The sequence below is a fragment of the Schistocerca americana genome, chromosome 2, assembly GCF_021461395.2.
Source record: "Schistocerca americana isolate TAMUIC-IGC-003095 chromosome 2, iqSchAmer2.1, whole genome shotgun sequence".
NCBI lineage: Eukaryota > Metazoa > Arthropoda > Insecta > Orthoptera > Acrididae > Schistocerca > Schistocerca americana.
The window spans coordinates 970711138-970783226 of NC_060120.1; positions in this window are offsets into that span (position 1 = coordinate 970711138).

Genomic DNA, 72089 nt, shown 5'->3' on the forward strand with positions numbered 1-72089 from the left:
AAAAAATTTAAAATGACGACCTGTTATAGAAACAGAGAGAGTAGGTCTCAAGGAAGTCATAAAGTAATAAACAAAAGTAAATAAAGTCGGAATTCACTTACAGAGTGATTTCGATTGTTGAAACAAGCCACAGCTTGTTCTGACTTTTCTGAGAAAGACACACTTGCATTTGTATAGATTCGACGATATATGAAATGCATGGAGATTGCAAAAGTGTAGACAAGCCTACTAAGCGAAAAGATAAGTTGGCATTAGGATAAGTATGTCGTTGAGGCTGCTCTGCTCTGTGCGTGTGTTATTGAGAGATTTTGTGTATTGTAATAGTGTGACATCTTGAGTTTTCAGTTGATGAAGAAGATGAGCTTTGAGAATACTACAATATATTTTGCAATCTCTTGGTGAAGACGATGGCTACTGCAGACAGTTCAGTGTCTAAGTAACGCGATATAATAATAAATAATGTCTGGTAATTCACAAAGTGTGTTGAAATCAGTGATAATGCTCTGGAATATGTTTGTGTGTATTCAGCTTTTAGAAGTCGAGTATATGCTGTCGTAATACCCAGTAATTGAGGATTTTTACAATATAATGTACTGTTGTATTAACTGCAGAAATGAACATGCATTGCCCAAAATGATCAATAGTTAACTTTTTAACAGAAGATTGTTTCACGTCCTATGCTTTGCGCGTTAGAAGCCCAGATTCAGTTTCGAGAACGTACAATTTATCTCAAAGTAATACGAGATGTGATGAAAAAATTCGGCGAATGAATTTTTTTATCAGCAACTGTTGCTGATACACCCATGTGTTGTGTTTTATCCGATAGCCTGATCTGTTGAGACAGGCAGAGTCAAGTTGGAACCTATTCTGACATGTTCATCAGAGTCCGGAGGCGCAAGAGTAAGGCTGTGTTTATCGTGTTTGTCGCGCATCATGTATTTCCAACAACTCGTCAGAGTAAAGTAATGATTAAAGTTTAAAAAAAAAGCGCCGAAGAAACTCGACGAATCTTGAAATTGGTCTATGGGTATAATGTTGTAACTCTGAAGACTGTTTACAGGTGATATGAGCGATTTAAAAGCCGAAATGAGTCGGTAGAAGACGAGCAACGTCCAGGATGCCCATTAAACTCAAAGACAGATGAAAACGTGCAAAAAATGACAAAAACTCTTCGTTCAGATACTATTGAAGACCTTACGGAAGAACGAAGCAGATTGTACCTGTCCGTGCAAATCATTTTAACCTATAATTTACTAATGAGACGCCAGAGTACAAAGTTATTATTATGACTTTTGAGTTATGAACGGATGGAAAATTGTGTTTCAGTTTTCACGGAATTGAAAGATCGTCTTCATTCAGATCCGGATTTCATATCCAAAATTTTAACTGTAGATGAAACATGGGTCTATGGGTATGACTGTGAGACGAAAGTTCGGAGCTCCCAATGGAAATCCAGAGAATCTCCTCAAAAGGCACGTCAATGAAAATCGAATATCAAAGTCATGCTCATTTCGTTTTTGAAATTCAGGGCGTCGTGCTATCAGAGTTCGTTCCAAGGGGGGCACTTGTAAAGGTTTAATTTTACTATGGCGTACTGCAAAGTTAGCAAAACGATTTAAGAAGAAAGAGACCAGAAGAATGGGCTAGTGGCTTCCTTTGCCATTACGACAAGACACCGTGCCGCACGTCGGTTTTGATTCCCTATTTTTAGCCGGAAAAAATGTTCTTCACTGTCCGCATCCACCTTGTTCACCAGAACGCAGCATGTCATTCCCAATGGAGAGAAGTCTTCCGAAGTAAGAGTGATTTCAGGTGCGCCGCAGGGGAGTGTCGTAGGATCGTTGCTATTCACAATATACATAAATGAACTTGTGGATAACATCGGAAGTTCACTGAGGCTTTTTGCGGACGATGTTGTGGTATATCGAGAGATTGTACTGAAATGCAGGAGGATCTGCAACGAATTGACGCATGGTGCAAGGAATGGCAATTGAATCTCAATGTAGACAAGTGTAATGTGCTGCGAATACATAGAAGGAAAGATCCTTTCTCATTTAGCTACAATATAGCAGGTCAGCATTTGGAAGCAGTTAGTTCCATAAGTTATGTGGGAGAAGGCATTAGAAGTGATTTAAAATGGAATGATCATATAAAGTTGATCGTCGGTAAAGCAGATGCCAGACTGAGATTCATTGGAAGAATCCTAAGGAAATGCAATCCGAAAACAAAGGAAGTAGGTTACAGTACACTTGTTCGCCCACTGCTTGAATATTGCTCACCAGTGTGGGATCCGTACCAGATAGGGTTGACATAAGAGTCAGAGAAGATCCAACGGAGAGCAGCGTGCTTCGTTACAGGATCGTTTGGCAATTGCAAGGGCGTTACGGAGATCATAGATAAACTCCAGTGGAAGACTTTGCAGGAGAGACGCTCAGTAGCTCGGTACGGGCTTTTGCTGAAGCTAGAACATACTTTCACCGAGGAGTCAAGCAGCACATTTCTCCCTCCTCCGCATATCTCGCGAACAGACCATGAGGATAAAATGAGAGAGATTAGAGCCCACACAGAGGCATACCGACAATCTTTATTTCCACGAACAATACGAGACTGGAATAGAAGGGAGAACCGATAGAGGTACTCAAAGTACCGTCCGCCACACACAGTCAGGCGGCTTGCGGAGTATGGATGTAGATGTAGATGTAGATCCAGGGACGAAATCCAGGCACATGTCCTTGCTGTGCCATCAGGGACCATTGCCAACCGGATGATTGCAGCAGTATGAAGACCACTGTACCTTTTGCCAGGCTACCGCTGACACCACGATATCACCAAGCATGGCTACTGTGGTGTTGTGAAAGAAACTTCAACAAAAGTCCGTACCGAGCTACTGAGCGTCTCTCCTGCAGAGTCTTCCACTGCAGTTTATCATCTACGTAACGCTTTCGCGATTACGAAGTGATCCTGTAACGAAGCGCGCTGCTCTCCGTAGCATTTTCTCTATCTCTTCTATCAATCCTATCTGATGCGGATCCCACACTGGTGAGCAATATTCAAGCAGTGGGTGAACAAGTGTACTGTAACCTATTTCCTTTGTTTTCGGATTGCATTTCCTTAGGATTCTTCCAATGAATCTCAGTCCTTAAGATAATTTAGGTTAAGTAGTGTGTAAGCTTAGGGAGTGATGACCTTAGCAGTTAAGTCCCATAAGATTTCACACACATTTGAACATTTCTTTTGTTAAGTGATTAAGTGATGTTCTGTCGGCCATCACTGTTCGCACAATGAAACGATCTTGAAGTGCGTCTGTACTACGTGGACGTCCAAAACCAGATCTGCAGTAGTGAGAATGTTTCACAGAGCACTGCTGAAAGCAGTGCCACACCACTGAGATACTGTTCACACATTGCGCAGCACCCGTCGATACGTCTATCCAGTTCCCACTCGTCCTCAATATAACCGTGTTCAGATGGCTACAGTTGCTCAACAGGAGTGCGTACTTGTCGACGGGTGTCCTTGTTCCGTAGTATGATTGTTGAAAACACTGTTCACCTCTGAACTCAGCACAGTTACTGTCTGCAGGGCCAAAAGAGATAGTGCACACACAGGACTCTTGGGAGCCGCCCGATCGGCCGTGACGTTTACCAATGAATTACTAGCCTTACAACCCCTGCACAAGTTATACCCCAGTGCCATTGAAAGCAGTTCTTGAGGATACTGTAGTTTTTTCCTGGCTTATCCATAATATACAGGGTGTTTATAATTCAACTTTCAAAACGCTGTACAAATAACACCACTGGTCAGAATGACATAAGATTGCACGGAATATTATCGGAGAAGGGGGAAAAATAGTGTCAAAATCAATCAATAGATGCTACGCGCACGACTCACTGAAGTTGGTATAAACACGCCGGGTACACTGATTTTCCTCCTCTCGCGTCTGCGACGTTTGCCATGACTGTCTCAATGCCGGATCGCACTCTGCTTGTAACGCTGTATTAGAAGAATGATGACTGTGTACACGTCGCTCTGCAGAAGTTCCGGACACTGCAGGATTTGAAACCAGGCGTTGGTCCGATGACTGCCTTGGGTCTGGAGAAAATGATTCGGAAATTCGAAAAGACGGGTTCCTTTGGTGTGCAACTTGATAGAGGGAGGAAACGAATTGAAACGACGTCAAAGGAATCAGTGGCCACAGAAACGCAGAAGGAGATGGTTGGTGGTGTGCAAACGTGTAGTGCACGGAGAATTGCCCGAACATTGGACATATCCGTGAGCACGGTGCGTAAAATTCTACGAAAGATCCTTCTTTGCTATCCACTCAAATTTACCCAAGTGCACAAGTTGCTTCCTGTTGACCTGCCAGCAAGAGTGACCTTTGCTTTAGAATTTCTTGCTCGCATGAAAGTGGACAATGATTGGCCATGGAGGATTTTGTAGACATACGAAGCCCACTTCCATCTGACAGGATATGTCAATACACAGAACTGTCGAATATGGGCAATGAAAAGTCCACACGTAAATCAACCAGTACCACTTCATCCTGAAAGGTCACTGTGTGGTGCGGGTGTACGGCGACATTTATCACAGGGCCATATTTTTTCGAAGAGACAGGTGCTTCTGGTCATGTTACCTGTACCGTCAGTGGTAAGCGTTATGAGTGTCTTTCCCGCAACCACGACATACCAGCTCTCGAACAGCGTGGATATCTAAATGGGATAATTTTTGTGCAATATGGTACACCTCTGCGTATTGCAAATCCAGTTAAGCAGCTGCTGAAGTCCCATTTCGGAAATGCTACAATTATCAGAGGGTATTTTTCTACAGCCTGGGCGTCCCGATCACCTGATATTAATCCGTGTGACTTCTGGCTGTGGGGCTATCTGAAAGACGTTGTGTTCCGTGTTCCGACTACAAACTCAGCTGCATTGGAAGCACCTATTGCGCATCACATTCTGAACGTGACCCCGGAAACACTTCGGTCAGTTGTGGAACATGCTGTTTCTCGATTTCACCTTGTTGCAGAAAACGGTGGGCCGTGCGGCTCAGGGCGCTTCAGTCAGGATCCACGTGACCGCTACGGTCGCAGGTTCAAATCCTGCCTCGGGCGTGGATGTGTGTGATGGTCTTAGGTTAGTTAGGTTTAAGTTCTAGGGGCCTGATGACCACACATGTTAAGTACAATAGTGCTCAGAGCCATTTGAACTATTTGAAAACGGTGGACGGCATATTGAGCATGTTTTGCGGAAGTCACACGGAAACTAATAATTCGATTTGATTTTGATTGATGCTTTTTAAGCGACTTTTGGTCTCAGGACAGTAAAAAACCGATGTGAGTGATGCTTTTTATGCGGTTTTTGGGCTCAGGACAATTAAATACCGACTTTTCCCATCCAATGTGATATGACCTTGCAGTGGTGGATGGCCTTACGCAACTGTCACGCTGTACACCGAAGCACACTGAGCAGTACAGTTTGATTAACTTCAAATGTACACCTTAGGCATTGTTGTATGATTCATTTGTCATTTGTAGTCGACCACTATTAAATTGTGATGCGTACAGTGGCATTTATTGCTACATTTTCTAACAAATTATTTTTCTTCTGCCATCGTTTTCCCCCATCTCCGATAATATTCAGTTGCAATTTGACGTCATTCTAAAAAGTGTTGCTAAAAGTTTAACTTTAATTATAATCACCCTGTATTCCCATACATCCAGATAATCAGTATCCATAATGGAAGTCTAGCCGATGGTTCTCTTCAGATATCTAAAATAGCCGTTCCTACTGTTATTGGCTTATCAAACGCTACATTGTGTTAAAGGTAACGGTCCATTGAAAATTAATGTTTGCAATGCATGCATCTGCTCCGTATTTACCTTCCCAGGATGTCGCTAGCTTCAAGTATCTTATTTCTCGTACATATTGCGTAGTTTTACCAAATACGCCTTTATTCGTAAGTTTGAAAAAAATTCTTCCTTTAAGCTACACACGATGATAAGTGTTTCATACTAGCTGAAAAAGTGAGTGTTGTTGCGTGAGGTCGTTGCTACGAGTGCAGTATTTGATTAAGCAGTAGCCTATTCTCCTAACGTAAAAGAAAGTTTAGTTGTTACAATGCTCAAATGCACTCCATAAACCCTTTGCTGTACAATGTCTTTCTCATTCCCCTCAATCACTTTCAGACATGCCTTGTGTTTTTCAATCCAAGTGCCATGTAGTTCCCACAGTTGTAGTTTTCACAATAAAACAGCTCAAACTAGACCAATCAGCATAAGATGATAACCGTACTATATTTCCAGATAATGTGTATACCTCAGCTTGGGGTTACTAGCACGTAAAGGTTGTTGGCTGAGTGTATAGTGTACATATGAAAATACAAAACTAAATTCGTACAGCAAGAGAAAGATAAATGTGATTTTGGTGTTTGTCTTAAACGATAAAAGAAATGCGGTTTGCGACTAGCCTGTTTCGTGCAAAATATAAAAAAGAAACATATTTTAGATCAGTTTTATTTATTTCATCTAAAAGTTCCTTCAGTTTAATAGCAGGTAGACAGTCAATGTGACGTCTTAATCTTAGACGACGGCCTTGCCGCAGTTGTAACACCGGTTCAGTTATGACACCGAAGCTAAGCGCTATCGGGCTTGGCTAGCACTTACATGGGTGACCTTCCAGTCTACGAGCGCTGTTGGCAAGCAGGATGTCTTGTGAGACAACTTGAGCTACTTGATTTAGAAATAGCGGCTCCGGTCCGACATATGAAAACGGCGAGGAGAGGTGTTCTGACCCCATGCCCCTCCATATGCGCTGCTCTCTCCAATCAGCAATAAAAGTTAATGGAATTTGCACATTAAAAGCTCGAGACGAGCAGATAATCTTGTTACCGGTGAATAATTTACTGATTAAGCAGTTCAGATGACATTGCATATACTACGGAACGGATTTTAAAATAATTATATTCCACACGCAGGTATAGGTAGCTTATAACATTACTGCAAACAAGCCTCTGCGTTTGCGTAATGTGTAATGCTTAGTGCTTTATGTGTTATGCGTATCGTTTTGCGTTTGACGTTTTGCTGGGAGGAAAATATAATAAATACAGCTATGATACTCTATGGTTTTTATTCTATATGATGCAGTAAAGAAAATTCCAGTTAACCTCTAACATTCCATAACATAAATTTATCTCAGCAGTATTCGATGCCTAAGTTGTTGTTCTCGTTTTACCATTATACATCGCATGAGGCTTAGCTTTAAGTGTCATTAATCCCTATTCTGTGCGAGCCAATCTATCCACTGAGATCAAAACGTCATCTAGGTGCTGCGCAAAATCATTCAAGAATGCAGGAAAATAGTTTTATTTAGTTAGAAATACATCGATACGCCATCTTCAGCAACAACGAGATCTCTGTTATGTTGCATAATGTCGTTTACAGCTAAATCGCCACAGGGAATTACATGTGGTTCAGTCTGTCAACCAGTAGCATTACAACAACACAGTTGTTAATTTTGGATGTCAAACTTACATTTTACTTCCAAATAACATCCTCTTTTCTTTTTCCTTTTTGCAGACCTACTGCTGTTACAATGTAGTCCACCAAATACTCACAGACGGCAGTAAACGATGGCATATGATTAACAGAAAATTTTTCGTAAATGCCAACTTTTATTTCCCTGCACGTCGAATTCTCTTGATAATAGTACATATAGCTCTTCTGAGTTTGTATTGGCTTTCGTTTACGAGGGAAGCACCATTCATGATCCAAACGGTCAATAAATCCCATGAGTCTACTTTTATTAGTAGACGTCACCTTTCAACCATCCCCACAGGCTAATATCTAAAGAGGTATGTTCCGAGAGCGTTGGTGGGCAAGAAAGGTCAACACGTCTGCTGATCCAGTTCACGGGAGATGTAAGGTTTTTGTGGTGTATCACCTGACTACTGGAAAGAGCCAGGAGAGCTGTCGTGCTAAAGGAAGATACCCGTTTATGAAGGCAAAAGAAGCGCTTCCAATAATGGTGGAAGTTAGTTTCCATGAAAGCCCATATAAAGGTACCCTGTGAGACGATGTGATAACACAACAGACTCATTCAAATAATGGTCCATCATACCACACTGCAGATTTACACAGCGAAGCTTTCTTGAAAATATGTCTCCACAAAGACATGCGGGCTTACGTTAGGTCAGAAATCTGAGTTAGTAGTGTCATTGATACCTTTACGTTAAGCACTAGAAATGGGATCTGCACTAAGTCAGCGACGAAGCACCAATGGTGTATCTTCAGTTCCTTCTCGGAGGTGTTGGCCAGCTGTAAATAAAGTGAGCAGCAGTCGTACATAAATAACGACCACCATATTCTGGTACGGGGAACACTGATATCCTTTCTGTGATTGCTGAACCACTATGTTCTAGCAACTGACTAATGTCTTCTACTTCATCTACCCTATTTTTACTTTAACGTTCAGACGAGACAGGACTGCTAAACACTTCGTCATTATCATGCAGCTTAACGAAAACACAATTAAACGCTGGTTAGAAAACCGTTTACTATACCTACGAACAGCAACAGCAGCTGTTCCATTAAGAAACCCGTACTTGTGTGCCATATCGGCATATCCTGCACTTGTAAATACGTGCAGAATACTTAAACGATGTAGTACAATTGGTCAACAGGTCACAATCATAACCACCACTGATAATTCAGTCACGTAAACTCAAGCACAGCTTCAGAACTTTGACTTGATAAGATAATCGATCAATAAAACTATATACATATGAAGATGGTATCTGTTCTTTTGGGCGTGTCCGAACGAACAGATAGCAACTTCATGTATATATAGTTAAGGCTCACCGGCCATTTTACCATCTTCTTCTGTACGGATGCACAAACAGTGCCAGAACTCTTACGGGAATCGGCAGTAAAGCCGCGAGTAACGTGTATAATGGGCAGGGGCACTATGAATGTAGTGCGGGACAATAAGTTGAGAATGTGAGTCTCACCGTAGGCGAGCCAGAGGTAAGTCGCTGCAGTCCCACTATCCTCTGTGTCCTCGGTGGCTCAGATGAATAGAGCGTCTGCTATATAAACAAGAGATCCCGGTTTCGATTCTCGTCGGGGCACACATTTTCAACTGTCCCCGTTGACATATATCAACGCCTGTATGCAGCTAAGGGTATTCATTTCAATGTAAATAAAACTATACCAACTGAGGTATAAAAATGCGATATAAATTCTCAGTCATCAGCTAGATCTCTGTAACTAATAAAAACTATACTCAAGTTACGTGGAGTGTTTTTTTTTTCGAGTTAGTCTACACCGTCACCTCCTAAAATTATTTCTGTTTGTACTGAAAAAACCAGTCTACATACACATTACGATATTCACTTGTAGACAGAGACAAAAACTGGTGCTGAAGAATGGGTGTACAAGAGTCAAGCAATAGCTTTTAAAATGCTGAACGTGCTTGCAGACTTAGCTTTTCGCACGTCAAGTGCGTGTGTCTGTATTATAAGGAAGCGAAACACGTGCAGGTTTGATAACGTTTGTTTCTGTCCCTGATGGCTCAAGTGGAAGAGAGAGAAAAAAATCACTGACTGGGCCAACGGCCAAACGATTGTTCGAAACCATTGTTTGGTCGCCTGCTCCATGACTGTATTCTAAAATCATCACTGATATTTTTAAAAACGCCGGTCGCCGACATCAGTATTATCGAGAGAGATCCCTCGGACACACAACTCTCTTGACTCTTACTGTATTGGAAGATTAAGAAGAAGGGCATATTACTAGGAAATACCTACCGAGTTGTTTTCGTTGTTTAAGAGGTTTTTTGTTGTTCCAAGATGCAGAAATTTCAAAATACTACAAAACGCAACCAGAATAATCTAGTCATTTTGTAAGAAAATAAAAAGAAATTCAACGACTAACACTACTACTAATACTACACATAAGGTGTCACCGAATATCGGACCTCAAAGCAAGAGGTCGCCAACCGCAAAGATGCTGTACAGGTAGTGCGGTATCAAAGGCGGGGCCAATCCGAACGGGTCTAAGGCGAAACCGCCACACAGCCTTGTCATAAGAACGGCAGCAGCATGAACTTAGTTACTGTGTAGCGTGAATAAGCCTCACTATGGTAAATCCCCTACTACAGCGTAAACTGATTGTTACAAAACAGTTACCGTCGTTGAGACGGCTTCGGAGTACTGTTGTTGGGCTGATGTGTGGTATAAGTTCTTTTTGTGCACCGTACAGTATTACTGTATTTTATAGTACTGTATTCAAAGTATTCGTGATTACCGAATGTGAACAATTTATCTACTGATACGCAGTAGTGGGGTTGAGTTATGAGACCACCGTTACATCGCAGCACAGTTATCGTTTGGTCGCTATATACAGACATCAAAAACAGTTTTGCATCATCCCGGTTCCCAGAACTCCTTAAGACAGACGTTGACTGTGGATGTTGTATCACAGACACAGTCCCTTTGAATGTTCAGAGATGTCACTAAACCCGGCAAAAGATGTAAACAATCACGCATGAGGAGCGGCTATTAGACGGAGGGGGTCGACAGCGGATCAGTTCCAATGTCTCCACCAGGAAGAAGGTACACGGCTCGTGTTGTCTGTAGTTCAGCCATGTATTTCAACCATTTCTAGATTGTCAATACCGCGGTTCAAATGGCTATAAGCACTATGGGACTTAACACCTGAGGTCATCAGTCCACTACACTTAGAACTACTTAAATTTAAATAACCTAATGACATCACACACATCCATGCCCGAGGCAGGATTCGAACCTGCGACCGTATTAGCAGCGCGGTTCCAGACTGAATCTTCTAACACCGCTCGGCCACAGCGGCTGGCTACCGCGGTTCGATCGCGTCCGCATTGTTACTTCGTAACAGGAAGGAATCTCAAAAAGGGAAGAGTCCAGGCGTCTTGGAGTGAACCAAAGCGATGTTGTTCGGACACAATGTCCAGCGAGTGCAGCTATGTGAAGGTTCCCTGTTGTTTTGGGGTGGCATTATGTGGGCCTGACGTACGCCGCTGGTGGTCATGGAAGGCGCCGTAACGGCTGTACGATACATGAATGCCATCCTCCGACCGATAGTGCAACCATGTCGGCCACATAATGGCGAGGCATTCGTCTTCATGGTCGACAATTCATGCCCCCACCGTGCACATTTGTAAATGACTTCCTTCAGGATAACGACATCGCTCGATTAGAGTGGCCAGCATGTTCTCTAGACATGAACCCTATCGAACATACCTGGGATAGATTGAAGAGGACTGTTTATGAACGACTTGACTCACCAATTACTCTGAGCGATCTACGTCGAATCGCCATTGAGGGGTGGGACAATTTGGACCGACAGTGCGTTGATGAATTTGTGGATAGTATGCCACGACGAATGAAGGCATGCATCAATGCAAGATGCCGTGCTACTTGGTATCAGAGGTACCAGTGTGTACAGCAATCTGGGCTACCTCCTCTGAAGGTCTCACTGCATGGCGGTACAACATACAATGTGAGGTTTTCACGAACAATATAAAGGGCGAAAATAATGTTTATGTTGATCTGTATTCCAGTTTTGTGTACAGGTTCAGGAACTCTCATAACAGTGATGATGCAAACCCTTTTTGATGTGTGTATTTGAAACATGTCAGGCGCCAAAGTATCAAACAGAACCACGCACTTCGGTGGACTGGGGTGATTAACGAAAGTTAAGTTGAACCTTAATTGATTAAGGGTTTGTGTAGTAACTGTGTACGCGTGTTTCCCTCGTTAGGTCGTACACATCACCTGTCAAGATCTGCAAACCTTCGGTAAAGAAGATGAACTGCTTTTTCTAAAGGTTAGGCTGATGCATATTTCTAGTAGTTAGAAATTGGTGACTGTCTGGTAAGCAGTTTTAATCAATGATAATACGCTGAATGGTTTTACACATTTTCTGAAAATGAGAATCAGATACGTACTAGCGTAATACTTAGTCGTGTTAACTTTAAGGAGCGTAAATTTTTTTGTGTTTGTCTTCTAGTTTCCAAAAATAGAGTTCACCCTAAATCACATGATATAGTATCCCACTACTTTGTCGTATGCGCTACTAACGTAAGGTTGCCTGGATGTGGAAGGACCGGGAAAAATGTGGATTCAACATCATTCGTATCAACATTTTTATTAAGCTTCCTAAGGAAAAATACCAATTAGGCTAAAAGGATCGTGACATAATAAGACAGAATCAACAAATTAAAAAGAAAACAATTTAATAACAACTAGAAATCATCGATAAAACAATCTCTTGACATATTAAGTACATAACTGAAGTACACCCCAAATAGCAGTGTCTTATAACAGGCCGTAATGATCACATCCAACGACTTGTTGCGTCCATGCCACGTCGAGGTGCTGGACTACACCCGGCAAACGGAGGTTTCACACGATACTGGGAGGTATCCCATAACTTTTGTAACCTCAGTGTAAATCTTTTCTACTGAATAATAGCTCATAGGTCTTAAGAAAAGAATCCTAGATCCATGTTTATTGGACGCTATTTCCTAGCTTTTGTTCGATACTTCAACCACTCAAAATGTGGAATACTTGTGAACGTGTTGCATACGATGCAGTCAAAACAACAGAGATCGTTGGCCGATGGGAAATCTAGGATCAAACGCTTCAAGCTACGGTGAAACGGTGCACCTGTGACATAACAGAAGTGATCGTTTCCATATGCTCAAATAACTCTACAAATTTCTTTTATGATGTCCCTCCTAAGAGTCGTCCATCGAATTTTCCTTGGTGTTTCGGTAAATACACACATGAAAAAAAGTGTAGCATCACCTCGGTTCCGAGAGTTTCGGAATCTGTACAGAAAATTGGAATAGAGATAAACATAAACATCAGATCCGCCGTTTTTATTGGTCATGAAAACAAGACATTGCACGTTGTACCACTATACAGAGAGTACCTCAGAGGTCCAGATTCTCCCATTCTTCAATTGCGATTCGGCGTCGATTCCTCAGTGTGGTTGGTGGGTCACGGTGTCCACGAACAGCACTTTTCAATCCATCCCACGCATGATCGATAGGGTTCATGTCTGGAGATCATGCACGCCACTCTAGTCGAGTGATGCCATTATGATGAAGGAAGTGGGCGCGAACTGTCATCCTTGAAGACGAACGCCTCGCCAATATGTTCCCGATATGGTAGCACTATCGTTTGGAGGATGGTATTCACGTATCGTACAGCCGTTATGGCGCCTTCCATGACCACCAGCGGCATACGTTGGCCCCACAAATGGCACCCCAAAACATGAGTGAACCTACACCTTGCTGCACTGTCTGGACAGTGTGTCTAAGGCTTTCAGCCTGACCGTGTTGCCTCCAAACGAGTCTCTGACAATTGTCTAGTTGAAAGTATAAGCGACACTCATCGGTGAAGAGAACATGATGCCAATCCTGAGCGGTCCATTCGACATGTTGTTGGACCCCTCTGTAACGCGCTGCATGGTGTCGTGTTTGCAAAGATGGACCTCGCCAAGGAATTCGAGAATGAAACTGCCCATCACGCAGTGTATTGCGCACTGTTTGAGTCGTAACTCGGTGTCCTGTGGCTGGACGAAAATCATTATTCAATATGGTGGCGTTGCTGTAAGGCTTCCTCCGAGCCACAACCACTAGGTAGCGGTCATCCACTGCAGTAGTAGCCCTTGGGCGGCATGAGTGAGGCATGTCATCGACAGTTCCTGTCTCTCTGTATCTCCTCCATGTCAGAACAACATCGCTTTGGTTAACTCCGAGACGCCCGGACACTTCCCTTGTTGAGAGCCCTTCCTGGCCCAAAGTAACAATGCGGACGCTATCGAACCGCGGAATTGACCGTCTAGGCATGGTTGAACTACAGACAACACGAGCCGTGTATCTCCTTCCTGGTGTAATGACTGGAACTGATCGGCTGTCGGGCCCCCTCCGTCTAATAGGCGCAGCTCATGCATGGTTGTTTACATCTTTGGCAGGGTTTAGTAACATCTCTGAACAGTCAGATGGACTGTGTCTCTGATACAGTATCCACAGTCAACGTCTACCTTCAGGAGTCTTGGGAAGCGGGGTGATGTGTGTATTTGCAATTTAGTTTTAGTAGTGTGTAGCTGGAGTCACGCCAAATAACTGGTGCTCTTCACGTCTGTAACCAATATCCTATCCCGTTAATATGAAAATATTTTTAATTCAGAATTTTTTGCACACAACTCCCAAAGTGAGCTAGTACGATATTCGTTTTATCGATATGTATTAACAAGGACGGTACACCACGAATTATAACCAGTATTCCAGCAGCAACAGCAGCGCATATTAGCCATGACTGACTGCTGCCACTCGCAACGAAAGGTAGGCCTACCCATTTTTTCACTGAGTTTTTCTAGAGACCAATTTATTATAAAAGACCTTTGGTGCATTTTTACGCGCTCCCGGGTTCGATTCCCGGCTGGGTCGAAGATTTTTCTCAGCTCAGGGACTGGGTGTTGTGTTGTCCTAATCATCATCATTTCATCCCCATCGATGCGCAAGTCGCCGAAGTGGCGTCAAATCGAAAGACTTGCACCAGCCGATCGGTCTACCCGACGGGACGCCCTCGTCACACGCCATTATTATTATTACCTATTTGTAGATTACTTCTACATTTTGGAGGAAAGGAAGATCGCATAGTTTTCGAAGAGATTAGAAAACTTCTATTTTATGAAGACGATTTTGCTAAAGAGTATAGAATTCTTACGGTAGATGAAGAAATCGCCGATGAAGATGATGCTGAAAGTGGTTTCGGTGATGATCCAGCGATACAGCTTAAAAAACCGTTGACTTGAAAAAGCATTTCAGTATTACGTGGCAGTGGCGAGAGCACTGGTTCCCTGTCTTCTCCATCGCTACCAAAGAAGTATAGAACAAGATCTCGTGAAGCTTATGTGATTGAGGCTTACAAGATCTGGACGCATCAGCCATGAGAAAATTACCCTCCACAATGGTGGCCTTTATGGAGCAGTTCCAGAAATGCCCCTTAGAACCAAATTCGCTACCGTAATGGCGCAAAAATGACGGATAAAAAACACGACGTTTTGCAAAACCTCGAAAAGACCCTGAAACGTCGTTGTACAAACAGGAAGCTGCTACGAGAAAGAACAAACAATGAGATACGTAATCAATACACTGCAGTGAAAAAAAAAAAACAATATGAGATTATACACAGCCGGCCGGTGTGGCCGTGCGGTTCTAGGCGCTGCAGTCTGGAACCGCGTGACCGCTACGGTCGCAGGTTCGAATCCTGCCTCGGGCATGGACGTGTGTGATGTCCTTAGGTTAGTTAGCTTTGAGTAGTTCTAAGTTCTAGGGAACTGATGGCCACAGATGTTATGCCCCATAGTGCTGACAGCCATTTTTGAAATTATACACAAACGTATGCTACGAATATGGTCGACATTTTTTGAAGCACAAATTAATCAAATTGATCCAAACGACAATTTAACATTCTAAGCGCCCAAAACACGGCTGAAGAGGTTCAACAGAAAAAAAAAACTATTCTTTTTCTAGCATGCTCATGGATGAAGTTAGCAGCATATTTGTTGGTGACGTCGCTGACAAAGAAAGGAAAGCTGATGGATTTGTTACGGAAGTAACATTCGAATCACAATTTAAAAGATCTTTGGAAGACTTAACATCAAATAAGACTATGGGATAGATAACATTCCACAGGAATATCTAAAATCATTGGGAGAAGTGGCAACAAAACCACTATTAACGTTGATGTGTAGAATGTGCGAGTATGAGTCTGACAATATACCATCTCACTTTCGGGAAAATATCAGCCTCACAGTACCGTTTTTTTTTTTTTTTTTTTAACAGGATGGGGCCCCTCCACGCCCACACCAACGTGGTGACCAAACCAAAAGTTCTACTGTCACCTCCGTAAACATGTTAGTTTTTGAATCAGGCGTCACAGGATGCGGGCTGTGATGTTATCCATGCGTCTGGGTAAGACTACTCATTAACATGGTCCATCAGGAGATAGAAGTGGTCGAAAACGATCGAAGGGTAGCGGTTTTAAGGGCAGAGGAAAAAAAGTGCCAAGGCCAGCGCCAAGGGAAAAAAACCTCTGCGACAGTAGGACAGGTAGTAAGGGCAATAGCGGCTTGCTAGCTGCGACAGAGCATGCAAGGTGAGGGAAGGTTAGCGTGAGGTATCGTGCATCGTTACCTATGTGCGGCGTGTTCGTTAGGTGGGTCAGTCCGGGTGCTGCGGCTGGGCTTGCTTGTAGTCTCCTGGGCCGGCCGCAGTGGCTTCCTCCCTGTAACATAAGAGTTCGGCGCGGCAACGCATGCGTTGCTTGTAGGCCCTCTGCTGCGCCTTGTCGTCGGTGACTTGGTGCAGCTTCATCAGGCTGGTGCAGAACGGCGGCGATCGGCTACCGTTCAGCGTCCTCCTCTACTGCACGCCGCAGCCCTTCCGTAATGTAGCTTCCATGAGCTCCGCTTGTTCGGAGAGCTGTGCCAGTTCAGTTCAGCGTCGGAGGAAGTGTTACCGTTCGCTCGCGCTTGTTCGATAAAGGCTGCCCTTTTGGCTTCTCGATCCCTTGCGGGGCCCGCTCCCGCAGCCGTCGGCGTTGCCACCGGTTCAGCTGGGGCGGCGGTTTCCTTCTTTGCACCTTTCACCTGCGGTGCTGCTGGGGCAACCGCTGGGACAGGCGCGCGAACGTCCTTCTGTGAGGTCGCAGGAGTGTCCGCAGGTACTACTGCGCTGGGGCCTTGGGCGAAGACTGCACGCAGTTGCCTTAAGGATTCTTCCTTCTCTGCAGCCACGGCGGCTGCGAAGGCCCTCTCTGCCGCAAGACTGCTAGAGCTGACAAGTGCGAGAAGTATCCCACAATCAGCTCATTGATCCAAGTCGCTCACAAGAGTAACATACAGAAGAATGTAAAAGAAAATCGAGGATCTGCTATATGACGATCAATTTGGCTTTAAAAAAGGTAAAGGAACCAAAGACGCAATTCTGACGTTGCAGTCGATAATGGAATCAAGACTAAAGAAAAATCAAGACAATTTCATAGGTTTGTCGACCTGAAAAAAGCGTTCGTCAATTTTAAGAGATGCTCTTAATTCTCGGAAGGACAGGGGTAAGCTATAGGGAAAATGGCTCTGAGCACTATGGGACTCAACTGCTGAGGTCATTAGTCCCCTAGAACTTAGAACTAGTTAAACCTAACTAACCTAAGGACATCACAAACATCCATGCCCGAGGCAGGATTCGAACCTGCGACCGTAGCGGACTTGCGGTTCCAGACTGCAGCGCCTTTAACCGCACGCCCACTTCGGCCGGCCTATAGGGAAAGAAGGGTAATATACAAAATGTACAAGAATCAAGAGTGAACAGTAAAAGTGAAAGACCAAGAACGAAGTGCTCGGATTAAAAAGGTTGTAAGACAAGGATGTAGTGTTTCTCCCCTACAGCTCACTCTGTACATCGAAGAAGCAATGATTGAAATAAAAGAAATCTTTAGTAGTGGAATTAAAATTCAAGGTGAAAGGATATCAATGATACGATTCGCTGATGACATTGCTATCCGGGGTGAAAGTGAATTACATGATCTGCTGAATAGAATGAACAGTGTAATTAATACTGAATACGGATTGAGAGTAAATCTAAGAAAGATGAAAGTAATGAGAAATAGCAGAAATGAGAACAGCGAGAACCTTAGCATCAGGATTGGTGGTCACGATGTAGATTAAATTAAGGAATTCTGCTACGTGGACAGCAAAATACCCATTGACGGACGGAGGAAGGAGGACATCAAAAGCAGGCTATCACTGGCACAAAGGGAATTTCTGGTCAAGAGAAGTCTAGTAGTATCAAACATAGGCCTTAGTTTGAGGACTAAATTTCTGAGAATATACGTCTGGAGAACAGTATTGTATGGTAATGAAACATGGATTGTGGGAAACCGGAACAGAAGAGAGAGATGTGGTGCTACAGACGAATGTTGAAAATAGGCGGACTGATAATGTATGGAAAGAGAAGGTTCTGCGCAGAATCGGAGAGGAAAGGAATATGTGGAAAACGCTGACAAGGAGAAGGGACGGGGTGATAGGACATCTTAAGACGTCAGGGAATGACTTCCATGGTACTAGAGGCAGATATAGACGGCAAAAACTGTAGAGGAAGAGACTGGAATACACACAGCAAATAATCGAGGACGTAGGTTGCAAATGCTACTCAGAGATGAAGAGATAGGCACTGGAGTGGTATTCATGGCGGGCAGCATGAAACCAGTCAGAAGACTGATGACCCAAAAAAAGAGAAAAAAACTGAATATGGTGTTTGACTGAAAAGTGTAATCTTACACCAGAGCAAACAATTAATACAGATGTGTCAAGATTTGCTAAAGAGTTACGCCTTGTGAAAACTCATGTAGTTAACAAAGCAAAGACAATTCATCTTGCTGTGGGTTCAGCTGCAGCAGCTATCGATTCATAGGTGACAATGTCTGTTATTGTAATGGAGAGCACCCTTTTTCCACACATATATAATCTTGTCCCGGAAACCAGTGCCAAATTGCCACCAAGCATTACACAAGAAGTACCTAAAGTGACACCATATGCTAGCAAATCACTGTCCATGGAACAGTCGTCACGGCCGGATGTGTATAGCACATATGACATTCTTCTTTAGACTTGTTCTTAGAGGGCAAATACAGATGATGGTCTACACAATGATACAATTCCAGCAGATGTTAAACTTCACAAGAAACTGATTCCTGCAAAATGTACTGTACATTGGTACAACCAGTGAGCGTTTTCTTTTTCCTTCCATTCAGAAGTATGGTACAGGTCATTATAGATACAATGGTGTCAGCTTCCACAGTTAAATTAGGGTAAAGACAACAATTTCTTCGCATTTAGTGGTTAGTGCATTTCCAGTTTTCAGCAAATTGATTGAAAAAATTGAATGGATTTCCAGCTCGCATTTGTGCCATTGACAGGTTAGCGTCGTGTATTCGGATTGTGACCTCTCGTTTTCTTAGTGCTTTCAGTGGCGCCATTACATTTGCTCGCTTTGTCTGTCCGTGAGTGGCAGCAGCGGCGTTTATCGATAGCGAGTACTGTGGTACTATCTTCGGAGCCACCTCTAGTATTTACGGGTCTCGTGTGTCAGGAGTTCAGTGGGGACGGAGCAGCAGTGAGGTCCGACTGGGCCAGTACTCGCCGAAGGAGCTGGCGATATTTGCACTGCACGATGGAAGGATGTGGTCGGGGGAGTGCACGGCCACGTCGAGATCCTGATTCAGCGAGTGTAAGTTGAATAGATCGTTATATTCGAATAATGCTGCTTTCACTTGTGTGTGTCTCCGTCCGCCGAGGTGACCTCATGACATCAAGCTGCCAGTTGGCTGGTTTTATACTCCGACGTTTCCCTTGCCTATGCTGACTGACAATGACCTATGGTTGGTCGTTCGGTCGGTCGTCTCAGTGGACAACGTGTGTCTGGTCTTTCGACCGTTTCTGTGTTCAAGTCTACGTGCAATTCTTCTTGTTGCTATATAGTGACTGTTTTAGAATTCTTTGAGTTGTGTGTGGAATTCTATTTTGCGGTTCCTTGTGCATCTAGTCAGATTTTGAATAGGCAGTTTGGTCTTAACCCTGTCTGCGTACTAGGATTTGGTGGAGCCAAATTGTGTAATTAAATGCTTGTTATTTGACGATGCTAACTTATTCCATCGTGTTATTGGTTATCGCATCTTAGGTGGATTTAGCGAGTGTGTTGGTCGGCGTTTTAGGTGTCCCTAGTTTGAGTTACCATCCTGTTAAGTGGGCGTAACTCTTGGCTGCCTGTCTCACCGCTTACGCAGCTGTAGGGACTTTTCTCAGGTCGATAAAAAATGTGTGGGTGAAATCTTATGGGACTTAACTTCAGGTCGATACTTGGAGCACTGTCTGTGGATCACTACCTACTTTATTTGGTCTGATTGAGTCAACTGTTTGAAAATAATATTTTGTTTAAATTATTCCTGTTGCTTGTGGCCTTCAGCCGACAAACAATTTTGAATTCTTTCGTTATAAGGCCTTCAATCGTCAGTGTAGTTTGTGTTACAGTCAGTTTTTTAAAAAAAATGATTGTTTTTTTAATTATTTTTTAAATAAAGTATAAGTATTTACTGTGCAACCAAGGGTAAATGGTTAGGCCCTGTCCACACCTTTTCCTGCCTTCCCTAAGTACCACATTTCTAAACTATTTCCGGATACTGTATCGAGAATGGTTTAGAAGAAGAATATTTCAAAGGTGACTACGTTCAGCTTTACTTCATTCTCTGTGCTCTCTATGTCTCGTCTAGACCACAGATTACTTAACCATCTTCATATCTACTGCACTTGGAGTGCGTAGTGCAGTTTATTAATTCCATTATTCAAACACGACTAACGGCGTTTCCTCCTCCAACTGCAATATTCTGCCAAATTTGGACGAATATGCACAAGGATTCCAATCTTTATGTTTACTCGAAGCCTGTATTTGGCAACTCGTAGCTCCTATTTTTCATGCCCATAGCAGCTGTAAATTGCATGGCACGCATATTTCGATATTGGTTATTCAACACACCATATTGTCTCAAAATGTGCGCAACAGCAGTTGGGCACACTTCCTCGTCAGTCGCTGCTGGAATATCGGTTATTCTTCGCGTTTCACTGTCCCTGTTAATAAATATCGCTAAACCGAATATTGCAATAGAGTACTTTGGGACCGCCGCAGCGAAAAGGCACGAAAAATACCACTTTAAAAACATTTTTATTTTTATTTTTTATTTTTTTATATATAACGGGAGACAATCTGACTCTTTCCGTTGACACTGGACGTCACTTTAAAGACGTGATGAGCAGCGTTTGTTTTGAATGGCACCAGCTATACGTTGCAAAAACGAAATAATATCTCATAAAGTGTTTCATTTTAGCATCAGAACCAAATACAATTAAACGGAGAAGTGTTTAGGATTAAATGACATACCTTCGGTCTTCCCTTGCAGTTTACTTGCACCATAAGAAATATTATTTCTGTTCTCTATGGGGCATTGGGAACGTGTAGGACAGCAAAAAATATGTCGTATTCTCATTTATATATAAAAAGTCAGTTTTGCGTTGGTTAGATCGTTAAGATTGACTGAGAAACGATAGAGCATTATAATAAGCGGAAGGATGGCAGTTATTTCGCTGTAATGGTTGACCGATCCCCTTTGTCTTGGACTGAATCATACTCTTCCGAAAATTTCAAGAGTAAATAACACCGTGGTGTACAATGCCTCTCTAGCAGCGTCTGCCACTGGACCATCTCCGTGACGCTTTCGCGCTTGCTAAAGGATGGCGTGACGAAACGAGCTGCTCTTCTTTGGATTTCCTTTGTTCCACTGGTAATGGTCTCAGATTGAGGACCGACACCCAGCTATTGGTCAACAGCGTTTTATAAACCACCTCCTTCGTGGGTAGTCTTATTCGGTCACAGTTTGACATCTATTAGATTTGCGTGGTGTCTTCCACTTTAAATACTTCCATGCACATACTCTCTGTTATTTAGTGGATCAGGATAGTTCCATTCATGAAGCTAAAAATTTCTGTTGTAAGATTGTCATACTACGTTCTCTTTGTCAGAAATTCTTCAGTCCAATCACACAGCTGGTCTGGTGTACCGTACGCTTGTGTATTTACCACGAGGGGTCCAGTCGAGCCGCTAGGGAGCACCTTCAGTAAAGCAAAGAACACAGCAACAACCCAGTCGTCAATATCTACTGTCTCGTGTGTCTCGTGTACGACGAGAGTGGTCTGGTTTTCACGCGATCATTATATGCAGGGTTCATATTGATTTCAAGGATTTCCGGTCACCAGAAAGTACTATAAGTAAGCCTTAAGCATGCTCTAAAATAAAACTGTCTGACGTCATAAATATAGACCCGCCTTTCGATGCGTTTGTTCGAGGACCCTTCTGGGACTCTGAGAATGAGTTTCGCTTTTCTCCTCACACTTGGAGCGCTTCGTTCCACAAGCGATCTACAGTAGTCCGCTGCACTAAGGGTACAAAGTTCCCTTGAAGAATCTGTGAACAGTCGTATAGGTATCTTGTTACATCCAAGTTGTACCCTAGGGTAATGTCCTCGAGTACACTAAAAATTCGTCCAAGTCCTACCTTCGAAACTCTCGGAAGCCGAACTGTTTGTATTTATGGGCAGCAGAGTGCCACCTAGAGAGAAATTCTGAGCTGCAACAGACATGGAAGCTGGAGAAGCACCAGGGAACGATCGAGCGTACAAGTCTGCAAGTGAAGCATAATGTCATCTTGGTAGCCGAGAGACAGCGTCATAGTAGTGACAAAGTAGTATGTAGCAAGGAAGGCCCTGATACAATGCAGATTCAAGTATTAAGGTGCTGAACTAGCAGAAAAGAGCCTCTGAAAGGTGAAATTGTGAAAGTCTGAAACCACTAGGAAAGCTGACAACGAGGGGAAACCAGGACACACGATGTCATTGACATCTCCATCGCCATAGAGCTCATGGAAAAGACCAGTATAAATACTTCACTATTCTTAATAAATTTCTCACTTTCTGAGTGCTAAATGGCGACTACACAGTGTATAGTCTCAGTCGTTCTATCAGTTACAGCTATTCAGTGAGGGCGAGGCTTTGGGAATGAATTTGGCTATCGAGTACAATCCATTAGCGATCACGACAGACGGACGGTCACTGGTATTCGAATGTCAGACCTGCATCCTATGACTTTGTAAGCTAGTGTAAATGTGATCATCGAGTGCCAATGTGTGCTACTGTTGCCCCATAAATGTAAAGCCCTTAAAATCAGAATTTAAGAACGGTATATCCACGTATTTTGTTACCTCTATAAAGTTGATTACTATACAGGGCGAATTTAAGGAATGTAGAAAACAACTGCATGAAAAATATTGCAGAAAAAAGACGAATGAATGTAATTTTGTGCTGACTGACTATGTATGTATATACAATAATAAAAGAAAATACTGTTTTCTACAGTTTTCTTTGTCTCTATCAAAATACCGTCATTCAGATGTCCTATAAAGATGTGTAGCCAAAGCACAGAGGAGTGGAGTGTGTGTGTGTGTGTGTGTGTGTGTGTGTGTGTGTGTGTGTGCGCGAGGGAGAGAGAGAGAGTGAGAGAGAGAGAGAGAGAGAGAGAGAGAGAGAGAGAGGGGGGGAGAGAAGTGGTTGCGCACATGTCAGAAACAATGCCACTTCCACTGCTATTTGTAGCGAGGTTCCGGATTGTCTCCAAATGCACACTCTAAAGACGCACATATAATACTTTAGAGTTCAGTCAGGACACAAACCACTGCTACATACCGAGCCTATGAGGAACTAGAGGCCACGTGTAAATCTGCAGAGCCTCTGCTGCTGTCTCGCTCGTGTATACTAGAGCACCCTGCAGGAGCGACAGATATAGCTGCAGTAATCACGCCTAATTCAGGGAGTACAAGTATCAACTAGCCGGCACGTGTCGCGAGCCGCCGCCGCCCACGTAACCATAACTTTCCAACAGTAAGGACCATCCTTCTCAGAGAAGGAGAATCCCCGCTATGTGTTGCTCCTGCTAATGGCCAATTAGTTATCAGTCCTGCTTGTCGACCTGCAGACTATTCCCAGCGCTTACAAACGCGTACCTTAGAGAAGGCCTGGCTGGCCGCAGCGAGCCATATAGCACGCGTGATGGATATTCGGGTCGTGGTTCAGCCTGTGTCGATGCTTCTCCAAAATATCCGGTACAGCGCGACATTTCATTTAGTACTGCGATGTGATATTTTTTGCTCGGCATAACTCTTTTCAGATCAGTAGAATAACGGAGTCAGTGCTGTGTCTCCTCCTCTATTTGCTCCTAAAGGGCGTTTACAAGTCATGTGGTTGTTTGCACAAAAAGAAGCAGTTTAGCGAGCAGATTTACAATTTAATAGAATGACAGAAGAGAGGGAGGAGAATTCTCAGTATCTTTTGCGCAGTCGTATAATCGAAGAGTACTGCACGTTTGCTATGAAACTACACTCCTGGAAATGGAAAAAAGAACACATTGACACCGGTGTGGCAGACCCACCATACTTGCTCCGGACACTGCGAGAGGGCTGTACAAGCAATGATCACACGCACGGCACAGCGGACACACCAGGAACCGCGGTGTTGGCCGTCGAATGGCGCTAGCTGCGCAGCATTTGTGCACCGCCGCCGTCAGTGTCAGCCAGTTTGCCGTGGCATACGGAGCTCCATCGCAGTCTTTAACACTGGTAGCATGCCGCGACAGCGTGGACGTGAACCGTATGTGCAGTTGACGAACTTTGAGCGAGGGCGTATAGTGGGCATGCGGGAGGCCGGGTGGACGTACCGCCGAATTACTCAACACGTGGGGCGTGAGGTCTCCACAGTACATCGATGTTGTCGCCAGTGGTCGGCGGAAGGTGCACGTGCCCGTCGACCTGGGACCGGACCGCAGCGACGCACGGATGCACGCCAAGACCGTAGGATCCTACGCAGTGCCGTAGGGGACCGCACCGCCACTTCCCAGCAAATTAGGGACACTGTTGCTCCTGGGGTATCGGCGAGGACCATTCGCAACCGTCTCCATGAAGCTGGGCTACGGTCCCGCACACCGTTAGGCCGTCTTCCGCTCACGCCCCAACATCATGCAGCCCGCCTCCAGTGGTGTCGCGACAGGCGTGAATGGAGGGACGAATGGAGACGTGTCGTCTTCAGCGATGAGAGTCGCTTCTGCCTTGGTGCCAATGATGGTCGTATGCGTGTTTGGCGCCGTGCAGGTGACCGCCACAATCAGGACTGCATACGACCGAGGCACACAGGGCCAACACCCGGCATCATGGTGTGGGGAGCGATCTCCTACACTGGCCGTACACCACTGGTGATCGTCGAGGGGACACTGAATAGTGCACGGTACATCCAAACCGTCATCGAACCCATCGTTCTACCATTCCTAGACCGGCAAGGGAACTTGCTGTTCCAACAGGACAATGCACGTCCGCATGTATCCCGTGCCACCCAACGTGTTCTAGAAGGTGTAAGTCAACTACCCTGGCCAGCAAGATCTCCGGATCTGTCCCCCATTGAGCATGTTTGGGACTGGATGAAGCGTCGTCTCACGCGGTCTGCACGTCCAGCACGAACGCTGGTCCAACTGAGGCGCCAGGTGGAAATGGCATGGCAAGCCGTTCCACAGGACTACATCCAGCATCTCTACGATCGTCTCCATGGGAGAATAGCAGCCTGCATTGCTGCGAAAGGTGGATATACACTGTACTAGTGCCGACATTGTGCATGCTCTGTTGCCTGTGTCTATGTGCCTGTGGTTCTGTCAGTGTGATCATGTGATGTATCTGACCCCAGGAATGTGTCAGTAAAGTTTCCCCTTCCTGGGACAATGAATTCACGGTGTTCTTATTTCAATTTCCAGGAGTGTACATTAAAGTACTGTTTACTTGAAAAGGAAGGAGTGAAAAACTACTAGAAAGGATTCACTGTTCTGTATATCAACATGCACTTTGCGTTAAATTTGCAGGCGTTGAGCTCACTACGGAATTCATACCACGAATAGTAAAAAAATTCTGAAGTCGCATGCATTATATCACTGTCATTCGCAGAAGTTTTTGAAAGAAATGAACTAATATTATAGAGACAGAATATATTACTGTAAAGTACGTTGATTAAGATGAAAGGGCGTGCCTGAAACAATTATTCGATTTAAAAGCTGCTATTATTGAATTTACAAAGGACAAATGAGCGTAGGAACGAAAATTAGACCATCCAGAACGATTGCGGACCTCGAATTTCAAGTGGACTTGACTGCACACTGTCCACAGTATGACACTGCATTTTGTGAAACAACTTATTTTTGAAGTAATACGGAAACCTTTAAAAAGAAAATCGCACTGCACAAGGGGAATATTATGATAAACACAATCGGTAGCTTAACCTCACTCACGTTAAATAAAACGCAAGTTCTGTAGAACTCATTGTGGCCTTGGAAGGATTACAAAGATAGTTTCCTAAACGTCAGAAAACACTGTATTTGAGAAGTCTGCGAACCACTCATATATATGGAAAAGTATTCCGTGTGCTGGTACCTTAGTTAACATTACGGAGTGCGGCACACTGTTCAATGCTTTTCGGAAATCTAGCAATATTGGAACTGCCTGTTGTCTTTTATTCATGGTTCACAGGATACCACTTGAGAAAAGGGCAACCCGAGTTTCGCACGATCGATACTTTCTAAAAGTTTTCCGTCTGCAGTAAATTTATTATATTCGAACTCAGAATATAATCAATAATGATAATCGACTGTAATTTTGCGCGAGCGTTGATTTACGCTTCTTATAAACATGAGTCACCTGCTCATTTCTTCAATCGCTTGGCACTTGGCGCTCGGCGAGGGATTCACGATAAATGTGCGCTGTGTAAGGGACCATTTCCGTAGAGTACTCCTTGATATATTTGCTTTCAACTCTTTACGTGTCTCACTAAGCCAGGGATGCTTATTACTGTACGCTCCGTACCGGAGTCATCGCGATGTTCAAACGATGCTATATGTGTACGTTTCTCCTTCATGAATGATTTCTTATAGCCAAAATTTAAAACTTCGGCTTTCCTTTTGTTACCTTCTACTGCTACACCAGACTGGTTAGCGAGCGACTGGGTACATGTCTTAGACCAACTTCGCGATTTTATATAGGACCAGAATATTCTAGGGTTCTCGTCAAGATCTTTTGCAAAAGTAAGACGGTGGCAGTTATTGTATGCTCCCCGCATCCATCATTTTTACAGACGTACGAATTTCTACTAACTTTTGCCTATCGTTATTTTCGCGTTCTCCTTTGAACTGAAAGTGTAACAGCCTTTGTTTCCCCAGACTTCCCTGAATGCCGTTGTTAAGCACGGTGATTTTTTTCCGTCCTTACTTCTGTTACTACGTAGTCCGTTTAGTCTTTGCCCATAATTTCTCGATGTCCTTCAAAATGAAAATAAATTATGTCAATTCATTGTCTAGTGGTTTTCTAACAACTGCTTATATGCATTTTCTGGGAGAAATACTCTCCTAGCCTTCTTGATTCATTTATTAACATTAGTAACCAAATCGCTGTGATAACATAATGGTCAATAATCCCTGTCTCTACACAGACGCCGTATATAAGGCCAAACCTGTTTGCAGCTACAAGCTCTAAAATATTTCCACTGCGTATCGGCTGCCTAATTAGCTGCTCAACACAGTTTTCGAAGAAGTCTTCAAAATTACTTCGCAAGACTGTCTATACCACCAGCAACAAATCCAAAGACCCAGTGTATACTCGGTATGTTAAAGTCGCCTCCGACTAAAATTCCATGATTTGGTTATTTCCATGCTACTGACCATAGACTTCCTTTGAATGAGTAAAACAGTCACAACGGAATTGGGTGTCCGGTAAAAATCCCAAAAAATTAACTTTATTTCACCTAGACCTTTTTAGACGCGACTAGATAATCTCATTGCCACAATCAAATTCTACCTCAAAACAGGCAATATTTTAGTCAGCTGCAATGAACACTCCCACATCTATGGCGGTACCCTTACAGCATAACGGTACGTCGACGATATTTTACGCCCCGTTTTGTTGCTCTTCATGACAAGCCATCCTGGGCTTTCATTTCAGCAAGGTCCTGCCCACTCGCACATTTGCTACGGTCTTTGAACCAAATGTTAACCTTCTACTCCGCAATGGGAGACAGTTGCTGTAATCTGAAAAAGTAATCCCTTAATTTTGTTCTGCAGTATGTATGTAATACAACTGAAGTAGGCTAATATTAAACGCATGTTATAATGTAGGGGTCTGGACAATTGCATCATATTTTCAATTTATGGATGCGGATATAAAGCAAGAATCTGGTGTGATTTTTAACAAAATGGAGCTGTCGGGTACCTAACATCATATCACGAGTTCTGTCTGCAAGAGGTAGACTACTTCAGAGTTGGTAATCGTGTTTATAATTTATATGTATGTTAGCGTATATAATGATTAGATTTGACGATTGGTTGACCTTTTGGAAGAAGAGAAATAAGACGTCTTGCAGACATTTTGGAATTCGAACAAGAGGTCTTGTACACACTTTGTAGATTCTCTCTGGCTTCGTGAGGGAATCCGAATCATTGTTGGATATTAAAGAAACATGGGGTAAACAATAAGAGCATAAATATTCTTGTAATTTTGCACAAAGAATATGGAAGGAGTATGGTAAATATAAAAAATATCAATAATATGAATAAAGTGGAAAAATTAGGAAAATTACTAATGATTAGGAACAAATGAGGAAAATATGGAAAAAACGGGAAATGCGAAAGAATATGGAAACATATAGAAAATATGGTTGAACCTTGGTGCTGATAACAACATTGTAATCACCGCTCTCTCATGCTACTACTAAAATGTGGAGGGAAAGACCGCATTCATAAGTGTTATAAAGATGTGTGGAACTTATATCTCAATGTAAGGTGTTAGATTATATGCCAAAAATAGGTTGCCTGTATAAGAACATCACAACTGATGGTGAAGTGTTCAAATTGGTTTACACAAAAAATAGCTTATCATCCCCCTAAACTGCTAGGTTGTGATGATCTCTGACCGAGTGAGGTGGCGCAGTGGTTAGCACACTAGACACGCATTCGGGAGGACGACAGTTGAGATCCGCGTCCGACAACCATGACTTAGCTTCTCCTAATTCCCTTAAATAGCTACGGACATATGTCGTTACGATTCATTTCAAAGGGCATGGCCCACTTCCTTCCCCATACTTCCCTAAACCGAAGGGTCCGACTTCAGACATGAGGCACAAGAATATAAATTGGCATCATGGATGTTCTGCACAATGTACACATTTTTAGTTCGTTGGAGACTGCTATAGGTGCGGTCCCTGTGAATACAGACCATACATGGTTACATGGCAGTTGAGGCCTGCCGCCACTGCATTAAGATCCATCTGGAAATGCCTTGCAACAGCCAGTGAGTGCCAGATGACGTGCTATGGGTTTTATGTTTATGAATCAGCACAGCAAATTTTGTGAGCAAAGAAATACACTTATGCTACTGACGCATGTATAAATAAACTCCTTCCAGATAATAATGATTTAAGAAAGGTCATAAATTATTCTCTCCTATAGTTTTGTCGTATGTGCATGTACATTAAGTGGAAATCTAAATTACACACCCAATTCCATAGCTCTGATGGAGTACAGGCTATTCTTTACTATCAAATTGTATTTCAGCATGAGGATTGGGTTTATAAGCCATAGAAGACAGTGCTTTGAGCCGTATATATGTTAATGACTGGAGGCAGTACCATAAACAGCAGTGCTATACTGAGAGAAAGGGGTCTGTCCGCTGTAAGGAAAGCAGCTATTAAATAATTACGTATCTGACAGCTGTGCTGTAGACCATATTTTGTGACACAGACTCCAAAAAGGACAACTTAAGTGCTATATTAAACCTGCGTAAAGGTTTTTTTCGACGACCTTGTTAAAGTGACATATCACACACTGAATTCCTGTATTGGGATGAATACTGTCTTATTGAACTATTGTGTAGAGCAGGCGTAAATAATTCCCTTTTAAAGATTTAAAGTAAGAGGATATGTAATACTACTGTCATTCTGCTGTAATAAGAACACACAAAAGTTGGCTGCTATAAAAGTACATCTTCTTGACAGTCACGACCGTGGAAAGGTTTTAAGATTTGCCAACAGTTTTAATCATTTGGATGTAAAGTATGTGGAGCCTGTGCAGGCTCCAGTGAAAAGTGAATAGGTTTCATACAGGACTGCTGCATTAAATCAGGAGAAACATTTTCTTAGTCCAAGATATTTTCTACAGAATACAGCCAAATGTATATCTAATGTTAGTCGTCGTGGAGGATGATACGGTTTAACTGCAAGAAATATTATTAATGTTCGATTTACTTGATAACTTACAGCAAGGCACCATGGAATTATCTTGGGTAGGTATGGGCACGTAACTATATGGGCACGATACTATCTTCTGACATGGAGTGTGTGAGTGTGTGTGTGTGCGTGTGTGTGTGTGTGTGTGTTTGTGTTAGTGAAGTAGAGCAAGGTAGGAGGATTATTTATTGGATCCACCACAGTGTTTTATGTATAGCCATACTACGTACTTATAGAAAATAGGCAGTGAGAGAGTGGTTCTCATTAGGGTGGATAACTTCAGTCCTGATGGAATACGGCTGGTTAAGAGGTCGTTAGCTGCTAATTTAGCAGTGCCGGACACGTCAAGTGTGTAGATAGACAGAAGCGGACCGTCTAAATAGCGACAACATATTACTTCCTCCACATACGTCACGTGCCATGACACAACGAAAAAATTCGAGGTATTTGAGCCAATACATCGATATACACGTTCATTGCAAGCTTTTTTTTAACCTGGGAAATGAGTATTTGTTCTTGTAAAGTAGTAAACTACGGGGTTGAAACTTAAATAGTGGCCACTTTTATTCACAACCGATAAAAAAGAATTACATGTTTGTACCCGTTACTGTCCTCCAAAGTAGTCATCGGCCTTGTGTAGAACCCGTTGGCAGCGATGTCGAAGGCGTTAGCAGAGCCTGTTCTGTTGATGGTGCGAATGGAGCGGTCTACTGCCTGTCGAATCCCTGGAACAGTTCTGAAGCGAATGCCACGAAGTGGTTCTTTCATCTTCGGAAGCAAATCAAAGTCACAAGGACTTAAGTCATACCACTGCTCGTTTTTTAAGCATAATTTGCGAAAGAAGCGGCGACACTTTCTGCACAACCCACCCATCATTTTGCACGACAGTGCGCAGGAGCATACAGCTAAAGCTGTGGATGATCTGTTCGGTCGATGGGACTGGGAAGTACTGCACCATCCGCCATACATCCCGGAGTTAAGTCCTTGTGACTTTGATTTGATTCCGAAGGTGAAGAAACCACTTCGTGCCATTCGCTTCAGAACTGTTCCAGAGATTCAACAGACAGTAGACCGCTCCATTCACACAATCGACAGAACAGGCTCTGCTAACGATATACTACGCCTTCAACATCGCTGGCAACGGGTTCTACAGAACGCTGGTGACTACTTTGAAGGACAGTAACAGGTGCAAACAGGTAACTCTTTTGTATCGGTTGTGAATAAATAGTTGCCTGCTGCCTGCTTATGTATCTTTAGGTAACAGTCAGTCTGTGTTATCGTGTTCTACTGCTTCCACCGTCGTGAATTTGATAAACATACTCACATGTGCCGCCATGTTTGGGTGCAGATTGTCCATTACTGGCACCAAAGAGGACTTATTTCAGCAAGCATGCGGTAATCAGCTCTCTATACACCTACTCCCCCCCTTCTCCTCTCTCTGCCTCTCACTCTCTCTCTCTCTCTCTCTCTCTCTCTCTCACTCACACACACACACACACACACACACACACACAACACACACACTCCACTGAACTGTGGCTAAAAATTTTTAAAAGAACATATAGATGATGAGGTGGTTGGTGTGATGGAAAATAGAAACAATTTTTTAGGAAATGATGTTGTTTATCATTATTATACGTGCATTGCCAGATTACATTAATTGATTTTGTTCTAAAAAATTATGGAAATTATTGTTTCATATACGCCTAAAATTCAACCTGTACTACAGTCATCCCTATATAAGCAACAAAGCACAAGGGTATTTCGTTTATAAAGTCTTCTTCTGCGGATTTTATAGTTGTAAGGCCAACAGCTCCATACATTGGTAATGTATGAACACAGAAATTCTTATGTTGTTTGCACCGGCTCATATTTACTTTGTAAGTCACAGAATGCAGCTGTAACAAATATTCACCAGCAAATCTGTCAGTCGCAACCGCTAACGCATTGTTCAAGTTGCACAAATTCACAATACCTGAATGTTTTTTGTAAACGCACATATCTTCAGGAATTAATTCTAGCTTTGCCTCTCGCTGCATATGAACTATGGAGAGTTCCCTTCCGTACATATTGAGGTGGATATGGTAAACTGTCAGGCTGTATTCGGTTTTCATCTTGCTCTCAGTATACTCCATCATGTTACTTACATAGATCAACTCATACCACATATACTGGGCTATAGAACCAGTAGACGGAACGTTTTCAATTACAGTTATTGTGTCAAAGCCACTATCAGGTGCTAGGCCTACATTTTTGAGCTTAGATCGGCTGGCAATCACATTACATCTATTGGCAATCAGAATTACTTAACCGCGGCTGAACGTGTTGAGGAAGCTCCATCGGCTGCTGCTTCGGCTGTCGTAGTGCCGGATACTCGAATGGTAGATACGATAAATCTGCACAGCCGACTATGAGCTGCTGCTGCTGCGGAGACGCAGAAAATAGCGTTTCAGCTATCACCATATGAGGGGTCCGATGCAGCGTTGGAAAAAACCATTACTATAACAGAACATTGTCTTTGAATAATAATGACATAATGCAAACGGATGGACAAATATTTACTTTCGTATTTGAGAGTTTTTTTTTCTTATTTTTATTCTGACTGGAGGCAGTGTCTCTCTGCTGTTACTGCTGCTGCTGCTGGGGCTTCATGATGATCCCTTCACAACGGTGCACAGACCTCAAAAGATGATTGGATTAGTAATAAAAGGGGCGGTGGGTGAAATGTGTTCCTATTGGCTTGGGGGACCGTCATTTTTATTTCGTACGGTTGGTCAAGGTGCTTAGGCAGGATAATAGGTTATATTCTGTCCTTGAATATACCACACATAACAGCCTCAGAGCACTAGGCGGATGAAGGGAGGCGGTTCCTCCGAAGGTGAATACAACTCACGCAGTTGGCAACGACTTTGAGGAAGACCTTTATCTGTGTTTAAATCGGCTTCATTCCACTACTACCAAAATCAGTATTAGTAATACCCTCAATATTTCGTGTATTCTGTTCCTTCGAACCACTGTCCTTGCTGCCGCCGTTTGTGGCTTACGCGTATCAAAGCTGGGGACAGACGCACAGTAGCTGCTACCACTGTGTAGTGATCACAGTATTTTGCCAAGCAAGCGCCGTCACGTAAGTGAAAATATTTTACTTTCACAAAATAAATATCCTTTGATTTACCATTATATGTGGCGCATACATTTGTGTGAACATTGGATATCTGTACCTCCAAAGCGAATTCTTTAATGACAAGACTTCTCTATGCAAAAAATCGTTCTTACGTGACAAAGCATGCGATACAAGTAGAATCATACTGGATCATTTTATGAAGCTCATACTTTAGGCTCGATGTGGTATCGAAAATATTTAATTTATGTATAACTGTGCACTCTTAATCTCTCTTAGATTTTAATATGTAGATCCTCATACATGAAATGACATACAATTTCGTGGCAGTCAGTACTGACATAGGAAGTAACAGAATTGGATACGAATGACATGAGTGAGTGTATGTTTATTTGCTTTTTTTGCGAGCTAGGGGCTTCTTTCCTTGCGAAGGGAAATGTGGCACCTGGTGAACGTATTCCGTTTCAAAAATCCTGCAATGGAGAACCGGACCTAATGAGAATAATTATGTCCTGTCTTTCATCACCATGAAAATAGCTCCATTTGGCAGAGTCTGGCATTAAATTTCTAACTTGCACTGTGTACGACACCAGAAAGAGCAATGTTAATACCGTTTGTGGTAGAACCTTTGAAGTTGCTAACAAAGTACATATTTTAAACCTCCCCTCTTCACCCACCACAAAAACGTATTACTACGAGCGCAAATGAAAAAAATGTGAGGAAATTCCCATTATCATTCACATTTAATTGTAATTTTATTATCTAGTTTTAAAACAATATCCATTCCTTTCAGCTGAACTCCCAAGTAATTTTCCATCTCTAAGAGAACTAAAATATCATTTTCAAATTTTAAAGTTTTTGCATCTTCGATGTGAACATGAATTTCGGTTCAAAATTTCTGCTTTGATCTCTTTACTGCATGCTTCTCAGTTTCTATTTCCTTATCATGTTCTTCGATTCTAATAACTGGTCTGGTTTCTGTACAAGCTGTATTTTATCTCCGATACCTTCATAATTTCAAAGCGTATTCCCATCAACACTGTCCAAAAGTATTTCTAAATTTTGAAAGACTGTGATCAAGTGTTTGAACCTCTTCTGTGTATCATCTAAGATAATTCGTAGGGTAAATTCTGTTCAACGTTTTGTTACATTTTCCCATAATCCAACCTGATATTTCCAGAGGTGGACATCTCCCAGTATTTTCATTCTTCTGCAACGAATTAGTGAAAGTAATTTTGAAATGTGATTTACTACCTCGATTGTTCGGTAATATTCACAACTCTTATCGCCTGTCTACTCTGGAATTGGAATTATTACTTTCTTGTCCCTTTCTGAGGGCATTTCAGCTGTCAGTTATATTTCGCAGAAAAAGTAGAATAATTTTGCCATAGCAACTGTCAAGCATCTTTATAATTTTGAGGGAATGTAATCTGCAATAGGGCCATGATTCAAACAAGGTCTTTCAGCAGTATGTTACATTCTTCTTGCAGTAACCACCTTCTCACGTTGATCAACTTTCCATTTCCTCTACTTCATATGCCATTCGGTTTATGGCCTTTGTATAGCCCTTCTAGATATTATTTCTACCTTTCTGTTTCTGTTCTTTGCTGATTACAGTTTTAAACATGGCTGTCTCTCAGGAACTGTATATGTATCATTGTAGGAACCACACATCCAAACGTTTGCAAAAAAGTGTTCGTTACACTGAGCTAGGTTCCGACACCTTTAAGGTTGTCTTCATCAGAAGGAAATTTTAAGAAACGGTAAAATTTCGTTCCGAGAAATCAATGGTCAAAGTTTCCAGCACATATGTACAAGTCAAAAATTAAAATTAAACATGTTCTGATGCTGTTCCTGGCAAGGGATACATGCCAAAGGCCTGAACGTGTTTAAGTTTAATTTTTGACTAGAGCATATCTCCGTGAAACTTCGATCACTGCTTACTCGTAATGTAATTTCACGGTTTATTAAAATTTCTTTCTGATGAAGATATCTGTAGAGGTGTCGAAACCTTGGCCAATGAGCCTGTTATTTGCAACCGATTGGCTGTGTGATTGCTGTGCTAAACCTTTGCTAATTGCTATGCTTGACATTTAAGCTCTAAGCATTCAAACTGTTGTTCCTCATTTTTCTAAAGGTTCGTTTTCATTACTTTTCAAAATCTGTCATCTATCTTTCACATGCTCATGCGTAATTCCATAGAGTTGCATTTTTCCTTTATCTATACCTGCACTGGCAATTTTGCGCATTGTGTTAATTTTATATTTAGATATCTGTGTTCCATATAGTATGTTGGTATTCATTCGCCTTTCGTAAAATTAACTCTTTATGTGATGTGTTAACCAAGGATATCTGCTGACTCTTGTCCCTTTGGATATTTGTCCCTCTCCTGCCATCACTACTTTATGTCTCAGATCAATCATTAATCTTCTGATTGGTTTCTTTGTCTCAGTCACTACTTTCCCACTACTTCCTTTGAAACTGCCATCACCTAGTGCATCTTACTATGTATCCAGGACCCAACTCCTGGGTTTCTTACCTGTGTCAACATTTACAGTTTTAATGTTCTGGTCGTAATCAATAAAATGCTGTAATTGTTCGTATCTGCACCCACGAATACTTTGCAGATTAACATCTGGTTTCGAAAGATGAGTCATTCGGTGTCTCTAGGTCACTTTCCAGCATGTAATTTTCTTCTCTCGATTCTTCAACTACTTCTTAGCAAGAATTAAATTGTGGTCTATGACAAACAGTACCGTGTAGAGCCCCGTTTATTCACTTTGTACCAGATACTTTTCTCCTACTACGGTTTCCTTCTGTTTTGTATCCTATTATTTAACGTCCCATAACAAATTTTCGTCACCCTATACAACCGCAACCATTTCTTTTTTGTCATCATACATTCTTTTAATCTATTCATAAACTACGAAGTTAATGAACTTACTTTACTGTGCTATGCACTGGCTTTGTGTTTGTTTAGACTATCATAATGCATTCACTATTCTGTTCGTAGTATTCGATTCTCACTGCTTTTCTCTAATCCATTATTAGACCTACTCCTATACTATCCATATTTGATTTTCTTTTGACAAATCTGTACTGAAACGATCGGTAGCCCTGTCTACCCTGCTACTGCACTCCACTAAATTCCACTAAATCTAATTCAAACTATTCATTTCTCTTTACTATTCCCGTCAAATTGTGATGTGTTGTTTGTACCGAGTTTCATTAGTGAATACATTTTTAGCGATTTCGCAGTTAAAAGGTCCAGTATTTTGTGGAGATGCCTACATGACGATTGTGGATGAACACAACATATTTTTCTTTCACTCACTTTTTTGTGCGATCAGTATTTTCTTTGAAAGAGATGAGTTGCTCCAGAAAATTATTCCATAAGACATTACTCAGTCGATATATGCAACGTACGCTAGTAGGTTGATTCGTTTGTTTCCATGACTAGCAATTATACCAAGTGCGGCAAAGTAGCTGAATATTGTTTATGCAGATCATTAATATGCTTCATTCAATTCAAGTTTTCATCACCATGTACATCCAATAATTTGTAGCATTCTAAACTGTTCACTGACCAATTTTTGTGCGGTGTATTAATTGTTGTAATGAACTGCCTACAGCGTATCATTACAAAATTTAGGGAACTTCCATTTCCAGAGAACCACTTAATAATTGTTTGAAAGATATCATTAACAACCTCTTCTGTTACATTCTCTCTCTAATACAATTTATTGTAACATTAGTACCATGTATTAGAAGCACCAATTCTGATTGATAAATGTCAAGTTGAATTTATTTCACATATACACAGTCAAATCACATTAATGTGACCACTCCATACAATCGTTGTATACAGGGTGATTCTCTGCCCCTACTGCTATCTTTTAAGCAACCCACACAACGATGCATTATATTTTTCATCTTCTTCCACTCAGTACAAGTGAACCATTAGTCCTACAGCAAAAAGTTAACAGGACCTTCTTGTAGGAATTTTAATGTAGTTAAATATTTTACTGGGATATATTTTTACTGGGAGCCATGCCTTCTGGGTTATTCAAGAAAAACGAAACTGCAGATCACTTAAGTACTTTCTTTTCAATAATGCGAGTACTATGGCCTCTAATGAAAACATATCCCATAAAAAATTTTACGTTAAATAAAACGGTCGTGTTAATTTTTTAATGTAGGACTATTAATTTGGGAGTAGCGTGTGAGAGAACATGAAAATATCGTGTGTGGTATTTGAAGGCGTTGTGGGTTGCATAAAAGCTGTCTTCAGGAGCAGCGAAATCACCCTGTGCAAAGCGGGAAAGGAGGACCCGGGAACCAATGCAGTGGTTGTCATAATGCAGAAATGGAGTGATTTGTCTCATATCCAAACAGGCATTATCATTGACATTCGTTCCAAGGACGGAAACATTACCGAAACAGTTAAGTTTGTAAACTGTTCGCGTGCTACCATGGTTAAAGTATACCATGCGTGGCAAAATGGCGGTATCCAGCAAACGTTGCTTCATATGGGCCACCACAGCCGGCCGCTGGCTCGTGCACTCATGCGGAATGGTGTTTATTGGTGACAAAGGCTGCCAAGAAGTAGCGACAGGTGTCCTTTTCAGCTGAATCACGTTTTATGCAATATCAGAGAGAGGTTGCCGTTGTCGTGTATCGAGTGAACTGCCTGGAAGGAAGCACCCTGCTACAACTGTCGGAAATGTCCAGGTGCGAGAAGGGTGCATTATTGCCTGAAGCATGGTTTCGTGGCATTCCCTTGGTTGTGTCATCATTCTGAAAATCACAATGGATTCACATAATTATGCATATATCCTTGGCGAGCACGTCCACACCTACATACAGTTTATTTTTACTCCATCAGCATCGAATGCGTTTGTTAGCAGACTGGACTCGCATTCGGCAGGACGACGGTTCAAATCCACCTCCGACCATCCTACTATTATAAACATATCTTCCTGTAATTTATTCATCGACTAACTATTAGAGGCATTCTTGTAGCTACTAACGAATTGTGTGGATCGAAGTAGTTCATTAAGATTACATTATAATTTAATACCATTCTCTGCATTAACTGGGTCTTTTATTTACAAAAAAGATTGGAGGGAAGAACAAATCACAACAACAATCACGAGCTCGTACACTCTTGTAGTGTAACATCATGTAAATTATTATTGCCTTCACTTACGGGTTGCATGAGTAGATAGTAAATATTTTCGTTTTCTTCCAGTCTTCCATTCGGTGACTACAATCGTTTTCCTGTACACCATCCCTGATTGGGCCTCGACAGCTGGTAAATGATAATGGTCTATAAAGAACAGAATTTGACTATAAGTTTATTCCTAATTAATTTCTCCAGATGTTTGGTACAGTCTTCTTTCTTTGGTTTACTGTAAATCCATATTCTGTGCTCAATAAACCGTTCGTACCATACAGCAGGCCTTGTAATTCTTTAAAGTGGATAGTAATAACAACATCGAGTCTCAGCACCGATGTACTTTGAAAGTTGTTTGTTAAAACGTCAACTTTCAAGCCATTCATTCTTGCGCACTTTCTGAGCCGCGAATCTGTTGGAAAGACATTCTACACTCTGGTTACCGGTTGCTTAACGTAATAAAGTCTTTAACTGATGAAGTGAAAGTATAGGTCTGCCAGCCACTACTTATGAGGCATCAAATTCGGCCTGCGTGTGCCCGGTCGTGTGTTAGAGATTTTCAGTAGTTTCGCTTGTTGGTACCGATGGTATCGATGTTTTACAGGATGTTTTAAAGAAACGAAGCTACCGTTCAGCGATTTTCGCCAACTGATCTGCAGCCAGTTCCCTGCCAGTAGAAACCATCGTGGGTTAATGAGTAAGTAGTATATGGAAGCACGGCGCTGCGGTGAAGCCTTAGAGGATTATGTGTGTAGAAAGAAAAGAGGCGCTCTTTGTTTGCCTCTCTGTCTCTCTCTCTCTCTCTCTCTCTCTCTCTCTCTGTCTCTCAAAAACAGATTGTGAACAATATTTTGGAGAACATGTGCCCTGAGGACGTCCGAGCAATTTCACTCATCTGGAACAACTCTTAACGAAGGTTTCGGCTGTCAGGGATGGCGATAAGAAGCACTCCGGAGGGAGCAAGGCAAGAGTGGAATGCGAAAGTAATAGACAGATCGTGAATGATGCATATAAGAGGGGAGAAAGGAGATGTATTCGTTCGGAACATTCGGCAAGCCACTGTCCTTAAGCAGAGGGCAGTTAATAGATAATGCGGCTGGTCCAGCACTGCAAAAAGATTATTACGGCGTCCTTTTGTGTGAGCCGAGATTAATGGAAAAGCTGTCTGGGCCATTTCGTATACAGCTAGTCCTTCTACAATGATTATAAAGGAGTTTTATGACACATTCAACGATATTTGTAAGTTTGGTTCATTAACCAGAAAGAAGCAAGAATGTGACGTTGAGCATTCAGAGGCTAACACGGCCCTTTTAGGTGAAGGTGGCTAATGGCTTGTCGGTTCACATGGTTTTCGGCGGGGATTTCGTTGCTCATGTTGGACTGGTGCCGAATTTGCGATAAAGGAAGTTTTTATTTAATTTTGAGCAACATTCGGTCTTTGAATTTTGTAATCATGGGGTACAGATGGGTACGCACGTGGCAGTAGAGAGGAGTGATAATGGAACCGAAACGAGCTCTGATTCGATTCACTGGAATAGGCGACACCGGGAGCAAATAGAACACCTACGCCAAGAATTTCACAATGTTTTTACTGATAAGTTAGGCCTGGTAAAGTGCTGTGAATCATAGAACTGAGTGATAGCAGCCCCGTCGGACAGTCCCCATACCTCCTCTCCCCACCGAGCACGTAGCAGTTGGGGGCAGTGGTGGAACAAACTGAGGAACGGTGTAATTAGATGCTCCCAGGCACCCTATGCTTTCTCTGTTTTTTTAGTTCCAAAGGCAAAGGGGCAGAGTTAGACCGGTGGTTGACTACGGAGAGCTTAATAAGATAATAATTTTGCAGTCTATTCCTTTGTCAGATCTACACTCCTGTTTTGCTTGTTTCCACGAGGCAATGGCGTTTACGACCTTTGATCTGACTGAGGCAGATTTAGAGCTCTCCCTTGTGAATGAATCTAAATCAGTTACGGCTTTCGTAAGAACCTGGAATTTATATGAATAGAGTCGAGTACCCTTCCGGTTGACCATGGAGGCGGCAGTACTGTCGCGTACTTTAGATAACATTTTCTCTGATTTGAGGTTCAGTTGCGTCTACCACAATTTAGACGATTTATTCATTTTTATTCAGGATTTTTAAGAACATGTAGGGCGCGTTAGGGAAGTGCTAAAACTATTACGAGCAGCAAGATTAACTGATAAACCCACGAAGGTAATGTTTGCCCAGCCCGAAATTTCCAAATTTCCGGGTGTCTCCGTCAGGTGTTAGCACTGATCAAATGCGAACCGAGTCCATTCATACATGTCCTACACCGAATGTTAAAGGAGTCGTCCGTTTTTTTTTAGAAAGTACGTCTCTAATTTTGTGCAGCTGGTGGCCCGTCTTAACGTGTTGACTTCTCTTGGCCAGAAATGCCTTTTTTGCCACAGCGAGACTGCTTTTGATGTCCTCCTTGCTCCGTTCGTCATTGGTTATTTTACTGCCTAGGTAGCAGAATTCCTTAACGTCATTGGTCTCGTGACCATCAATCCTGATGTTAAGTTTCTCGCTGTTCTCATTTCTACTACTTCTCATTACCTTCGTCTTTCTCCGATTTACTCTCAATCCATACTGTGTACTCATTAGACTGTTCATTCCGTTCAGCAGATCATTTAATTCTTCTTCACTTTCACTCAGGATAGCAATGTCATCAGCGAATCCTATCATTGATATCCTTTCATCTTATATTTTAATTCCACTCCTGAACCTTTCTTTTATTTCCATCATTGCTTCCTCGATGTACAGATTGAAGAGTAGGGGCGAAAGGCTACAGCCTTTTCTTACACCCTTCTAAATACGAGCACTTCGTTCTTATCGTCCACTCTTATTGTTTCCTCTTGGTTGTTGTATATATTGTATATGACCCGTCTCTCCCTATTGCTTACCCCTACTTTTTTCAGAATCTCGAACAGCTTGCACCATTTTATATTGTCGAACGCTTTTTCCAGGTCGACAAATCCTATGAAAGTGTCTTGATTTTTCTTTAGCCTTGCTTCCATTATTAGCCGTAACGTCAGAATTGTCTCTCTCGTCCCTTTACTTTTCCTAAAGCCAAACTGATCGTCACCTAGCGCATTCTCAATTTTCTTTTCCATTCTTCTGTATATTATTCTTGTAAGCAGCTTCGATGCATGAGCTGTTAAGCTGATTGTGCGATAATTCTCGCACTGTCAGCTCTTGCCGTCTTCGGAATTGTGTGGATGATGCTTTTCCGAAAGTCAGATGGTATGTCGCCAGACTCATATATTCTACACACCAACGTGAATAATCGTTTTGTTGCCACTTCCCCCAATGATTTTAGAAATTCTGATGGAACGTTATCTATCCCTTCTGCCTTATTTGACCGTAAGTCCTCCAAAGCTCTTTTAAATTCCGATTCTAATACTGGATCCCCTATCTCTTGTAAATCGACTCCTTTTTCTTCTTCAATCACATCAGACAAATCTTCACCCTCATAGAGGCTTTCAATGTATTCTTTCCACCTATCTGCTCTCTCCTCTGCATTTAACAGTGGAATTCCCGTTGCACTCTTAATGTTACCACCGTTGCTTTTAATGTCAGCAGAGGTTGTTTTGACTTTCCTGTATGCTGAGTCTGTCCTTCAGACAGTCATAGCTTTTTCGATGTCTTCACATTTTTCCTGCAGCCATTTCGTCTTAGCTTCCCTGCACTTCCTATTTACTTCATTCCTCAGCGACTTGTATTTCTGTATTCCTGATTTTCCCGGAACATGTTTGTACTTCCTCCTTTCATCAATCAACTGAAGTATTACTTCTGTTACCCATGGTTTCTTCGCAGCTACCTTCTTTGTACCTATGTTTTCCTTCCCAACTTCTGTAATGGCCCTTTTTAGAGATGTCCATTCCTCTTCAACTGTACTGCCTACTGCGCTATTCCTTATTGCTGTATCTATAGCGTTAGAGAACTTCAAACGTATCTCGTCATTCCTTAGTACTTCCGTATCCCACTTCTTTGCGTATTGATTCTTTCTGACTAATGTCTTGAACTTCAGCCGACTCTTCATCACTACTATATTGTGATCTGAGTCTATATCTGCTCCTGGGTACGCCTTACAATCCAGTATCTGATTTCGGAATCTGACCATGATGTAATCTAATTGAAATCTTCCCGTATCTCCCGGCTTTTTCCAAGTATACCTCCTCCTCTTGTGATTCTTGAACAGGGTATTCGCTATTACTAGCTGAAACTTGTTACAGAACTCAATTAGTCTTTCTCCTCTTTCATTCCTTGTCCCAAGCCCATATTCTCCTGTAACCTTTTCTTCTACTCCTTCCCCTACAACTGCTTTCCCATCGCCCATGAACGAATTACAGATGTCAAAAACAATACTGTATAATTACTAACGTGTTTACTTCAAACATGTAGGCCCACCGACTTCATCACAAAACGCTTCATTATTTCAACTCGTATTTAACATCGCAAACGTTAATTAGTAATAAAAACGATATACAACTAAATCGAACATGCATGCACAACGCATAACAAGTCTCTCAATAATTCATATACCTTTTCATCGTTTCCAAAAGTCCTCTGAACTTCAATTCAACTTAAAAGCATGGCGAACATAGGAAGCGAGAGAGACGTTTGGCGCCATTTTTCTGCCAAAGCTATTCAACCAATCACGGGCAACTTCACCTATGGCCACTCTCTCTGTATACAGGCTCTCTAATCCGGAAGTACGGAGGCCGATGGCGTACTGCTTTAGTAGTCTGCCATTACTGGTGCATGAACTCGAAGCTTTAGCAGTTTTGCTTGCTTTAGAGAAATTTAAAACGTATCTAGAACATGGAACCTTTGTCAGAGAAAGTTAACCAAGTTGTCAACTGGATGTTCGCACGGCAGAAGCGCATTGTGGGCCATGGGGATATTCGCTTTTCAATTTAAGGTTGAACATATCAGAGCAATTGAGGATGTAGTTGTGGATGGTCTGAGCCATACGTTTGGTGATGACGATGACAAGCATGGCGGTGCCAATGAGTTAGTGCGTGTCGTTGGTGTCGATCCTTCCTTTTTCAGGGTATCGGTCAACAGCAAGATAAGTATGCTGGGTTGGCACACATTAATGGACGTTTGAGAAAAGGGGAGACAGTCAAACATTAGGTAATGAGAGGCAATATATTATGTTGTGCTCCTGAAGGTTGCAAAGAAGACAACATTGTTATGCCATCTGGGCTAGTGCTATGCGTATTTACATATTTTTATGAAACATTTCGGTAACTTTAAGGCTACAATGAAAATTCGTGAGAAATTGATCTGGAAGGGTTTAGGAATTAGTTCAAGAACGTAAGATTTATGCTATTAGTAATCCGACTGTGAATTTCCGGCAGGGGTCTTTGTACTAGGAGTAAAATTTGTGTTGATTACTTCGGTCCTTTTCGAAATCAATGGTGGGGAACCGGTTCGCGCTGGTGCGCATGGACACATGTACAAGTGCTTGCTGGTTACTGCCAACAAGGAACGTTTACGCGCCAACAACCATAAAATATCTCAATAATATCTTCGGGACCTGTGGCCCATATAGGACTACCGTACCTGATGACGCTACTGCCTTTACCTCTGCGGCTTTCAGGAATTTTTGTTTTGAGATGGGAATAGCCTACACCACCACTACATCTTTTTGTCAGAACCCACCATTCGCTAAGAGGGTTACAGAAACGTCAGGAAGCGCTCATCACGTTCCATCGTGATGACCACTACCAGTGAAACACATCCTTGTGTTATTTATGTTACGCCTTTAGCACTGCTATCCACGGTGCGCACAAGGAAACACCAGCTAGTCGTAAGTCTGCATTTAAACCGAATTCACCTGGCTCCGATCTGTCGACTTCAAACGATTTTTTACCGCATAGAGTTGACGCTTGGGCAAATTCGCAAGACGTGGAAAGGAGCAAAGAAAAGTTTAAAAATTAGTCATCAAAAGACACGCTCAGCGCTATAATGTTAAGACGGCCCACTGCCTTAAAGCTAGGGGACCAGGCGTTTAAGAACTTTGGGGCAGTAAAAAAGTGTGCCGAGAAGGTTATGGGGAAATTACTGCCTCCCTTTAACGGGCCGGTTGAAAATGTGAGACTCATCACTCCATTTACCTTACTGGCGAGGGACACAAAAACCAGACGCAGCTGTGACTTCACATTTCTCAAAGCCACATCGGAGAGGGATATGTCATTACGTAAATTGTGTTGTGTTTATGTATGTTAGAAAGACCTTTGTATCTTGTTTGGAGAAGCACAATGTTGTGGCCAAAGGCGTTGGACGTGGCTTTAATGCTGTATACTAGTTTTACAGGAAACTGTCTTTTGATGACGTTAGCTCCCCCCAATCCTCAGAGCTTTGGGCGAGGAGGATGTTTCGTCACAAGACGTCACGCAGACGCTACAAGTTGAGCAGTCCGGTGGCGGCACTGCGCCGCGTGCGTCACGACACAGGCTCCTTCTTGCGAACCTTTAGAGAACAGCTAGCAGTACGAGAAGGCTGGTTTTGGACGGCGAGCTCCGTAGGGAAGCGGATGATGGCTTTTGCTGCATGCCGTAGCTGCCCCAGTGGACGGCAACAAGGAAGAGAAAAGTAGCAGCGCGGTGTAGCCGCGCGGTATAACCGCGTGGTCTTGGACGTCTTGTCACGGTCCGCGCGGCGCCCCCTGTCGGAGGTTCGAGTCCTCCCTCGGGCATGGGTGTGTGTGTTGTCCTTAGCGTAAGTTAGCTTAAGTTAGATTAAGTAGTGTGTAACCTTAGGGACCGATGAACTCAGCAGTTTGGTCTCACAAGACCTCACCACAAATTTCCAAAATTTCCAAGGAAGACAATGTTCGCCAGAGACTTGTGATACGGCGAGACTGGGGGCAGATAGCTTCAGGGCTATATGGCTGGATGTTGCCGAAGTGGTAGCTGCGGACAGGGGAACTACCTGTGCGTGTTACTAGACAGAACTGTTATCTTGTGTTGGAGGCCTGCAGATGTTACTAAGGGGTGTATCCCGCTGTGTGTTCTGTGTGATGCTGTAATTGCCTTCCAACTGTGCTTCATATCTTTCAGTTTTCGATTCCCTAAGTTTTTCTCATACGTTTGTTTTGGCCACAGGATGTGATGTAATTTGATTTTGCTTTGTGCACTATGCAGTCAACGCACTCCCTATTCTACAGCCAAATATGGGTCGTATTTCTGTTATAAAACTTCTCTCAATGAATTGAAGTAGAATTTGCACCTTGCGTAATCGATTCATATGTAATTTTTAATATGTATAAATTTTAAATCAATTTTTTTAATTACGAAGTTAAAATGATACTTTTTGTGTTTTCACTGTAGTGGAATTTCACACTGTTACGGGAGCGTTTTTGTAATGAGTTAGTTCTTCCTCTGGGGTACTTAGAAAGCAGATTTGTTTGCCAGTACTGTAATAGTTTGGAAAAAGTAATTACCTTTTTAAATTTCAAAAGAGAGCTATTTTTATAGGAAAGTATATATTCAGAACTCGATTAAACAAAATGAAAATGATTTTAGTTTGGAGAAAGAACAACTCCCAGGTCATCCCAGACCTTCTCCTCCTTCTGGCGGCACAATTGATTTGCTGGCAGAGTTCTAGTTCCCTATGCGCACAGACAATTTCATGCCTTAAACAAAATTATCAAGTCGTTTTATGTAGAAGTCTTTTATGATGGTGATTTGGGGCAGCTTAAAAACTACGTTCTCACGCCATATTTTATCGTATGCTTTCTCGAGGTCCAATAAAATTCCAACTGTCGAATATCGTCATTAAAGCTGTCTTGTATGATTTCAACAAACCAGAGGTAGCCGTGGTCTAGGGGTAACATATTTGTTTAGTAATCAAAACGTACTCGGTCCTGAGTTCAAAATACTCCACCGCTTGAATTTTGATTAATAATCAGCATTGGTGGCCTAAGACTTCCGGCATAAGAAGTCACCCTCATTCTGACAACGGCCTTGTCAAAGAGGGCGGAGGAGCGAACAGAGTTTCGAGGCACTCGCCTGTTCTTGGGGTGGGAAACTCCCCCTAGAGGCGGAAGAATCAGAACGATCAACGGCATAAAGATGTAGAAGGTAATGGAAACCACTGCATTAAAAATACAATGAGTATCCATAGGACTTGTGGTCTGTAATTGAAAAAGTGTCATGATGATCTCTCCACTGGCAAAAGATTCCGGAATAGTCCCCCCATTCGGATCTTTGCGAGGGGACTGAAAGAGGAAAGCAACCATGAGAAAAGAAAAGAATTATAATCGAAAGGATAACGTCCTACGAGTCGGCGAGTGGAATGTCAAAAACTTGATTGTGGTTGGGAAACTACAAAAACCGATAAGAGAAATGCAAGGGCTCAGCATGGATATAGTTGAGGTCAGTGAAGTGAAATGGCAAGAAAACAAGGATTTCTGGTCAGATGAGTGTAGGGTAATATCAACAGCAGCAGAAAATGGATTCTTTATGAATTGAAAGGTAGGACAAAGAGTGTGTTACAATGAACAGTTCAGTGATAAGCTTGTTCTTACCAGAATCGACAGCAAACCAACACCGACAACGATAGATCAGGTATACATGCTGACGTCGCAAGCTTAAAATGAAGAGATAGATTAAGTGTGGAATGCAGTTTAAGGGGAAGAGTAGAAGAAAAGGTTACAATATGGGCTTTGGACAAGGAATGAGAGATGGGAAAGACTAATTGAGATCTGTATTAAGTTTAAGCTAGTAATAGCGAATACTCTGTTCAAGAATCACAAGAGGAGGCGATATATTAGGAACACACTAGGGATGCGCGAAGATTTTAGTCAGATAACATCATGGTCAGGCACAGATTGCAAAATCAGATACTTGAATGTAAGCCGCAACCAGGAGCAGAGGTAGATTCAGGCCACCATGTGGTAGTGATGAAGAATAGGCTGAAGTTCAAGAGACTAGTCAGGAAGAATCAATATGCAAAGAACTCGAAGTCCTAAGGGATGACGAGAAGTTCCCTAAGGCTACAGATACAGCAATGACGAATAGCTCAGTAGGCAGTACAGTTGAACGGGAATGGACATCTCTAATAATGGCAATCACTTAAGCTGGAAAGGAAAACATATTTACAAAGAAAGTGCGAAGAAATCATGGGTAACAGAAGCAATACGTTAGTTTGCCGATGAAAGAAGGAAGTACAAGAATGTTCAGGGAAATGCAGGAATAAAGAAATTCAAGTCGCTGAGGAATAAGATAAGTAGGAAGTGCAGGGATGTTAAGACAAAATAACTGCAGGAGGAATGTGAAGAAATAGAAAAAGAAATGACTGTCGGAAGGATTGACCTAACACACAGGAAAGACGAAACAACATTCGGTGACGTTAAACGCAAGAGTGGTAACTTTAAAAGTACAACAGGAATACCACTGTTAAATGAAGAGGAGAGAGCGGATAGGTGGGTAGATTACATTGAAGGCCTTTATGAGAGGGAAGATTTGTCTGTGATAGAAGAAGAAACAGGAGCCGTGTTGGAAGAGATAGGGGATCCAGTAGTAGAATCAGAATTTAAGAGAGCTTTGGAGGATTTAAATAAAGCAGAATGGATACATAACATTCCATCAGAATTTCTGAAATCATTGGGGGAAATAGCAACAAAACTATTCACCTTGGTGTGTAGAATGTATGAGTCTTCTGAGATATCATCTAACTTTAGGAAAAATGTCATCCACACAATTCCGGACTGTTAGAGCTGACAAGTGCGAGAATTATGAGCATAACAGCTCATGCAACCAATTCGCTGACAGGAATAATGCACAGAAGAATGCAAAAGAAAACAGAGGATGTGCTAGATGACGATCAGTTTCCGTTTAGAAAAGGTAAAGGCACTCGAGAGGAAATTGTGACGCTGTGGTTGATAATGGAAGCAAGTGTAAAAAAAACCTCTAGAGACGTTCATAGGATTTGTCGACGTAGAATAAGCGTTCGAAAGTGTAAAATGGTACTAGATGTTCGCAATTCTGAGAAAAGAGGGAGTAAGCTATATGGAGAGACGGCTAATATACAGTATGTAAAAGATCCAAGAAGGAATAATAAGCGTGGACGACGAAGAACGAAGCGCTCGGATTAATAAGGGTGTAAGACAGGGATGTAGTCTTTCCCCCTACTGTTCAATCTGTACGTAGAACAAGCAATGATGGAAATAAAAGATTGAATGAGGAGTTGGTTTAAAATTCAAGGTCTAAGGATATTAATATTGCCATTCGCTGATGACATTGCTATCCTGAGTAAAAATGAAGAAGAATTACGTGATCTGTTGAATGGAATGAACGGTCTAATGAGTACAGAATATCGATTGAGTGAATATCGAAGAAAGACGAAAGTCATGAGAAGTAGCAGAAATGAGAGCAGCGAGAACTTAACATCAGGATTGTTGGTCATGAAGTAGATGAAGTTAAGGAATTCTGCCACCTAGGCAGCAAAATAAGCACTGACGCACAGAGTAAGGAGGACATCATAAGCAAACTAGCACTTTCAAAAAGGGCAGTCCTGGCCAAGAGAAGTCTACTAGTATCAAACGTAGGCCTTAATTAGAGGAAGGAATATCTGAGAACGTACATTTGGAGCACAACATTGGATGGTAGTGAAACATGGACTGTGGGAAAACTGGAACAGAAGAAAATCGAAGCATTGAGATGTGGTGCTACAGGCCATTGTTGAAACTTATGTAGACTGATAAGGTAAGGAATGAGGAGGTTCGGCGCAGAATCGGAGAGAAAAGGATTATGTTGAAAGCACTGACAAGGAGAAGATACAGGATGATAAGACATCTGTTAAGACATCGGGGCCTGGCTTCCATGGTACTAGAGGGAGCTGTAGAGGGCAAAAACTGTAGAGGAAGACAGAGATTGGAATACATCCACCAAATAATTGAGGACACGGGTTGCAAGTGCTACTCTGAAATGAAGAGATTGGTACAGAGAGAAATTCTGAACTGTTCTGATTGGACGACGTTGTCCAGTACCCACAGTATCTTCTAGTCTTTTGAGTAATACCCAGTCGAACGGCTTTCCCAGCTTAAGTAGACAATTGATTGAGCGTTAATTGTTGGGAAGCGAGATATCCTTCCAGGGCCTTGGTAATGGGACCATCCACGTTGTGTTCCACGCTGCAGAAGTATCTGTGGTGGAGACAACAGTTGACAATTCTTGTGATTAGGACCAGAGGCTTCCTGGGAAAATCTCTGAAGTCGTCATGGGTAATGAGGCCATGTTCCAGCAAGTTGTTAGCTATTTTACGAATTACTTGTTTAATTTCCGCTGTAATGGCAAACAGTGGCTGGAATTGCGTTGATGCTTTCTGGAACATCATGTGTGGGGACCTACTCCGCTTAGCTCAGGACTTCATCATCTTGTACAGGTGGAGGTGGAGTTGTTATTTCCTACTGATATGCATTGGCATAGACTTCCGCTTGCACCAGTGTGTCGTATGTCAGACCATCTGCTCTACGTACTGCTAGTTTTGGAGGTTTTTGATGAGTAGCACAGATAGATGTCCATTTAATAAATTATTGTTATTTTATCTCCCCTAGCCCTACGTGGGCCGGGGAAGGGATGGGCTGGCATCAGTAGAAATAACTCACTTTTCAGCGGCTAGAGCTTAACGCTAAATTATATACTAAAACGATAAAAAAGACATATGTACTATTAATTTAAAATTATTTGTAAAGGTGACATGATTGGGAGAAATATAAATAATATAATGGCGTACTCATGAACTGTTTCAAAACGGTGACAAAAATATGGACAAACAGCACATTGAAAGACTTCAGAAACCCACCCCCATCAGCCCACCTCCTTCAGTATGCCAATTACACCACTTTCCTCACCCTCTAATCTACATTCGAGAAACCCCAAATCCCTCCAAATTCACTTCAGCCAGTTTACCTATCAATGTAAACAATGGCTCCTCAAAATCAACCATTCAAAAACCCAAGCAATAATTCAGTATGCCAATTACACCACTTTCCTCACCCTCTAACCTACATTCGAGAAACCCCAAATCCCTCAAAATTCACTTCAGCTAGTTTACCTACCAATGTAAACAATGGCTCTTTAGAATCAACCATTCCAAAACCCAGGAAATAATTATAGCACGAACTACCTGCACCCTGCTACATGACTTCTGCCTTACCATTTACAACCGTCCTGTCCAGCTTACCAATACACTAAAATGTCATGGAATAATCCTCGACTGGCAACTAACATAGAAACCTCACGTAATAACCATCCTCAAGAAAGCCCACAATAGACTAGAGCTATCAGAATTACTAACAGGTCTAACTTGGTGATTACACCTTTCCACTATTCTTCACACCTACAAAATCCTGATCCCACCCATCCTCTGCTATGCAAATGTTGCATGGATTTGAACCCCGTCACAGTTCTGCAAGTACATTCAAGTCCTTGAATGCCATGAACTCCATCTCAATTTCCGTCTCCATTTATGACCATCTTTATCCTCTACCATCTCGTCAATTTGCCGCCCCTCCTCACCCTCATCGAATACCGCATCTCCTATACTGTCCACAGACTAGATTCCAATCACGCCATTGTATCCTCTCTGATCACCAACCTGGTATGCTGCTGCACCTTCTTCCATCCCTACACTTACACTCAGTCCATATCCTATCACAGCGAAACTTCAACTAACTCCCTCTCTGAGACAGTGAGATCCACCCTGACATTTATCCCTCCTATCAACTTTAACCTTTCCCCACCTGTCCCACTCCACGTAAGGGCCTCTCTCTCCTTTCCCTCTCCTTCATCCCCATCTCTTTCCTCTTGAAACCACTGCCCTACCCATACAACACACTAATCCTCACCCTTTGTCTTTCCCACCGACTGTATTTCTCACTATACACCTCAGTTCCCACCTCTCATCTCCATAGTTTTTCCTTTCTAATAGACCCCTATCTTTCTACCGACACCCCTCAACCCTAGGGAACATAATCTCTCTCTGGCAATACCTCTCACCCTTGTGCAGGTCCTTCAGTTTTTACATGAAAGTGCAGTGCTTCAGTGTTTTTATGAGAAGAATTTCACCTTGCTGCGATGTGTTTTTAAATTGTATATATTTCCGTCTTTTAACTCCGTCTTTGATTTTTAATTTCAAATAGAAGAAAACGCAACTTTTGTTTCTATTTCTCATTGTAAAACCTTTTTTAATTCACTTATGTGAAGAGGGAGAAATGTACTGCTGTCAGCCCTTCCACTGCCCATATGCGGCGACGGGAGTGACAACAATAAAGGAAAAAAATCATCACAATCGTCTACCCTTAGCGTATCTGCTTATCGTTAGGCACACACATACTCTACCAACTTATAAAATTCATCTACTTGCTCTTGATTGAAGTATGCTTGGAAATTTTGATTTATATTATCTTTAGTTGTTTATAACTTGTGCCAGTGCAGCTGAATGAGACGTGTAGTATGTATATTAGATCGTCTCTCCTTTGCTTTTGAACTATTATTATAGTAAACAGAAACGTTTTTTCCTTTTACTTGTATTGTAGTTTCTGAAGATGGTTGCCGTATAGCCGAAATCAATAATTACATTCAAAAAACATTGCAATCTAGGCTATTAAATAAAAGGTTATTTCGTCATGTGATTATTCACCAAATTGTAATTTTCTTTCACATCCCGCATATTTCAGCCGTTGTGCAATTTAAGCACCGCCTTGTCTTGAATATGTTTACAAAATACATAGTGGTGAGACAGCAGTATGCGCTATTTCTAGGGCCTAGGACAAAATTCTGTATTAAAAAGGATATATTTTCAAAATATTTTGCTGAAGTCACGTGTTGTCATGTAGTCAGTTCAAATATGAGAGTAGGCTTTCAATTGTCATAGTGAACTTTAATCCCACTTTCGAACATAACTTTTATTTTGGTGATCTGCTGCTTAGAAATACTGCCTGAAGAGTAAGAGAGGAAATTACATCCCTGCCTCAGCCCTCTTCAATATCGCCTCTCTCTCTCTCTCTCTCTCTCTCTCTCTCTCTCTCTCTCTCTTAGTCTTCTGCTCTCATTGCTCTTTGGTATCTATCGCATACATTTTATACTAACCATCATTCCCTAAAATGTTTACCAACTCTATTTTTTTGAGCCTCTTAAACAACTTGCTCCTCTAATGCAAACCTGCTTCATTTTTTGGGGATTTCAAACAGTCTGTCTAATTGTAAGCAATCAAACGCATTTTCGTGTCCGACAGCGTGCGAAGTCTTAATTACTCTTAAGTTAAGCTTACATTACTAAGCGTCAGATATTGAAATGTATGACAAATTTACCAACAGTGAAGAAGTGATATTGCTTAGTTCCAAATTCCGTTGATTTCCTTCTCACCTCTTAAACGGAATACAACTAGGGTCTGTCGAGGCAAGTAAGAATGCGACACTTTTGTTTCGGTACATTGCTTTTAGAATCGAATCATACTTTCGCTGCTTATTCGATATCGAAAGAAGAGTAGTTGTATCGAACTGATTTTAAGCGCACATTCGAGTAGTGACTGCGTGGTAGTTTGTTTCTACCTATAGTACTGCAGTAGGTGCTGCAACACAGGCATGTAACTTTCGAAGACATCATAAACAACTTGTGCACTACCGCAAAAAGAAGAAATAAACCTTTCAAAGTGGCGAAGTATCTCTTTATCTATAAAACCCTTTAATATAATTAAAGAGCAGTCCATTTGCAAAATGGAAAAGCACGAAAATAATTTTCCTGTGTCTGTACAAATATGCTGAACAATATCTTTTCATCGTTGCGACATCCGTGTCTAGTGAGTGTTTTTTCTGAAATAAACCGCTTGCAGCTGTATGAACATTCCTGTAAAGTTCTTTCAGCTGAAAACGGTTTATTTCAAAAACATGGATTACTTCAGCTGCGGTTGCACTTAAGAGAACTTTTTGAAAATAGCTTGCCTCTTGAATAAGTAATGTAAATGCTCGTTTTGGAAACCCATCCGAAAGGTGAATTTTTTGTTTGAGAGTTATTATTAACAACGAAATAAAAATATGTAATACATTCTATTAGACCACATGAAATAAGAAATCAATAAAATATCATATAGACTCAGTTTACTTGATTTGCACAAAAAATTGAAAAGTATCGATATAAGTAGATAGCAATGATTTTAGAGTACTCATATCAGTAGTATCGCAAGAAGAGTCGAGTACTAGTTATCTGAGCAAGTATCGATACTTTGCTGGTATCGAAACATCTATAAGTACAACACCAAAATTTAGTGAACTCATAATTATTTTAAGTAAATGACTAAGTCTTTAGTGCTATGTGATACCTGTAAACTCTTGAAGAAGGTGCAGATTGTCCTTTTTAATACATTAAACTACCCCTATATAGCACAGACTGGGTTAACACAAATCGGGCCATGTCACGTCAAGCTGTCAATTGCATGTAGTGTCATTACCACTGTTAACAGCCTGCCTTAGGCTACGGATTATACGCCCACTGGATACAATAGATTCAATCTATCACTGGGGCTAACAGCTAAGGCAATTAGCACCACCCTGTTAATTCGAGATACTGCAAATCCATTCCAGTCTGTTTACGTCAGGGAACAATTATTAACTTCAGCAGTTAGTACAATCTTCTCTCAGCCGGGAAGCGACAGGCAACTCCTACCGCAGAGTCGAAAAGCCCGTTTGTTTGTAAAGTGTCACTTCTACCATTTATACCGTGTTCAGCAAAGCGAGAAAAGAAACTGAAAACAAAATATCCAAATAACTTACTCATTAGAAATTTTTTGGTACGAGCTTCATGGCGTATCTGACTTAAGATATTCATTTCAGTATAAAGCAATGATTTCATTCTAATTCGAGAAGAGCGTGTCTACTGACCTAAGAGAATGGAATACTAAACGAAAATACACACAGTTTCCCATCAGAGGCGGCTTTATTTAGACAGCCAGTATGTTTAGGTAACTACTAGAATCATTCGAGGCAGGCACTGGAGTAAAAACTCTCGCTGGCATTTTGTGCCAATTAATCATCGTAATCCTGTTTTAGTGACTATAAAAAGTGCAATATTTGTTTTATGAAAAGAGAGAAATGTTAAACCGAATATAGACTGAATATTTCCCAATAAATATAATCGTCAATAGAAAATAATTTATTTGTACCAGAGCTGGAACGTAAATACATCTACTGATTTCACTATATGATCTATCAACTACTTACTAATGGACAAGAACAGTTCCATACATGATAATTGAAAAGTATATTGAAGGAACACCAGAAAGAGGTGAAAAATTTGTTTTCATAACTGTGTCTATTTTTACGACTCCAGTGTCGAGTAATAAATCGCTGTAGTGGAAAAGAATAATGTAAGAATTTAGCACCTTCTTTCTGTTGAGGAATAATATTTCAAAAAGTGAGAAGCGGTAAGAGCAATCACACCGATGATTTCAAAAACTGACAAGCGGTAAGAACAATCACACCGACGTCCGTGGTAACGGCAGCACTAGGAAGTATTCTCACAACGGAAATAAATTTATACAGGAATGCAGATAGGATTACATAAATGATACTACACTTGGCGAATTGATTTTGGTATTGTACCCCCATGAGCTGAAGACTAAACAACCCATTGTGAATTCTCAGACACTGTCGATAAGTTCCTACAGAATCATCCTACACGAGGTTGCGTATGTGAGTCCACAAAGCGTCAACAATGATTTCTGGAGAAGCATTATGAACAATTTATCGATTAATGGTATCCCAGACAAAGGCAATGATGGTTTTTCGACATATTGGATGGTTTCAGAATAACCTCCAAGTAATTTATTTCAACAGGACACATGCCATTCATCGTCATATTTGTTCACATAGAATGAAATAGGTTTCCCATGTCAAACTATTTATTATCGCGTGTAGACATTTGGCACATTTTCCGTTATTATTATTTATTTCAGTTTAATCAGGTTTTTAATTAGAGCAATAATTAGTTACATGTTGAAAAATGAAAGAAACTTTTGCCACTGCTTGGAAGTATGTTAGGAAAAGAGTTTAAATTATTTAAGAAAGAAACTACAAGTAAAATACGATGTTCTAATGTCAGCGTAAATGAACTACTGGAGGAAATATATCTCCAACCAACTGATTTGTACCATTGCTGGGGGGGGGGGGGGGGGGTTCCTGTACCTCTGTACCATACCTGCTCCAGTAGCAGCATAAATTGTTCTGTTTAGTCTTGTGATGTACAGTTGCGTTTATATTTATTCGTCTCGACGTATTTTGTTACCGATTTGGAACTCTCTTGAATATTTATCTCTCAAAAGTCATATGAGATACATTTGTCATCAAATTATGAAAATCTATGTAGGCAATGTAAAAAGGGCGATCTTTCCAACAGACTTTCGCAACAGTTTGTTTAATATTTAAATGAACAACAGTAAAGCAGCAAACAGAAGTGTGAGTTAACAAATTGTCATCCACTTGGCTCATTTATTTCGTGACCATATTTAATATTTCACTCCACTATTACTAGATTCAAATTCGATATATCAGCAGTCATACGTAACGTTAAAAATAATTTACGATAATTAGCGCCACGGTCACTCAAAGGAAAATGCAAACATTACAGGTCACCGCCTGGATCTCACTTCAGCCCTTCGCTATGCGTCACATGACAAACGACACACCCGTCACATTCTGCCAGTCATGGTTTCGTTGGCGTCAGAGTAAAATGTACTAAATACTCTGGGAATTGCCATGAGAGTTTCTGGCAACAAAGTTTGGGTCGAAAAGGCACAAAAGGTCTGTAAGTGTGCATAAATTTTTATTCTTTCTTTTCTTTCCTTTGCTTCAGATTCTGAAAGGAAGGACGAGAGATGTGCTATCCTTGGTCTTTACATCTGTGTAAGATCAATGGAAACTAATGATAAAAGCTACAGCACCCTACGTGACTTTTGGTCGCTCAGTATAATGGCATGTCGTTCCGGCGTTAAGTCAAGCGCCGCACGCCAGTCGGGAACGTTAGGGCAGAGAGGGGTGTGAGGAAGACGCCAGCCAATAGCAAGCGGACCGACCCCTCTCTAGGACGACAACCGGATGGCAGCGCCCCCTAGGCGAAGAGAATATAAGCGCAGCTCCCGACTGGTCGGGGCCCAGTTCGGACAGTTCTACAGAAGAGTCAAGAATAGCGACCTGGATAGAAGCATCCAATGTAATACTTCACTTGTATTTGAACCGTTATACTGAAGAACACCGATTATATTGCATGTCGCCCTTTGCTTGCGACACATCTATCTCTTTCTCCAAGTTAAGTATTGTCATTTACTTTCTGCGATAAAATTCATTAATACTATTTTCTTGAATTGTTGTCTAGTGGTCCTAGAAAGCAGGTTTGCTAGGCACCCCATATTTGACAAGTAGGCAGGATACATGTCATTTCATTATTAGTGATGGGAAGATATTGTTTTCAGTATTTTACAAGTATGATTGGAATTAAATACGCATCGTCCAAACATTACATTTTATGGAAAATAAAAGACTTTTGGTAATCTGTTTATATTCCTGCACCTGTTGCACCTAATCGCGGTATTTATTACACAGTCTGGTCACTTTAATGTAATCACCGGCAAAGACTCTGAATAGCCACCTTTTGCAGCATGGAACACTGGGAGACATGTAGAAAGGTTACTGATGTTCTGGAAGGTACTGACATGGACCCTTACCGACTCCAGCGCCGTGGCCACTTGCGCTAGGTTTCTCAGTTGAGGATCCACGATGTGAACAGCCCGATCGAGGTTGTCCCACATATTCTTGATTGGATTTAAGTCGGGGGAGCTTGATGGCCAGGGGAGTACGGTAAACTCATCCAAGTGCTATTTGAACCACATACGTACATTGCGAGCTACTTGACACGTTGCGTTGTTCTGCTGAAAGATGACCTCGTACCAAGGAAAAAGAAACATGTAGGGGAGGGCGTGGTCCCCAAAGGTGCGTACTTGTGTTGATCCTCTGTGCCTTTCGTGACGACGAGATCACCCAGGGAACGTTACGGGAACATCTCCCCCAGACCATAATGCTGCATCCTCCAGCCTGTATCTTTCAGATGATTGTTGCAGAGCCATACAGGTAAACGGGCATCTGTCTTCCGTGTAACATAAAATGCGAATGATATGAAAAGTACACCTCTCACCAATCAGTGGATTTCCAATTGCGATACTGGCGTGCCAATTCCAGACTTCTTCGCGAATGAACAGCAGTCAGCATGGACGCATGAACCAGACGTCTACTGTGGAGACCCATACTCAGAGACGTTCGCTCAATAGTGAAGGTGAGAGACACTCTTGGTAGACCCTTGGTTCATCTGGGCGGTCAGCTGATAATAAATTTGTTAGTTGGTTTTATGTTTTATTTCAACAGTTCTTTTCAGAATGGTTCAAATGGACTAAACACTATGGGACATCTGAGGTCATCAGTCCCCTAGAGTTAGAACTACTTAAACCTAACTAACCTAAATAACACACATCCATGTCCGAGGCAGGACTGGAACCTGTGACCATAGCAGCAGTGCAGTTCCGGGCTCAAGCCTCTAGAACCGCTCGGTCACATCGGCCGGCAACGGTTCTTTTGTGGAAATGGTGTGGAACGAGTCAGTTTACTGGATATGTGTCAATGTTTAGTGTCTACATTAAAGAATACATTATTTTATTCCTACTCAATCAAGAACAATTACAAATATTTTTTTTTTTTTTGCTGGTTACCAGATTTTTAGTAGAAAATTGTCTACAATTATAAACCTATTCGGCCGTATACATCTCTGTTGTCTAAGGCCTGTGGTACACCACATTTGCCTCGTCGTCGGCTTTGCATAGCGCCATTTTTCCGTACATGGCATACTTTAAGTACAGCGATAAGCGAGATGTTTAGAACTTAGTCGTTTGGGAAATGCTTCCAACCTTGCCCTTTTTCTCCTTACGCATAACTACAACGACTGCACTCTTTCCGCGTCTACCAACTGTTTAGAACTTAGTCATTTGGGAAATGCTTCCAACCTTGCTCTTTTTGATGTCCGATAAATCGCTCCCCTTCCACATAACTACGACGACTACACTCTTTCAGCGTCTACCAGAGACACTTTATATACCCACCATTTCTAGTGCTGCCACCAGCAGTTTGTGAGTGGTCACTGCATGTTGAAATTGTACATAGGCGGTAGTCTCATTGATGCGACTGGATGTTGTAATAGAGGGTGCTGGAACAGAGGTAGAAAGTCAGGTGACCCGTCAGCGCTGGTATAAAGAATGCAGTAAAGTGCTGTGTATGAACTGGTGGGTCGTATCGTATCAGAACAGTAAGATGGGTCAGTGTGGAGACGTGATAGAGTGAGGGCGAGGAGCTACCTTGTTTGGACGTGCCCATGGCCAAACTGTGAATCATGTTGTTCGATATGTTGGTGTATCAACTCGGAATTATTATCGAGTCTACAAGGAGTAGTGTACCATTCGCCGATATTTAAAAGTGCTTAAGAACAACTGTTGTCGCAAAATAGTATATCCTCATCGACAGAGACCAGAGCAGTGTGTCACGTCATATCAGTGACTAATTTGTTTCCAGACCAGCAGGAAATGCAGCTGTCACTGAATGCAGGTCTATCTCAACCAGTTCTCGAGCGAACATTGGAATGAACGACATACAATGGATATTTGGATTTGGGCATTTTGCAAGAGATAATTGCTCACAGCACTACATAAACCTTGAATGGGTCAAACAATACGGTAAACAATAGTTATCTGGAGGCGCGTAGTGTTGTCTGATGAGCCGCGGTTTGGGCTCTTTTCAGTAATTCAAGACGCCACAGTGCATGGACAGTATAGTTGAGGCCGGAGGTAGTTAAGAGGCTCTTAGGGGATGTTTATCGCATGGTGACTTGGCGCACTATTTCAGGTTTCCTTCAGAGTGAGCCATGATATTTAGGATCATTTCATTCCAGGTGAAGAAGTATGAAACCGGAATTTCCCCATAGATGTTGCTAGCAGTCAGTGTACGGCCAGTGAGACCACGTCTGCAGTGCCATCTGCTTCCTGTAATGGCTGACGACAAATGTCAACAAACAGTAACCCAAGTTCCATACATCGGCATCTATTTAACACCCGTAAAAATGACGACTTTTATGCCCACGAACTAAGATTTGCGGACAGCATTGGTTTTCTGTTATCATTTGAAGAAAACTGCTGCAGAATCGCATCAAATGCTTGTCGAAGCTGTCGGCGAACATGCTGTTGGGAAAGCACAGTGTTTCGAGTGGTTCAAAAAGATTCAAAAGTGGTGATATTCAAGTGAGGAATGACGAGCGTGGGAAACCACCGAAAAAGTTCGAATACAATGAATTGCAGGCCTTATTAGATGAAGATGATACTCAAACTCAACAGCAACTCGCGGAGCAATAGAATGTGACGCGGAGATCGTTTCTCTTCAGTTGAAAGCTATGGGAAAGGTGCAGAAACTGGGAAAATGGGTTTCGCACGAGCTGAATGAAAAACAGCAAGCAAATCGAAAGACCACTTGTGAAATGCTACTCGACAGATACAAAAAAAAGTCGTTTTTCCATCGAATAGTGACAGGTGATGAAAAATGCATATATTTTGAGAATCATAAGAGTTGTAAACAATGGGTAAATCGACGCAAATCATCGACATCCACGGTAAGATCAAACCGCTTTGGAAAGAAGACAATGCTCTGTGTTTTGTGGGATCAGAAGGGTTTCATCTATTATGAGCTGCTTAAACCTGTGGAAACCGTTTATACTGATAGCTACCAACAACCAATGATCGATGTAAATCGGGCATTACGTGAAAAAGACCATAATACGGAAAAAGGCAACACAGTCATATTGCTCCATGATAACGCCCCTTCACACAGCGAAAATGGTCCGATTATCGCCTATTTCCGTCACGGGGACACGCTCTCGCTGAACAACGCTTCAGCTTCCATGAATATGTACGAAAATGGCTCGCTGGTTGGTTCACTTCAAAAGAAGAACTATGTCTTTGGCGTGGCATTCATAGCCTGCCGGAGAGATGGGACATATGTATTAACAGCAGTGGAGATTATTTCGAATACAGAGTTGTTTATCTTGAAACGTCCCCTTAGAACAATTTATACAGGACTGTGCTTAAACTGATACACAATATTTTTTTAGCGCAACGCAATCTGACTTTCAAAATTCCCTACAAAAAAAATGGCCCTGACTAACATTAACCTATGCGTTTCACAAATCGCTTACCTCACAAAAATCTTGGTTACTCGAACTACTGCAATACAGCAAGCGCCACTACTGCCAGCTAAATAAAAGATTCAAACTATGGAAGGCACTAACTACTGATAGGAACAGTTAGCAAACGAAAAATATTAATAGAGAACAAACAATGTATTTACCTTAATATCATCATATATATATAGCAGTTCATGACAAATTTCAAAACTCCGCCATCTCTCTCCCCACATCCACCACTGCTGGCGGCTCACCTCCAACTGCGCAACGCTACGCGCTGTTAACATCCAGCTGCCGCTGCCCAACACTACAATGGCAGACAACAATGCAAACTAGCCACAGACTGCACACAGCACACCCAGTGATTTTCATACAGAGCGCTACGTAACGTTGCCAATAATTAAACATAAACAGCCTACTTACAATCTGTTCCAAGCAACAGACGTGTAACTATTGCAACCAAATTGTGGCTTCATACTTACACACCTCGTAGTGCTCGGTTACCTGGTGTTGATCTCTATTCTACGTACATTGACGAAAAAGAGATAGCAAAAGCAAGGAGTTCTACGACGTAAATTAAAGTTGGTAGGGGTGAGTCTATGCCTGAAAGATGACGTATTCTAAAATTTCACGCCAGTGGCGTAAGAGTGGCGCTAGTAGCGCCACTGTGAGGTTGTTAAGTCAAGTGGTTTTAAATACACGCTGTATCGGTCGTGAGCACTAGTTACCTTTGAAACTAGACGTGGTGAGTTGATGTTAGTCAAGAATGGCTGTAAAGTGACAAAGTCGGCAGTGTCAATACCTCACTGAGTTTGAAAGAGACCGCGTAATAGGGCTACGAGAAGTTGGGTGTTCCTTCTGCGATAATTCTGAAAGATTCGGCAGGAATGTAGCCAGACGTTGCAGGAATGCTGCAGTTGTACATGTTTGCTGGCAGCGATGGTCACGAGAATGTACGGTGGCAAGAAGTCCGGGCTCCGGACAGCCACGTGGCACAATCGTGTTCTGAGTATGGCTCTGGCGCATTTTACTGAATCTACAGCAGCAATTTGAGCAGCAAGTGGCACCACAGTGACATAGCAAACTGTTTCAAATTGGTTACGTCATGGACAGCTCCGACGTAGACGCTCTGTAGCGTGCATTCCACTGGTCCTAAACCAATGCCATTTTAGAATTAAGGGGGGTAGGACGTCAAACGGGGCAGGAGTGGCACCACATGACATTTTAATTTCTACTGACCAGGAAGGATTCAGAATTCACATTCATAGCAGTGGAAGTTCGAAAACATAAGAAAATAATTTTTTTTACATGTGAAATTTCATAATTTTTCTCACTTACTACTGGCAGTATTTTTTTTCACTTACTAATAGCAGTATTTGTTGCTATAGGTACACTTTTCTTCATAACTAAGAGAGACTCTTAAATGAATTTTGCACAGCATACAAACCATACTTAAAGGTGTCTGAAACTCTAGAATTTTCCAAATCTATTAAAAACTGTGGTAAAAATTGAGGTAATTAAATATAAAATTTGTGTTTTTTGTAAACATGAAGTTTAAAATACAACAGCTCATTAGATTTTTCATAACTTAAATAAATTGTAGAGTTTCATACACCTGTGAGTATGGTATGTATGCTGTGCAAAATTCATCGAAGAATCTCGCTAACTTACGAAGAAAAGTGTACCGATGGCAACAAGTGCAGCCATTAGTAAGTGAAAAAATGACGAAATTTCGTACGTAAAAAAAAAATTATTTTGTTATGTTTTCAAACTTCCACTGCAATGAGCGTGAATCCTAAATCCTTCCTGGTGATGCTGACAAAGTTTTATGAATATATTTGTAGAAGTATAGACATTAAAAATTAAAATGTCCTGTGATGCCTATCCTCCACCAAGTCTGCCCGTTTGACGTCCTACCCCCCTTAAGCAGTTTCAAGCAACAGCTCATTGGAGGACACGGTGGAAGTCTGTTGTGTTTTATGGTGGAGCCCAGTTCCACTCGGCGTCAGTGATGGCTGCGTACTAATTAGAAGGAGGGGAATCGAGGGCCTGCAACCAACTTATCTGCGTGTTACATGCACTAAACCTACACGTAGAGTTGTGGTATGGGGTGTTATTTCCTGTGACAACTGGAGGCCTGTCGTAGTTAACCCATGCCCCAGTCTGGTTATTCGACCCGATGTGCTCCCATTCATAAACAGTAATGCAGGAGATATTTTCTAACAAGATAACGTTCACCTGCGTACTGCTGTTGTAAACGAACATGCTCTGCAGAATAAAGACATATTGCCTTGACCTGCTCGATCACCAGATCTGCCTACAATGGAGCATATATGGGACATCACCGAAAGACAACCCGAGTGTCATCCAAAAACAGCATTAACTGTTCCTGTATTGACCGAACAGGTGCAACAGGTACTAATTAGTAGTAATGAACAGCGGTATAAACAGACAACAGTCGGAAATACAGCGCCATCGGGTGTCAGAAATACACTCTACAAGTGCTACTCCTATTTTCATCTATAGCAATGTTTCCTCCTTGTTCTGAAATCTTATTTCACTGATTTAACGGTTTGTTCTGTGATTTTAAATTTTATATACATTTGACCTAAATATTAATAGTAAATTTGTCATATTTTAGACTTTTGAAAAATAAAGATTACCTTATAGAGGACGAGACCATCTAGCGCAAAGAGGGTGAACATAATCTAACAAATTTTTATATCTATATAAGACCGGTGTTTTACATTTCATAGCTAGTTTGACAATGCATGAACCTGTGTTCATTGTATGCCGCCTGTAGGTATGAACTATATGTATTTCGTATAAATTCAGTTGCATTACTAATAAGCCTGGTTAAATATTGCACTTATTTTTAGGTTTTAATATAAATTTTCTTTTGTATTGTTTTAGATGGTCATTGTATGGCCGAAGCCGGTTATGACCGTGTCATAAGAATGTGATTGCGTCTATAAATAAACAAAAAAGTAGCAGAATTTAGCAGTTGTTCCCATCAGCAAACCTCTACTATACTTTTAGATGCAATTACTTATGTCAGTTCTGGACAGGCGATAGTATGTAGGTTTCATAAATACATACTTACACTTTCCACTACAGATATTGATTAAGTTTCAATATTTAGCTCACTCAAAATACTAAATGAAGTTTACCCCATTTCCATCAGCCACATGATGCCAGTCATCCAAAATTCCTTTCGATTGCTTTAATTTTAGAATGAATTTCCTAATATTAAAGCATTAGTATTATCCCTACCGAGCCCTCCACGCTAGCCGCACAATACAACGCGCAGCTTCCCGAGTAGGAAGACGTGCCGGTCCCCGGCACGAATCCGCCTGGTGGTTTTGTGTCTAGGTCTGGTGTGCCGGCCAGTCTGTGGATGATTTTTAAGGCGGTTTTCCATCTACCTCGACGAATGTGGGGTGGTTCCTCTTATTCAGCCTCAGTGACCCTGTGTCGGCGATTGTTGCGCAAACACCGTTTCCACGTAAGCGTACGCCATAATTACCCTGACACGCAAGCATTTGGAGTTACACTCGTCTGGTGTGAGACGTTCCATGGAAGGGGGTGGGGGGCACTGGGGCCCGAACCGCGCAATCACTCTGGGTTCAGTGTGGGATGGTGGTGGGATGGGTGGACTGCTATGGCCTGCTGTGAGGTTGCGGACCACTGAGGGTTGCGGCGGGACGAAGCTTCTCCGTCGTTTCCAGGTACCCAGTTTAATACAAACATAAATACAAAGGCAGATTTTGAAAACAGCTTAATATGCCAAGCTGCGGACGAGAATAATGTACAGAAGAATGGAAACCGGAAAAGAGGTAACTTAGCATTTCATAATGAAAGTATGACTGAAGAAAAATCATGCTTCGCTCATACGATATGTTGATCTAGAAAAGCTGTTAAATAAAGTGAAATGGTGCAAGATGTTCGAAATTCTGAGAAAAAATAGACTAAGCTGCAGGGAATGATTGGTTATTTAAAATATGTACAATAACCGAAGCAGAACATGGACGAGCAAGAACGAAGTGCTCTGATTAAAAATGCTGCAAAACTGAGATGCATCGAAGAAGCAATGATGGGAATAAAAGAGATGTTCAAGATTGGGACTAAAATTTGTGGTGAAATTCTATCAGTCATAAGATTTGCTGATGATATTGCTATCCTCAGTGAAGGTTTAAATAAATTAGAAAGTCAGTTTAACGGAATGAACAGTCTTACTAGGTACAGATCATGGGCTCAGAGCAAACCAGGAAAAGACAAATGCATTGCATATGACGTCATACACAACAGTAAGGGGAGACAGGATACACAGTGTCACGACAACTGTCGTTGTAGGAAAGCTGGACAGGAGCAGAAATGCTTAGTGAACAAGCAACGACAACTAGTAATAGATTTACTTAACTTCAATTTCTCCAGGCATACAATGACTCATTGCAAATAATGCAACAAAACATAGACTCCAGCTCTGAACGTCAACAAGGATGAGGGCCCCATTACTAAGCGTTAACAACGGAGTGGGAGGCGTAATGAGGTGGCATGTGTGTCTCATAGCAAGGAAGGTCTAAGTGTGGGTGAGGTGAATGGATGCCGCCAGCTGTCCTGCATTGCAGTGGTAGAGGGCGCTCACACTCCAGAGCCATAGGAAGTGTGGCTCAGTGAGCATGCACCACTGGTCTGCCAGATCCTGCACGACCGCCATCGGTGCCTCACGGAAACATGCAATTCCACTGCCAACTTTGATGCCCATAGAGTGGTACCGATACATGATAACAAACCTCTCTCCCCAAATCACCTCACCATCATTGTGTAATGATGACAATGGAGGAGGGAGGAGGGTTGGTTGAAGGTGGCAGTGAGGAGATGGGAACTGTAACTAGCGCCAATGCTGAACTACTGACCGCGCCCCAGCGTACACGCTGAGCCCACCCAGAAACACCAGCTGAAAAACCAGCAGAGGGCACTCGCCCACATCCAGAGATGGGGCAGCAAACGAAGACGGAGGTTTCTGAATGCAAAGGGACATGGGGCAGCACATGAGAGGTGCCCATACCCAGAGGCTTTTCCCTCTAATTTTTCTTGATTAATTCTTCCCATTTTCCTATAGCTTTTCTATTCCTGAATCAGATCTTTCATTGACGTAATTAATGTCGTCTAGCTTCTGAGTAACATTGGTGTTTATGTTGTCAATTTCTACCTTCATATTCCTGATGCCAGTACTTAATATACCTGCACTTTTACGAACGTTATTTTTTTTACTAATTTTGATATCTTGTGTCATACTCTTAAAATCAGTGTAACAGACTTCTGGCTTTGTCTGATCATAACCGCAAAAATGTGTAAGATAATAGGGGCAGGAATTGAATAAAATATTTCTGTGAGCTGATCCGAATCCAGACGATTCAAAACGATAACTTGGAAGCAAAAATAAAGGTTTTCCTTCATTTCTGGAAAGAATGGAAGACAGGGAAAGGAAATCGTGTTTTATGTCAGTCTAAAACTAACAGAAACAATCATAAAAGTAAAAACCGAAATGAGGAAGAAAGATATCATGTCGACAGGATGTGTAGTGGGACAGGAAAAGGACAATTTAATTCGCTATACATGGTAGAGCTTTGCACTGCATAATTGGAATGACAAACAATAATGAAGAAAATTAATGGCATCATATATCGTGGACCCAACACATGTGAAAAGGTTTTTGAGTCCCACACACAAGAAACATGAGCTTAATAAACGTAATAAGTACAGTAAATAGTATAATAACTATGAAGTATTGCTTGATGCAGCAGTCTTTGCAACAGGTGTACATAGAGATGAATCACGACTGGCCGGCAATAAGAAGAATATAAGGTTCGTACCTGGGCTCCCAGTAGCAACAGATATAGCAGAACAAGCAGTTGTCCTTGTAACACAACAGCTACGGCAGTAAGGAAAAATAATGACGTCACTGCAGACAGCATGTACCCAACTTTGGAAGTTAATGATACCATACCGGATAAGGATTTGGATGTATATGTAAGCAAAGAAAGAGATAATTTGAACAGTTGGGATAGTAAAAAATTAAAGAACTCTTACATAAATGAATTATGGCAAGTAACTGATTGGTGTGAATAAATCTATGATCTGTATAACGGATTAAAGGAATGAAATGAGTAAATTCTAAAAGGGAAAACACAGAAAGTTAAATGAAGCTAAAGGAATAACGAAGGGCATCAAAATTAGGACGTTACTGGATAAAGAGGAGAACCGTGGGATAAGAAAAAGTGCTGTGCAGAGTCCGCATGTGCCAGGTGTTGAAAAGGTGTTATCTAGGTAAGTGATATGCACTACTCTGAGTGTACAAGCTGCTGATGAAAGTGAAATTATTTATAGGGAAACGATGAATGTCAGGAATAGGAGAAAGATGAAAGAAGATGAGATTATTATCATTGCCGAACAGAGTTCATCTGCAGAAAATGTTGAAAATGTCTTGTGTAATCAAGCACTGCGCAGAGTATGTGAGTTGCTAACGAAGGTGAAATTATTTATAGGGAAACAAGTATGATCATGATAAGAGAAAAATGGAATAAGGTGAGAGTATTAGTGTTGTGGACAAATAATTCCTGAATGATAATAATCTTGAATAATAAAATTTCAGTAGAAAAAACCGTTGTAAATATGCAAAGTGAATTCGTTACTGTCAAATGCATGAGTAATCGAGGTACACGATCATTATATAGTATACAGAGTAAAAGTTGATGTCTCGAAAGGCAATGACAAAGAAAACTCAGGTGAAGAACCAGCTGTGATAGAGAATGGAAATGTTGAAAATGTGATATACTTTTTGTACAAGAACAAGAAATAAATACAGAACTCAAAAAAAGAAAGAACCTCTTGATAATACAACATAAGTTCAACAACGAATTAACATCAGAAAAGATGCACTGCATGGAGTATGCGTGTTGCTAACGAAGGTGAAATTATTTATAGGGAAACAAGTATGGTCATGATAAGAGAAACATGGAATAAGATGAAAGTATTAGTGTTGTGGACAAATAATTCGTGAATGATAATAATCTTGAATAATATAATTTCAGTAGAAAAAACCGTTGTAAATATGCAAGATGAATTCGTTACAGTCAAATGCATGAGTAATCGAAGTACACAATCATTATATAGTATACAGAGTAAAAGTCGATGTCTTGAAAGGCAATGACAAAGAAAACTCAGGTGGAGAACCAGCTTTGATACAGAATGGAAATGTTGAAAATGTGGTATACTTTTTGTACAAGAACAAGAAATAAATATAGAACTCAAAAAAATTAAGAACCTCTTGGTAATACAACATAATTTCAACAACAAATTAACATCAGAAAAGACGCTGCAGCCAGAAAATCCAAGAAACTGCCAGATACAGATGATATATACATAAATAACATTTCCAGGGAAGATCTCATTGTGGATCGAGACTTGTTGGGAGGATCGGTAAATCCTGGGTAAGGATATTAAAAAAAGACCATAATTCCCCCTGAAATATATAAAATTGAACTACAAGTTCTTTTAGGTACATGATCTCAGACTAATGGGTTTTCACAGTTCCTTTCTGAAAATATTAAAGACAAACAAAGTCTACTTACGATGTCAGTAAATGGTGTAGAAGATACAAGTGTTACAGGGAAGAGTAGCAAACCGAACTAAACCCAACTTTTATTCGGTAACAAAATTATTGGGCAGGAGTTTAAAACAACTTTTTTTAAGTCTCTGAACTGAAATGATTTTAGCAATTTATTGGTTGGTGATGCAAAGTGTAGTTATTGGTTTCTAAATTGATTTTGTCAGAATAGGCTATTATACAGGAATACGAGAAGTAGTCTTTGTTGAAATGGAAACTGAAAATGGTCAGAAATTCAAGTAATTATGGATTGAAAAAGATATTGAAAATAATGGTTAGTTGAACAATATATGCATGAGCTACATAGGCTGTGTAGGACATATTGCCACCTCCACTGTATGGCGAGGGACAGACTTATCTCAGATTTTGGGGTTAGATGAATGTATTGAAATATGAGTCTACAGGACTTACACCAGAAGAGATATTATTGAGAAGTAAAAGTAAAAGTGTAATACAAGACCTATCACATTTTCAATCTTATACACTCTTAAAAGAATTAAACTTTGCCCAAACAGGCCATGAAGGCTTAGTGGTACCATCCGGCCACTGTCTCACAATAACATGTACTATGGGATGTACCCAACATCAAGGAACCATTAGGTATTTACAACATGTTAGACTTAAAGCCATGTAACAAACAACAGGATGACAACCACTGTTAGCTAAGAAGATGAAAAAGAATGTGCAAAGTGATATGAAATATCCATACTTGTAACTGATGTTTTTGCGATCTTAACTTTTGTACAGTTATGACTAATTTTCCATGGTATCAGTATTGAAATTTGCTTGTATGTTTCAGATTCTGAAAAATTAATATACTCATGTCAACACATTTAGGTTTTGGAAAATGTAATGAAACTATGAAAAAAGGAACACATTAACCCAACGGCTACACCAAATAAACTGAGCAGAATGTGACTGATGGACTGACAAGATCAGTAGTGGGCAGCAAATTATTCTGCTGAATGAGAATGGTTTATAACAGTTTTCTTCCGACTGTTTGAGACAGATTCGATTTACTGTAAATAGTATAGATAATAATATTTTATATAGATTGTGTTAATTAATAATTAGCATAAAAGTATCCTTATGGTGAAAATAAGTAATTTAATGTAGTTTTTCTCTTACTATGAAAGGACAGTTTCATTAGTGTTTCTGAATTTTAAATAATTGAAAACTTGAGTAATTTTAATATTGTAAATAATATGAACTGCATAAATTTGCAACCAAAAATTTTGCTATATAATGAAAGTATTCTGTGGATAGTATTGCATGTAATGGAAACTTAATATTACAATTATTTTTCAATGTATGTTTCTTGTAAATTATCAATTGTTATCTTACCTATTGTTGCACTAAACAATTTCACTGATATAAAATCACTTTTCTATTGATGTATCTGGTAAATGCGAAGTGAGGTAACGTTTTACAATTTTAATGAAATGATATTCAATGTTGTAGAAGCCATATAAGAATTAAGAATATTTAGTAACAAATGTAAGTCATTACACCAACCTCATTGTGTGTTATGGCATGTTTCACTTATGGTATCCTTGTTGGGAAATATTAGTGAAAAATGGAGCTTATGGAACATCTATATAATATATCGATTACGTGATGTCTGTAACCATTAACTTCACTGAATTAAAGATGGGTGTCAAAATTTTCCTCAGCACAATAACATTCTGAAATTCTGTATTTTCTGTAAACGTCATTTTATAATATAGATGCCACATACGGGTTAACGTAGCCGCCTCACACACAGCGACTATAGTGTTCTAAATATTAAGAACAGACAGACGGCAGCCCTTTCACACCAGAAACATTAGCATGCGAAATGAAAAACTTGAAAGACATGAAGTTAGTGTGCCAAGTGATTCTGTCGGCACCAGTCAGTGGCTAGTCTTTGCAGTGTCAGCATCAGTAAGGCTAAAACTATTCCAAAAATAGAGTAATATGCCGCAGATGGAATTAGCTATTAGCATCAGTAAGAAGAAATTTATGATTATGGTGTCAACATGAAAAGTACAGAGCGCATTACATCAAGGGCCATGACAGAGCCATACTACACTGTATCATCTCTAAGAATATAGTATGCACATACGCCTTCAGACAAAGTAACGTTTTCGTTTTGTACTTTCAAACATGGACTGGTGTCTCCTGATGTTTCTGCAATGTAACTGTTAAGGTGCAGCAACATGTTGTTTACTTAGCTTTGACCTGGACACTAACCTTGTTAGGCTACTACTCTGATTCCATGAAAAGTACAAACACTGATTCGAAATGAAAGCGTTGAAATGTGTGATAAAAATTGTTTAAAAGTAAATGTCATAGTAATTGGAGTCATTTTATTGATTTGAAAACTGACCTCAACTTAAAGTGATCCAAGTGTTAGTTACTTAATAGTAGATGCATACATACTGGAAATTAAATACTAACAACTGATATTAATGTTATTTCAAATGATATAAGAGTTCTAAGTCGAAACAGTGATTACAAGGTAGATTCAAATGGTTCAAATGGCTCTAAGCACACACATTTGAACATTTGAAGCAGGCAGCAGAGATGTCTTAAGAAACGATCTAAAGTTTTTATAACCTGTCTCATTCCTCACAACATTTCCTTTAATGAGTTGTTATCAAAGTCTTTACACCACAAATGGATAATCATCCGCTAGTACAGTACTATAATCATTCACCAGTCCACTATTCTAGTGCTAATTTCCTTAGACTCGTTCTACAATTACGGTATTGGTGAATTCTTACGATTTACAAGTGGTAGTGAGGAACTGTTCAAGTGGTCCATATGGCTCTGAGCACTATGGGACTTAACATCTGAGGTCATCAGCCCCTTAGACTTCGAACTACTTAAACATAACTAACCTAAGGACATCAGACACATCCATGCCTGAGGCAGGATTCCAACCTGGGACAGTAGCAGCAACGTGGTTCCGGGACTAAAGCGCCTAGAACCGTTCAGCCACAGCGGCTGGCCAATGTAGGTTATTGATCATAACTGATAAAGAGCATACTCCTATTATACATGTCCAACAGATCTGTAATTAGTGGAGTTTCTTTATTTACATTGATGTGTGTATGCTGCTAGTATTTAATCTTGAATGTGTTGGTGAAAGAGAAAGCAGCAAGACAAAACAGCTTAAGATATGTATGTCATGTAAATATCGTGTATCAGCAAATTATCAGTGAAAGTTCACCGGAAGTTCATGTATTTATTCTTGAGGTTTATAAGCTGTCAGATCTAAGTAACAACAAATTCTGGGCTCCCATGTGCAAACATGTAACTGCGAAATAGGAAGATTAGCAATATGTAATGACCATAACTTGTGTTCATGGTAGAGGAAGTAATAGGTTTATTACAAATTCAAAAGGACTTTTGTGCTTACCATAGTTAAGTTAGTAATGCAACTAACATTATCATTTCATACTGTAATGGCTAGAGTACATTAGTTTGAGATACTTAGTAGCAGCAATATTGTGAGACAGTATATAGATTTATGTGTGTCTCTACCGAAAGAGTCTGTTAATGCCTTGGTATATGATTACTAGCATTTTTTTATTGAAATTTTTTAGAATTTAGCAACTCTTTTACACCTAGAAATCATTAATATTAATTAACTGGAATGCCTGGGCTACCAGGATAGAGCGGATTAGGTTGTGGAAAGGGGCCAAAATGAGTTCCTGTCAGTTGCACTCAACATACAAACTTCATTTACCAACACACAATATAACAAAACTTTAATCGACCTCCTTTGATTAACCTTAAGGCCAAATTAAAATCCAAGACAAAAGGCCTAAGCAAAATGA